We start from the raw sequence: 72,089 nt of genomic DNA on the forward strand, positions 1-72,089 counted from the left end.
TAGTCCCAGCTTCTCGGGAGGCTGAGGCAGGAGAATGGCGTAAACCCGGGAGGCGGAGCTTGCAGTGAGCTGAGATCCGGCCACTGCACTCCAGCCTGGGCGACAGAGCGAGACTCCGTCTCAACAAAAAAAAAATAAAAATAAAAAAAAAAATAAATAAATAAAATAAAATAAAATAAAATTATACAGCAGTGGAAATATTTAGTAAAATCATACAATAAAATAATATTATTAAGAAATGAAGAACTCAATATAGGCTCATAATAATATGGAAGATGATGGAAATGGTGGAACTTTGGGTGGCCTTGAGTAATAGGCAATATATGGCTAGGTGGAGTACTCATACATCCTGGATTTTCCTGTCTCAACCTATTATTATAATAATAGCTACATTTATTAAGTGCTTACTATGTGCTAAGTACTCTACATGTTACCTATAATCCTCTTAACTATGACGTTATGAAAAATTTTCCCATTTTTCAAACAAATGAAGCAAGATACAGACAGGTTGAAGAGCCTCTTGAAGGTCACATGGGTCCAAGATAGGGAGCTAGAATTGGAACCCAGGTTTGTGTGCCTCTAAGCCTTAGCTGTGACACCCCACCTCATGTATTCTGCATCTAAGGGCACACTTTCTGGAAGGTATATCTTGAGTCTGGCTCAGAATATCTGGTCTCTGCTGTGGGCTGTCAGTGCTTCTCCAGAGCTGTATATTGCCACTTGATATTGGTAAAAACCACTGTATGTTGCAAGCTTATCATGAGATCTGTGACTTGAGTTACTTCATCGTTCAGGGAGACCATTTTAACCCTAGTCCAGCCTGTCATGGAAATAGATGAAACCTAGGCATCTAACCTTGGTCCTGGGTGGAGGATTGGATTGTCCAAAGTCTGTTCTCCTGGCTCTGGCTCCCTCCTGCGTCCTTCCCTGGTTCTAACCTGCTGGCTCTGATTCCTGACTCCCAGGCTACAACTTGCCCTATGTCCAGGCACGCACATTTGGAATGGGAATGTGAAAGGAAAGTCTTTAGAATGTTTGCTTCTCTGGTTTGTTGGTCAATGGAAGGATGAGCAACACGATACCCTGGGACACTCCTCTGTGCTTCCTGCAGAGTTGGGGGATGCCAAGTGCCTTTCTGAGCTGGACAGGAAAGCCCCATGGAGTCCCTTCCTGATGTTCCCTCCATGATTTTCCTCTTTGTGCATTCTGGGATGAAGGAGGGACTTTTCATTCAGTGCTGTCACCACTGCTGCTGCTGTCATCAACCTCTCCCTTGGGAGTTGAGCCAAAGGGAAGTCTGGGGAATTTTCCCTGAACCTTGGTAGAGGTGTGCTGGGAGGAGTGAGAAGTCTTAGGAGGTAGGAAGCAGGAGGGACTGAAGCCCAGCTGTGAAGGCTGCAGACTGCAGTGAGAGGAGGTGAGTGGCGTTCTTACGTATGCTGGGTTATTCTAGGCTTCTGAGTATGCTCAGATTCCCTAGGATGGATGGACAGCCCCTAGTGCCTGAGGTGCTGCATGCCCTGAGCATTCACCTGCTGTCAAAGGAACAGCTTTACCTCTAGCATTTGGGATTCTGGAAGACACATACCCCTTTCCAGGGTAACCACAGCCAATCTCTGTTCTCCACATGGTTGTTGTAGACTACTCTTGGGGATTAGAATGACAAATGACGGCAGCATCTAAAACATTGGCCAACATATTTAATAGAGAAAGTTCAGCTTTATTCCTTACCTTATGAAAGAAGAAATGCCTACCGACTGCTGAATAGACCCCTAAGCTTGTAAAAGACAGCTCACACACCAACTATATCTACTACCTGTGTCTGGGCTTTCTATCTCTGGTGTCACAGACCTACCGATTCAATATATGTGAATGAATGAATTGATATTTATAAGCTAGTTTTACTTTTTTATTAAGCAAATAATCTACAACCCAGGTGACAAGTTAAATGCCAACTCCCAGGTCGATCAGAATACAACCATGATGATAATTCCCTAAGAGGTCTGCTATGTACTGGACACTCCTTGTCGATTATATATATTTTTTTAATCAATGATATTTGGTAACTTGAGCAACATTTTCGAGAGGTTTGAGGTTTCAAAAAATGTTTAGTAATGTGAGGCACTTTTAGTACTTGATAGAATGATTCACAATCATAGGTTCTCCAACAAATCCCAAACGATGTACAGCTGAGCTTTAGAATATCTCCATCTTACAACTGTCTTCTACAATGACTTACAACCTTGACATCGCTGCTAATATTTTTGCCCTCAATATAGACAAACTAGAACGTGGGCTGCTCATGGGAAGGGAAAGGATCCTAAAATCTGCGGCTGTTGGAACAGAAATGGTAACAGCAGGACATCTTGTATTTAATCATAGTTGTATCTGGAAGATTTTCATCCAAAGTCTTTGGCAGGGTTTTTAATGCTAATTTATAAGCATAGTAGTTTACTTACGTTAATAAATAAAATCGCATTGACTTCTTGACAGAGTTTAAATAAATCTATTCTGGAAGATTTTTAAAGGAGTTATAAAGTCTACCATTTGTCTGAAATGTGGTTTAGAGATTGATAGAGGATAGAATTAGGAAGAAATAAATTTCACTCCAGGGGAATATGTAGTTTCATTTATGTTGAATGAATGAAGGCTGGGTTCGGGTTTGTTACAAAATGAAAACAGATTGTCTTCTTTGTTCTTGGAGAACTAATCAGATTATGTTTTCCTTTCTGAACTTGGTCTTGTTGCCATAGGTAATGCTGAGGAGAACACCAGTAAAGAGATAATCATAAGAGGCATTTAGTAGGTACGAGCCCTGTAGTCTAAGGATGTTCCCTAGAGGAGCAAAGACGCTGGTCAGAGTTAACACGAGTCATTAGGGTGGTCCCGAGAGAGACTCAAGTTAGGAGGGCGGGCAGGACACGCAGGTATCAGTCGCTCCCTTGGAGCCCCGCCCTCCACGCAGCGGACCTCGCTAGTCTGTCTCCTTCCTCTGCCAGATGGAGTTTCAGCACCATTTCCACTCCAAGCCTTCTGTAACTCTTCCACCTCCGCAAAGCACTTTACAAATACTTCCACCATCACTGTTCTTACATTATAGTCTGATTTTCAAATTTATTTCTAGATCATGGACTTTGGAAGGACAGGCAGGGAAAATGTCCTAACAATTTTCTAGTGCCCAGCAATGTTCAAACTGAGGTCTTAAGTTGAGGTGGTGTTTCAGGCTATAGTTAGAGGCCTTTACTTTTATTTTTTCTTCTATTTCTTCTGAAATGATGAAAAATACATTTTTCATGGATTCATTTCATTTCATGTCCTCCTTGTTTTCAATTTTTCTTTATGAGAAGTCAAGAGCAATTTTTGGATTGCAGGAGGCATGAATAGGGACAAAAGTCAAAGACAAAAATGAGAATAGCTTAGTTTCTTTCTACTGGCCTTCTTGTTTCGTAACTAGCTTGTTTCAGTACCAGACACTGAAGTTTGAGGTTTAGCTGAGCAAAATTTGCTTGAAAAAGTATCATTTAAAAAGATGAATTAGCAAAGCAAGCTATGCTTAACAGATCTGCAATTTAAAGAAAGTTTTAAGTCCCTATTTAGGCCAGATTCAGTGGCTCACGCCTGTAACCACAGCATTTTGGGAGGCTGAGGTGGGAGGATTGCTTGAGCTCAGGAATTGGAGACCAGCCTGGGCAACATAGCAAGACCCTGTCTGTACAAAAAATTTTTTGAAATAGCTACATATGGTGGTGTATACTTGCAGCCCCAGCTACTTGGAAGGCCAAGGTGTGAGAATTGCTTGAACCCAGGAGTTTGAGGCAACAATGAGCTATGATGATGCCACTGCGCCCCAGCCAGGGTGACAGAGTAAGACCCTGTCTCTAAAACAAAAACTTCTATTCAACTATTGACATTAAATGAAGCATTTCGTGACTAAAAAGTATAAAGTTCTTATATAAGTTCTTTATAGTGAGTTAAGAAAGGTGGAAACAAATAGTAGCAATGTTCATTGATATATAAATATATATATATACACATCACTTACAGCATAACACTATATAATATAAATATTATATATAGGGTTCACACACACACACACTCATATACTTAATATATTTAGTGTTTACACATGAACTTTTGAGGTTTAAAAGTAGGTGCTTTTCCTCAACGTACACAGGTGTTAACTAACAAGAACATGCCCTAGCAGATACACAGCCAAGGCCAGAAATGTTTTCTTCCACATGTTTTTACCTGTTTCAATCTCAAATTGTAAACGCTACCATGTACCAGATACCAGAAAATCATTAGACTGTGTGGGTGTGTAAAATGTTTGGGCAAACTGGAATGGATTTTCCTGCACATCACAGAGTAACTTGTCTTTTTGTCCATGGAACACGGAATACCAGTTTGTGAGTGGTCATGTGCAGGACTCAGCAGAGGGATCAAGTGAGGACACAGCAATGCATTAATAAGCCCAAACCGGTCTCTTATTAAAGGTCTTTTAAAGCCACACAGGCATTCACTCTTATCCAACAGAGTGGGCCCAGGTCTCCACTCCATCTTGGTAGAGATCAGGGTGGAGGATAGGTGGAGGTTCCCTCCTTCATGCTCGGCATAATTTGAGGAGCTTGAGAAGAAGATTCTGTGAGATTAGAGGGCATTAATAAACATCTAGGATCATCTAGGATGGGAAGGCCTGGCACTTTGTTTTCCTTCCATATTTCTGTCCTGTATTTTGGATTTTGCCAGTTGTTTCCAGGGTCTTGGGGTAGCGTGTGTGCGTGTGTGTGTGTGTGTGTGTGTGTGTGTGTGTGTGTCTGTCCTGTGAGTAGAAATGAAGACCCTTATAAAGACTCTAATTTCTTTGTAATTGGCAATTAAGTGAATTAAACTCTTCCTTCACTCACTTCTATACCTTTTCCTATTTCAATTGCTGCCATCATTTTTGAAAGTTTCTATTCCATGTTAAGAGTTGGTAGTACATGAATGTCTTCTTTTGAGAAGTATCTCTTCATGTGCTTGCCCACTTTTTAATAGAATTGTTTTTTTTTTTTTTCTTGTAAATTTGTTAAAGTCCCTTGTGGATTCTGGATATTAGACCTTTGTCAGATGGATAGATTGCAAACATTTTCTCCCACTCTGAGCTTCACATTCTTTGTCTAGGAAATTCAATCAGCCACAAAATGAAAACTTAGCTTCCAGGTTTTCTGATTCGTATAAAGCCAAAAAATGGTGTGTAAATCCCCTCTCATCCATTACAACATGTATAGCCTTGGAAAAGCAATTGAATAGCTTGAAATCTCAATTCTCAGCTGCAAAATGGGAATAAAAAACTAAATAGTAGTAATAATATCAATGCTTGTGAAAGTCAAGAGAGATGTTAATTTGCTATTATCTGTTGCTAGGTTTAACTGGTGCAATAAATTGTACAGTCAGTTACAGATCTGTCAAGATTTGACCATGTTGTTTGCCCAGGACTTTAGGGTAGGGGTTATCAAACTCTGGCCCTTGGTCCAAAACTGGCTGGACACCCGATTTCATAAATAAAATTTTATCGAAACACAGCCATGTCTATTTGTTTACATATTTTCTATGTCTGCTTTAATGCCACTACTGAAAAATTGAGTTGTGATGGATAAATATATGGCCCACAAAGCCAAACATATTTACTCTTTGGCTCCTTGCAGAAAAGGTTGACCACTCTCTGTTCTAGGGAGTTCCTAATGAAACACATTCTGTAACTTTCTACAATGCATTGCTTAATCTTTCATTTAACTGTAAGTACTGGCACTATGCTCAACAAAGTAATAGCAGAGCACCCCTTCAAGTCCAGAATCTAGTTTACCTTCCTAGGTTTTGCCAAGGGTTCCTTTCTTGATTGCCTATGAATCTCTAATCTGCTCCCTCAAGTACAAGTAGCTTCATCAGGAGGATCAGAAGGGTGTGTTGTCCTTCTATTTTAATAAGCATTTCTTCATACTTTGTGTTACTGTCATATTGCCACATTCTCATGGCACTTAGCTTCTCTGTACCTCTCTGTGTCTCCGTCTCTGTCTATCTCTCCCTCTCTCCCTCTTTCTCTCTCTAAAGTACATGCATGCATGCACAAACACACGTACTGTATCATTGTCATTGCCAACTTTGGCCTATATAGCAGATAACAAAGGCATGATCAACGTGATCTTAAAATGTTCAAAGATATAAACCCCCAGAAATATTCAGTAGCATTGTTACCATGACTTAGCCCAACAAGCAACTATGCCCAGAAGCAGACACCACCAACAGCAATGGAACAAATATCTATTTCCTCAGATACTTGTTCACTTTCTGCCTGTTAGGACTTCAATTTTATAGTGACCAAATTTTTTACTGTCTAGAAAAGATCAGGTAATATAAAGTGAAGCAAAAATTCGTGAACACTTTTCTTAAAGAAGCTCTGATTCTCTGAAGCACTGGGAAATCTACCCATGTGTAGAAACTGGTTCTAAATAAGAATAATGTGTCTGTTGTCAGCTGGTCTCAAATCCTCTGTATCTGGCCCCTGGAGAGGTAGCAGTTGACTATAGAAAGATATTTCAGGGATATTTCTTGTAATAAGAAAAGAATTCTTTAAGGCCTGCTCCCTCCAATGACCAGAAGGTCATGTTATCTGGGTCTCTGCTATAAAGCTTACAAAGGAAATCCTCATGACAATCTTGGTGACAGCATGCGATGACCCCACCTCTTTCTAGCCTTCTACCCTCTCATCAAGAAGAATGAACACTGTGAGGGTTATACTCTCTGCTTTGGCAGAAAGCCCAGCTCACCACAGGCACCCTCACAGAGTCCAAGTGTACCAAAGTGTGAAGTGCAAGAACTGTGCTGCATGGTGGGGTCCAAGAGTTTCCATATTAAGCCTTAAATGTTTAAGAAGAATTTTAAAGGCATGTCAAGCCTTAAGTGGAATCATCACTAGATGTGGACCCACTTCTTGGTGAGTGGCTGTCAAGTAATTTTGATAATGACCCCCTAATAACTTTCTACTTGATCATATGCATGGGTGCATAAACACAAAACAAAACAACATTTGCTCCTGCTATGAGTCGGCTTTGTGATCTATCCTATTCTATTCTACTCTTCTGATCTATCCTATCCTATCTTATATTTTAATTCATCTCATTTTTGTTTATTAAAGCTGGTGTTTAACTACTAAATGTATTGTGTTTCTCCAAGTGATTTGTAATCTGAAGTTTTTAAAAAGTGAGTAGGCAAGGGTCAGTAATGCCATTAGCTGGAGCATTGTTGTTTAAAGAATTAAAATTGTTTAAAAATTTTCCAATTAAAATTGACAATTAGAAAACAATATCTATTTTCCTTCACAGAAAAACATGACAAAGGAGCTTGACTGAGAGTACACAGGCCTCTCTGGGCATATGTAGGTTTTTTCCTTCCAAAACCAACTTTTAAGAATCCTTCTTTTCTTTTTTATTGTAGTACCAGGCTTTCTTTTTCCATTATTATTTTTTTCTTTCTATTCATTTTCTCCCTTTCTGCCTTTTACCAGTAGCTCATCTGGAAACTGGAAGGGCTCCCATGTTTTCTCTTACCCCTGACCTGGGGTTTGACTATGTCCCCACCCAAATCTCATCTTGAATTGTATCTCCCAGAATTCCCATGTGCTGTGAGAAGACTCAGTGGGAGGTAATTGAATCAGGGGGCTTGGTCTTTCTCATGCTATTCTTGTCATAGTGAGTAAGTCTCATGAGAGCTGATGGGTTTATCAGGGGTTTCCACTTTTGCTTGTTCCTCATCTTCTCTTGTCACCACCATGTAAGAAGTGCTTTTCACCTCCTGCCATGATTCTGAGGCCTCTGCAGCCATGTGGAACTGTTAAGTCCAATGAAACCTCTTTTTCTTCCCAGTCTCATGTATATCTTTATCAGCAGCATGAAAACAGACTAATGCAGTAAATTGATACCAGGAGTGGGGTGTTACTGAAAAGATACCCCCAAAATGTGGAAGTGACTTTGGAATGGGATAACAGGCAGAGGTTGGAACAGTTTCAAGGGCTCAGAAGACAGGAAAATGTGGAAAAGTTTGGAACTTCCTAGAGACATGATGAATGGCTTTGCCCAAAATGCTGATAGCAATATAGACAATAAAGTCCAGCCTGAGGTGGTCTCAGATGGAGATGAGGAACTTGTTGGGAACTGGAGCAGAGGTGACTCTTGTTATGTTTTAGCAAAGAGACTGGTGGCATTTTGCCCCTGCCCTAGAGATTTGTGAAACTTTGAACTTGAAAATGATGATTTAGGATATCTGGTGGAAGAAATTTCCAAGGAGCAACGCATTCGAGAGGTGACTTGGATATTGTTAAAGACATTCAGTTTTATAAGGGAAGCAGAGCATAAAAGCTTGGAAAACTTGCAACCTGACTATGTGATAGAAAAAAAAAACCCATTTTCTGATGAGAAATTTAAGCTGGCTACAGAAATTTGCATAAGTAGCAAGAAGCCTAATGTTAATCCCCAAGATCATAGGGAAAATGTCTCCAGGCCATGTCAGAGACCTTCATGGCAGCCCCTCCCATCACAGGCCTGGAGGCCCAGGAGGAAAAAGTGGTTTTGTGGGCCGGGCCCAGAGTCCTTGTGCTGTGTGCAGCCTAGGGACTTGGTGCCCTGTGTCCCAGCTGCTCCAGCAGTGACTGAAAGGGGCCAATGTACAGCTCGGGTTGTGGCTTCAGAGGGTGGAAGACCCAAGCCTTGGCAGTTTCCATGTGGTGATGAGCCTGCAGGTGCACAGAAGTCAAGAATTGAGGTTTAGGAACCCCTGCCTAGATTTCAGAAGATGTATAGAAATTCCTGGATGCCCAGGCAAAAGTTTGCTGTAGTAGTGGTGCTCTCATGGAGAACCTTTGCTAGGGCAGTGCAGAAGGGAAATGTGGGATCAGAGCCCCCACACAAAGTCCTTACTGGGACACTGCCTAGTGGGGCTGTGAGAAGACGGCCACCATCCTCTAGTAAAAAGCCCCCCTTTTACTGTAGATGTAGCATAAAACATCTACTACCCAGAAAGGTAGATCCACTGACAGCTTGTACTGTCAGCCTGGAAAAGCCACAGACACTCAACAACAGGCCATGAAAGCAGCTGGGAGGGAGGCTGTACCCTGCAAAGCCACAGGGGCAGAGCTGTCCAAGACCATGGAAACCAACCTCTTGCATCAGCATGACCTGGATGTGAGACCTGGAGTCAAAGGAGATTATTTTGGAGCTTTAAAATTTGACTGTGCTGCTGAATCTCAGACTTGCTTGGGCCCTGTAATCCCTTTGTTTTGTCCAATTTCCCCAATTTGGAATGGCTGTATTTACCAAATTCCTGTGCCCCCATTATATCTAGGAAGTAACTAACTTGCTTTTGATTTTGCAGGCTCATAGACAGAAGGGACTTGCCTTGTCTCAGGTGAGACTTTGGACTGTGAACTTTTGGGTTAATGCTGAAACGAGTTAAGACTTTGGGGGACTGTTGGGAAGGCATGGTTGGTTTTAAAATGTGAGGACATGAGATTTGGAGGGGCCAGGGGCAGAATGACATGGCTTGACTGTGTCCCCACCCAAATCTCAACTCGAATTTTATATCCCAGAATTCCCACATGTTGCGGGAGGGACAAAGGGAGAGATAATTGAATCACAAAGGCTGGTCTTTCCTGTGCTATTCTCATGGTAGTGAATAAGTCTCACAAGATCTTATGGGTTGATCAGGGGTTTCTGCTTTTGCTTCTTCCTCATTTTCTCTTGCTGCCGCCATGTAGGAAGTGCCTTTCACCTCCCACCATGATTATGAGGCCTCCCCAGCTATGTGGAACTGTAAGTTCAATTAAACCACTTTTTCTTTTTCTTCCCAGTCTCAGGTATGTCTTTATTAGCAGTGCAAAAACAGACTAATACACCTGGCATGTCCTGCTGGGGCCACCTCTCTGTCTCCTAGGCCTGAGCCAATCCAACTTATCTTTCAGGTTTACCTTTCTGTGGAAACAGTTCCTAATTCTTCTAGGACTCAGTGACATCTATTTCCAAGTTGTCCAAACAGCATCGCTTATGGTACTTTTCATGCCACCACGTAATTGCTCGTGAGTTGTTTCCCTTAGTGGACTGTGGGCCCATGGAGGGCAAGAACTGGGTCTTCTGCTCCACAGTAACCCTGCACTGCAGTGCCAGGCCCAGCACCCAGGCCTGTGATGAAAATCTGTTCAGTCAATGAGTGGACGAATGAATCTATTGATTTGAGGGGGAAAAGGCCATTGGATGAAGGATTTCAATGGGCAAATTTATTAAAATTAGTTCTACTATACGTATCTTCTTTGGCTTAATGTGCAGGCTGCTCTCTAAAATAAGATTGTGATATTTTTCTCTTATCTCTGGAGAGATAGTCTTTGTAGGTTGATTCAGAACTCACTTGCCCAGAACATTCCACTATCATTGAGTCTGATTTACAGATTATGTGCATTGGTATGCATATCAGGTGCTTGGAGACACTGAGGCCTCCTGGATATGCTTATGAGATGAAAGGAAATGGGAAGAGATTATATGTATTGAGGATACTAGCTGCAGGCACAGTCAGGAGAACTGCATGTGCCAAGGATCTGATTTGTCTTATTTCCCCGCCATCTCTGGGGGAGTGGAGAGCAGAAAACTAACAAGAGTTAGAAGGCCTGATCTTTGTCGACACATTTGATACTCACTTGTTCTGTGGTTTTGAGCACTTTTTAATCTTTTACTTTGCATGTACAAATGTTTATGAGAAGAGTCATTTAATGTGATGATATCTTTCATGAGAGTCAGCAATACCTTCTGTATTCATTTTTATTTCTCGACCACCACTATTTGATCATAAAACAGGAGTTCTATAAATATAACAAGATAATATTTTAAAGTAAACATTAAATTTAATTACCTGCATGTTCATAATATTAGCAGAAAATTGTGGATTAAGCCGTAGATGACATTTGCCTTGAGGTTAGGTCATATTCCTATTTTTAGATTACATCAGTAAAAAGCCCCCCTTTTACTGTAGATGTAGCATAAAACATCTACTACTGTAGATGTAGCATAAAACATCTACTACTGTAGATGTAGCATAAAACATCTACTACTGTAGATGTAGCATAAAACATCTACTACTGTAGATGTAGCATAAAACATCTACAGTTTTACACTAGTACTGTAGTGCAGCGTAAAACGTATTTCTCTAACTGTGGAATTTGGGTGAATTTGGGTTAGACTACAAGGTAGATGAAAATCCTGCTCTGAACTGAGAATGGGCACCATTGCTAATAACATATGAGCCTCTGCTTTTCGTAATCAAAATGCTGACATAATTTTTCTGAGTATTACAGGAAATTGTTGAAAATTCTATGTCTCTACCATGTTCTGTGCTTCAACTTTCCTGCTACTATTTTTTTTTAACAAGAAGAAATAGTATGCTAACAAATGGAAACAACTAATACATCGTCCAGAAAGTAATTTAGTCACTAGAATAAACTGTTCTTAGAATTTCTGCTGGTATTATGTAAGTATTTAATCATTTTCAATCTAAAATGGTTTTGTGTTGGAGCTGGTCTAAATATTGTAACATTAAAAAATTGGTAAGTAATCCACCTTTCATTTATGAGAGGATCTAAAAATAGGTTTGTCTTCTTTTAAAATAATTCTGATGAAGTCATAGGCAGAAACTAAATTTGGTAGTGGTCAAATTCATCACGTGCTGCCTAAAGGATGATACTAATCCAAAAATTGAGTATCTGATGTTAAAGTGTTATAGAAATATGAAGGACTTACAAAGACTACCTTAAATAATAAAAAGTCAGAGAAGGAAGTTAAGGGCTAAAGAATGAGTTGCAGCTTTCATTGATGCCTTTGACTTGGGTTTAATGAGGCAGAAATTATTGGCCATTGGGTAAAGGATATTGTAGCTACTTTTCTTTATTACAGATTGTGTCCTGTGAACATGCAGTAATTACTTTATTAAATCAAGGACATTTCTAATGTCTTAAATCCTAACATTTCACCATGCTATTCTTTGAGAATTCCATGACTTGGGAATGCATTTCAGGCCAATGAACCCAGAAAAGAACAAGTTTGACCTGTGTTACTAAATGGGTCACCGTAGAGAATTGCATTACAATACAATTGTGTAGTATTTCCCAAGTTATGAAAACAGAAACTCTGCATGCCATTTCTATGGTATTAACAAAATTAGAGGCAAGCCCTAGAGTGAAGCTTACTCAACCTTTAGGGAAAAGAAACAAATTTTCCCAAGAGTTGAATTCTTATGAGTGATTATTAACCTGATAGACTTGGATGAATTTTTCTCAATCACTTACAGCAATGGTTCCTAATATCTCGGGTAAAATAATGTGAGGGCAGTGGGATTTGGTTTACTAAACTAAGAAGGTGTTACCACTCTACTGTTCTGTGGGCCTTAGCCCAATTACTGTGTCTGGGGATTTCAAAAACAAATTGTATTCTGACTAATTCATATTCAGATAAACATATGAGTGACAAAGTGGTTTTGAGCTCTGGCTGTCCCTATCCATGTGGCTGCTAAGTGGAGAGTCAAGAGGAAACTTCTCACTCATCTCTCAGGAGGGGCTGTTGCCGAGCACCAAGGCTATTCTTAAGTAACATGTGACTCGATGTGTTTTTAAAATCATAGAAATTAATAATTCCACTAAACTCATTATATTCTCTAGTCAGATATTTCTCTCAAAAAATAAATTTAAAATTCCTTTGGAAAAATTAAATGAGTAGAAATGGTAAAAATGTTTTGAAAATGATGAGCAATTATACAGGACTTTTCCTACTAAACACTGAAACATACTCTTATTAAACAATTTTAATTGGCAAAAAAAAAAATCGACAGATGAATGGAGCAGAGTGTAGCTCAGAAATAGACTGTTAGATAGTTACAACAGCTTGTGATGAATGGGTATCACACGTCTTTTGGGAAAAGAGAACTTAAATAAATAACAGCGGTATATTTGATTAACCACTATTATTATTACTACATATGTATGTCATCACCTCATATCTAAAAATTACAGAAGGCAAGAAAATAAAACAAAATAAACTACCAGAAGAGGTGAGGAATTAGGCATTGGATCACAAAGTAGGAAAGGAGTTGCTAAACATAAATCACAGAAAAAATGATATATTTTTCACTATGTAAACATATAAATTACACCTATGTAAAAATTACCAGCAGAAATGTAAAAGGTCATCAACAAATTGCATAATTTATTTATGACAAATAAAATCTTCTGAGCTCTCTGTGATTCCTCTATTCTTTCCTTCACAGTCACCTCCCACAACCGTAGATTCAATTATATGTGAATAGCCAATAAGCACCTCAAACTTAAGTCCCCAAATCTCATTCTCTGCAATATTCCACCTCTTAGAAAAATGTTACAAACTCTTGTTCAGTTTCCAAAGCCAAAAGTCCAGATGTTATCTTGTTTTTTTTTAAATTTTCTTCCCTTTCCTTATAAAATCCATCAGTGTAGCCTGAAGATTCTACCTCCTAAATTTATCTGGAGTACATTTTCTCCATCTCTGATGGCACTCCCTGGTCCACTTCCCTATTATTTCTGGCCTGGTCTGTTCAAATAACCTGTCTTTAGTTTGTTTTGTTTCCACTCTTGTCCATCTCTGATTTGTTTTCTAGAGCAGTTAGAGTGTTATTTTTAAAAAAGTAAAATAAAAACAAGCCATCTCTTGCTTAAAATCTTTTACTTGCTTCCCTTCCCTTTTAGGAGAAAATTCAAATTCTTTCTGACGGCCTATAGCCTCTACACAGTCCCTGGTTTTCCTCATCCTATGCCACTCTTCTTGTTGTTCTTTCTTTCTAGAATGCTCTCTCCCTTCCTCTCCTGCTCATACACTCCAGCTCCATTCTTATATTTTAGATCCTGACTTAGATTTATTTCCTTAGAAATACCTCCATTGACATTAAAATCTAAATAAGTGATTACCATCCCATTATTCTCTTTCTAGAAACTGATTTTTTTCCTTCATAGCATTTATTATTTATAGCATGTGTTTAATATATTAGGATTAATTCGACAGATTTCATGCAGCTGAAAAACAGCATTTTCTCATGTAATTAGAAGTTTAGAGTTAGAAAAGTGGTTGCTGGTCTTGCTGTTAGTGGCTCAAGGCTATCAGGACAGATGTCTCTGTAATTCCTTTGTTCTTTCCTTCAGTGTCGCCGCCCCCCATCACAAGGATGCTGCTCTACCTCCTGCATCCTACATTCCAGGGAAGAGCAGTGAACAGCATAGGATAAAATGGGCACCTAACAACTGTGTAACTCCTCTCTTGGAAAAGTTTCCTGGAAGCCACAGACAGAAGCTTCTACTTGCATGACTATTGGTCAGAATCTAGACACGTGTTCCTCCCCCATCTGCAAGGGAGGAGGGAATTTTTTAGTTTGTTTTTAAACTGGGCACAATGGCTTCTCCCATTTCTCATTAGTTTTCTTTCAACTAAAAAAAAAAATTGGTTTGTTTTAAAATAAAAAGAGGGGGAATGAATCTCGGGTATTAACATTCTTGGCTACAGTGTGTATGTTTGTTTACCAAATTCCTGTTTTCCCTAACTTTTAAAAGAAGGCATCATATTTTATTTTTTCCAAAAATGTATACACCCATGGCCTACATTTGGGTAAGCATTCAATAAATTGTTGAACAAATAAAACTTACTGAGAATCATGGCATAGCACTTCCTGGACTTTCCAGGTCAGGGATGCTACGTTAAGGTGGCTCAGTTTGCACTGAAGGCTAAACTTTTGCTCATGCCTTTGGAGATCATACTATAGCCCACCTTTTGCAGGAATGTTCTTCTGAAATTATCTTTCTTTTTCTCCTTCACCATCTATTATTCTTCCACCAGATGATTCTCAAAGCAAACAAGACGACTTATCATCTCCCAACTTAAAAAGATATATCTATATGCTGACTGCTACCTTCCCAACCCCAGCCCTGACCTCTTTCCTGAACTGGATAAAACTATCTGACATTACCATCTACAGGCTGCTCAAACGTAACATTATCAAAACAACTTTCAATTCCCTCTAGTCATCTGCATTTTGGTAAAAAGCTAAGCATCTACTTAGTTATATAAACCAAAGAAATTTGAAGTGATTATTCTACTTTCATTACCTTCCACATCCAATCAGCGAGTGCTGCTAAATACACTTCCGACTTTGTGTAAATCCAGTACTTTTCTCCATCTCCATTTCTATATCTTGTTCCCAGCATGGTTAGCCTTCTCCTGTCCTATGCTGAAAAGAGTAGAGACTCTCGTTCCAGGCCATTCTTGCTGGATAACCATGGACCTACACAGGTCCAGTTGGGGACTGTGATGTGAAAGAATAGAGGCAATGGAGAGAAAAAAAGTATGCAGAGATTTTCCCCACATTCACTGAATTTTTTAGAGCTCTCTTTTCTGCTACTGAAGCCAGAACAAAAGGGCTTATCTTGGATTTCACTCTGTCTGCTTCACAATACTCAATTCAGAGTTCTGGGGTGGGCTGAGTTAAATAAATAAATGTTATTTGTTCAGGATGGGAATAATAGAGGGGAAAACTCACCATTGTCTTGTTTGTATATAGAATTCTGTTCTTCCCAGATCAGTCTGTTGATATTTACTTTTTAGAGTTTTCAAATATCCATCTACACATTCTGTCCAGGTCTTATAGCTGAGTCTGGGGGAAATAAAAGAAAGACTGTGTTTTCTCCCTCGTCTTTTCCTTGGAGTGTTAATGGATTATACTAACAGGCTTTCTAATATTGAACTGGCCTTGCATTACTAACATAAATCCTTCTTGGTAGTGATGTGTTATAATTCCTTCTTGGTTGTGATGTGTTATAATTGTCTTAATTTAATTTAATGTAACTTAATTTAGGAGAGCTAAGTAATTAAACATGAGGCCAAAGTACATAAGAAAGCGGCAGCCCTTTATTGCAAATATGCACATACTCTCTGGCGAGGTTCCCCGGTCCTCAGATATGGGGGCCAGGGAAGTCCCCATGGCGCTCTGGGTGAGGTTCCTCAGTCCACGAATGCGGGGGCCAAAGAAATCACGCTGGCTCCTGCCGGCAGCGGACTTTTATGCATTGGTACTGGAAGCGGGAGGGCAGTGGGCGGGATAAGGGCGTGATAGGGGCGTCTCCATAGGCGTGGTGGGGTAAGTTTCGATCTCTTCGGATTGACGTCACCTGGCGCATGCTCGGTTGATCTGGGTCTTCCCTGGCACGGGCTGCATTTTCCTGTGGGCGGGAAAGTTGGTGAGGAAGAACCCGGAAGCAACATGGATTGTGCCTTTTTGCTCACCTTCCTCCATCTTGTCCTTTCTCCCTCACCCAAACAATAATTTTTATGTATTGCTGGGTTTGATTTACTAATGTTTTATTGAGGATTTTTCCTTTACATTCATCAGGGATATTTTTCTCTAGTTTTCATTTTGTGTTCTGTCTGATTATAGTGTTAAGGTAATGCTGGCCTCATAAATGAGTTGGAAAGTGTTATCTCTCATTTTCTGGAAGAGATTGTGTAATATCAGTGTTATTTCTTCTCTGAATATTTGGTAGAATTCTCTAAGAAAATCATCTGGGACTTGAGATTTCTATTTTTGGAAGGTTTAAAACTGCACATTTAATTTTTAATAGGTATAGAACTATTCAGGTTATTTGTTTAATCTTGGGTGAGTTTTGGTAGTTGGAAGTTTTTCACAGCTTTGTTCTAGCCCTTCTAAGTTGTTAAATTTATGTGCATAAAGTTATTCTTACTGTTTTTTAAAAAATTCTTTTTATATCTGCGGTGTCTGTGGAGTCTGTAGGTCTCTTTCCTTCCCGATATTGAGAATTTATATGTTCTCTTTCTTTTTTTTTTGACAGTCTTGTTAGGGGTTAAATCTTACTGATTAATTTAGGAAATTATCTTTTGGATAGATTTTCTGTATTGTTTTTATTGATTACTGCTCTTTATGATTTTCTTGTTTCCTTGTGCTTTGGGTTTATTTTGCTCTTGTTCTAGTTTCTTGAAGTGAAAGTATAGATTATTGGTTTGAGACTGTTCTTCATTTTTTTAATTACGTAGATCATTCTACCCTTCTTTTCTTGCTTTTCTATAACCTTCCGCTCCAACAGTGAGAAAATTTGACTTGCACCATCTTTCATCCATTTATTTAATCTTTCCATTCCACTATAATGATATCAGAATTATTTACCTGTGCTCCCGTGAGAAACACCTTTATTGACCGGGCCACAGTGCTTACGTGCAGTTTCTTTTGCCTTTAGTCTTACAAACTCCACCCATTTCCAAAATCACTTAGGTTCACTCCTTTTCCCTTTCAGTGAGTTCGTTTCATACATTTGCAATATAATTAGATCTTTTCGTTACATTTTGCATGTCTTTCTTCCTATTAAGGTTTTGAAAAGTCAGCTTTGTTGAACTACAGTTATGTATAACAAACTGTGTCGATTTAAAATGTAATTCAATGAACTCTAACAAATGCAAAAACCCATTGCCACACTCACGAGAGCACTGCCACCATCAATTCGTAAAATGCTTCTGTCACCCCCAAAACTCCTCCAGGTCCCTTTGCCATCTGTCCTCCCTCCATGGCTGGCCCCAGTCTACTGCCAAGCTGTTTGTTACCATAGATCAGATTATGGCTTTGTTGTAATGATTTTGAGATTCGTTCACGGTTTTGAGTGTTATCAATAATTTTCTCTTTTAAAAAAATGGACGAGTATTCCATTGTTTGGATATACTACAATTTATCTTTATTTTATTTAACCACCTGTTGAGGAATATTTGATTTGTTTCAAGTTTTTAGCTATCGTGAATGAATGAAGTTACTGTAACGCTTATGTACAAGCACTTTTGTGCAAATAATCTTTCTTTTCTCTTGGGTAAATAACTTGGAGTTAGACTTCAATGACACCATGTTAGATGTTTTATTTTTGTCTCACAAGCCCTTGAAGAGAGATGAATAGAAAATTTGAAATTCAATGAAAAAGAAAAATTGATTGAAAAATTTCTCTTGATCTCTCTAAAAGTTAATTTTTTTCCATCATTTTCATTAGTACATTTTGATTTTTATTATTATATTTCTTATTCTAAAATTTCTATTTGCTACTATTATCTATTTTCTATTTTCCCACTTATTATAAAAGTGTCTGAAACCACTTGTTAGATCCTTTTTATAACAGCTGCTTTAAAATCCTTGTCAGATAATTCTAAAATCTGTCTCATCTTGGTGTTGACATCTGCTGATTATCTTTTGCCGTATGAATTGAGATTTTCCTGGTTTTTGGTTTGACAAGTATTTTGTATCATGTCCTGGACATTTTGAGTATTATATAATGAAACTCTGACTCCTGTTTAAATCTACTTTTTAAATAGACAGCAATGGTTTTAATGGCAATCGGTGAGTTCTGGTTTTAATGGCAATTTAATTGTCAAAATCTTTGTAGTACTATTCTCATCTGCCCTGTTTTTGCACTACCCAGCAGTCAATCTGAAACTATTTCATAGTTTAGTCAACAAAGCTTTTGCTCTATTGATTCTGTTCATTTTCACAGATTAATGGAACAGTGGTGAACTCAGGACTTCATATACAAATTTAAATCTTTCTTTTCTCCATCTCCCACTTCTTTGTGATTGTCCTCAAACCCCCTACCTGGGAGGGGAAGGGGTGCTACACTTTTGCTAGTGTCTACTTTCTTCAAGGTGGTAGTTGACAGGATCCCACCTCACGACTTTGTGCACACAGTGTGAGTAGAGGGGAAGGGCTCTGTTATCTGTGTGTCCGATCACCATCAAACGGTGGAGGCAGGACACTGCTGCTTCTGCTTGTGTTTACTTAGTGTAGAGTGGGATTGTCATTATGGTTCTACCCTACAGTTTTTACAGCAACCAGGTCAGTGAGGAAGATAGAGGGTGTTACTTCTCTTGTGGCATCTGCTTGTAGTGGAGTGATTATCATCCAAAGGATTCTTCTTCTTCCTGGACCTCTGGTTAGAGAGATTTTCTCCCTGCCCCTGTTAGTATTTTAGCAGCAGGGTGTGGTTTGCAATAGCACCTAGGCTGGAATGTAAAGGAAAACAACAACAACAACAACAACAACACCACAAATGTAACACTAGGTGGCCCCTCAAGTCCTGAGATTCCTAGCCAGTCTTCCTTCCTTTCTTCCCCTTTTAGAGTTTTCTCATAGTCTATGAGAAACTTACAAACCTTACCTTATTTTATTTCCAGTCTGTACGTGCACACACACACACACACACACACTCACTCACACAGAAAGATTCCATAAAATTTTATTCATCTTCATTGGAACAAAGGGGGCTGATAGTCTGAGAAGATGTTGCCAGAGTGGAAGAAAAACTGAACTTCCAAAGATGTGCTTGCATTTTGCATGGTGGAATGGGGTGGGTGGGTCATATGTCACTGGGTGCTGTAGGAATGGGGATAGTATGAACATGTACAAGAAAGTAAGAGACAAAAGGGAAAGGGAGGCATAATTGTGGTGAGGAAAGAGTGCATTTGAAGAGAGATAAAAGGACATTTAGTTGCTGATGTGAGTGAAAGTTTGGGGATGGGAAGAAATACTTTAAAAGAATGTAGGAAGTACTTTTGATGTTGGCATGCTTTGTGAAATCCTTAGGGAGGTCTCCTTAAGGAAGCCTAAGTGAATGACATGGGATTTGTGTTTTCTTTGAATATGGTTTCCTGCACAGACTGGATCCTGGTGGTTCCCAGTTTTTATTCTTAGTTTTACTTTTATTTTATGTTTTATTTATAATGAAATTGATAGAATTGTAAATGAAACGACCACAATAAGATAAACTCTTAATAGTTTCCTAATCTTATTAGACTTCCCTTTAGTTTATACTTACTTCATGTGTTCTTGTGTGTTTCACATACACAGAACATATTGTTTTTTTCTTAAAGACACAATTGATACATGCTATTGCAACTTTTGCCCATAAATGAAAGGCATCCTTCTAAGGATTCGCATAAGTTGGACATTTATTACTCCAAAAATAATAAGGAAACTACTCTGAGTTGAAAGGGTTTACTTTTGTTTTTGATAAGGTTATATATGGAATTCTCTTGTTTCTCATAGACCTTTATGAGAACAGATGGACTGTGATTTTTTAAGCAGATTTTGTGGGGATATTTATGAATAAGTCAAGATAGTAGCCGTATTGTCTTCTGACTTCTAAGGATAAGTTTAAAAGGATGTAGTGGGAGGCAAGCCCAGAAATGATCAGGAAGGCTTCATGGTTCAAAAAGAAAAAAAAAATCATAGGCACCCTAGGATCTATTTCAACTGCTTTTCTTTTTAACTTTTATTTTAAGTTCAGGAGTACATGTGAAGGTTTGTTATACAGGTAAACTGCATGTTGGCGGGGACACTGTGTAGAGATTATTTCCTCTCTCAGGTAATAAGCATATGCTTGAGGGTGGAGGGCGGGAGAAGGGAGAGGATCAACTGCTTCTTTTTGGAGAAAGACACAAGCTTTCTGAGCCCAACTTTTCTCATGTTGTAAAATGGGAGACTTTGACTTAAATAATGTCTAACGTTTCCTTTAGCTTACTATCTATCTATCTATTAATAAAGGAAAAATTATATATATATTTACTTTCAAGGCTGCTGAATTCACGTATTTAATTAAAATTAAAGTGAGGACTTAAGCATCACTCTGCAAATGGAAGAATATAGGTAGATGTTTTAAAGCTCCCATTTACAAACAGAACAATAATGTTAAAGGATAAGAAAATAGAGGCTTGTAGGAAAATTAAACACATCGTTTACATTGAACTTTACCACTGAAACTGGTCAAGGTAAAGCTTAGTAAATTTAAAGATTTAGAACATTTGCTTTTTCATGACAAATAATGACATTCAAAATGTGGTGATAAAATAATTTAGGAGATGAAATGGGACCAATTATTGCATTTCTTTGGGAAGTTGAAATCCTGAGGTAGAAAGTGAACTTTAATTTGCTTCTAAAATTAGATTTGGATTTTGTTTAGGAAAGCTCCCTGTGTTTGTTCATGAATCTCATAGAACTAAAAAATTCAAATACAAATATAAAAATCACTGATAACAATAGTGATTCTTCAAGACTTGATTCTTCAAGAATGTACCGTTTATTATTCTGTTGTTTGGGGCCATGACAACGTGATGAAATGATGTAGCACAAATAAGTGGAAACCAGCAAGGCCTCCTGCAGTTGGAATTCTGATCAGAGAGATTATAGGAAGATCCATTGACTGCATTCATTTAAATGCATGAGGAGAATACTATATCATGTTATTTATTGCCAAGTGAAAGCTGAGATTATTCATTTCAAAAGTAAAAGAGAAACAGAAGAAGGTGGAGGAACTAAAGCAAGAAGAGAAGAGAGGGTAACTATTTACATGTAAACAAGAGGTGTAGAGTAATTGAATTCCTTTATGTCCTGCCCACAGTAAAACAACAGAGAATACATCAAAAAGTAAAAATAGACCTAACATGCAATCACTTAGAATGAATTCACATGATAGAATGTGCAATTAAGCCATAGAGCTTGCTACTACAAGATTTTATTCAAATAAACAGATAGATTAGAAAGATTAGAGTTGGTAAACACAGTTTATATAAAAATTTCAATGTCTGGAATTTGGAACCAACAACAACAAAAAAAATCAAGCAAACAAACAAAACACAAATGGCATCAGCTTCCAGGGAATAGGCTTATATATTTAAGGATGTGCAAAGAATATCCCTTAATTTGGAACATGAATTATACCCAGGTCATTTCCATTTTCTGGGCACTACACTAAATCTAGCACCCCTTACCATGCCCTTGCCATTAGTATTTGGTCACCAAAGAATTCTTAAATCTTCAGCCTAAATACAGAGCTCTCTGTAACCAGAGTTCATAGCCTCCTCTACTGACACCTCATGTAATCCTGAATTAATCCCTAGTAGTTTCCTTAAACCCCTCTCATGTGGAAGCTGTTCATTTCTCATGTGCACCTTAATTTAGGCCAAGAAGAGAAAAAGACTTTTCTTCTGGCTCTTTGCCATCATTTTTAAGTCATTTTTTTGTTGTTTTCTTTTACTATTCTTCCTCCTTTGAAGCCCTACACATCTACATCTGCTCCTTCTTTCCAAGCTTGGTCATGACTACCTGCCAAGCTCCAAGCTCTTCCTTCAGAACCCTCAAGGATTTTGACATCTGTACCTCAGTTTTTTCTTCCAGCTTGTCCCTGGCCTGAATGTCCACACTGGATACCATCTACTGTCTAGCCATTTAACCAGTTCAGCACTCCATTTTGTTGGGCACCCCTGGACATTGTTATCTTTTGGAAATGGTTCACTTTTGAAATTCTGAGCTCTTTACCTGCAATCACAGCCTTTGTGTACTCCACCCTCCCATTAAACATGCTTAATAACACCTTGTCTTCAGGTGTAATGATGTCTATAATCTTAAAGTCCAGCAAGCCTTCTTAGTTTCTTTTATATTCAGCCTATAAAGGCTCACTATGTTCACCAGTTACAAGAGTTTGGGGGTGGGAATCTGATGTGTTGATGTCCATGGTCCTGAAACAATCTCTGGAAGATCGTGAGGAGGGTCACGCCCATGTCTTTACTATGCACTGTCCAGGATGATCTTCATGGTCTACTATTTCAACTGCACTCTCATTAACGCTAAATTCTAGTCCACCACATCTGCATTCATAATTCGCAATCTAACCATTGATTTTTCTCTACCTTGCTCTTGGACTTTCAATTACGACTGTAGAAAGTCACATAACCTTGCTACTTAGCTCCTCTACAAATATTGAATTTCTGGCCACAGCCGGTTGTCTGGCCTTTCCAAGTCTCTATAGAAGTCTGGATTATTGTTATGCTTATCCTTTGAGTGTGGGAATTTCCCAAGGGATCTTCCCAGTGTTTTTCCTTTGTTTGCTTTGGACTCTCTCTGGAAGTCACATCAAGGTTTTAGCGGCCATCTAGATGTCAGAGACTCCAAACAAGCATCTTTATCACCAGCCACTTCTTTTGTATACAGGCTTAAATATTCAACTACTTTTTCCAAAGGAATGTTCTATGGACATTTCAATTTCAATGTATTCAAAGCCAAACTCGTTATTTCCTCTTTCCCCATCGTTCATCGTCCTCCTGCTGAATTCTCTGTCTCTTAATGATATCATCATCAGTCAAGCTTACAGTGTCCTCACCACTCCACACCAGATTATTAGGTATTTGCTAACTATTCTCAGAACACATCATGTGCACTAATTCCGTGGGCGTTTGCTCATGCTGTTCTCTCTCCCCTGGGATGCTTCTCATCTTCATTTTCCCTGATGCAGATCAAATGCTAGCTTATTTGTGAGGCCTACTTAAGACTCCCACTTTCAATTATTTCATCCTGAGCACTTCCATTTGCTTGCCTTTCTGTCCTATCACTTGTTTTGTTTTACCCTGGCACATTTCATTAATTCAATAACATTTATTAAGCTCCGAGTATCTTAACAGACACTATAATACACAATGGGAAAGAAATAGGAATAAGTTTTGGTTTTTGGACTGAAGGAGTTTATATCTCCTGGTATCTAGAATATAGCCTTGTAATTGTGGGCACCCATGTATTGAATTTGAGTTAATTTAAGAAACAAATCTTGAAAAAATGGTAAAAGTTGTTTAGGTAGCTGGAGAATTATCATGAATAAAACTTTTTTGAGATTGGCAGTTGTGATATCAAATCTATGTGGAAAAACATCACGTTTCTTTTAGATTTAGCGTGAGAATCACTTGTGAAAAGGCAGTGCTTTCCCCTAATTATAATAATTATTTATTATTTTTAGAGAGATGGGGTCTGGCTATGTTGCTCAGGTTGGTCATCCCCTAATTACTTAAAAATCACTCCCTAGTTTTATAGGACACCCAAGTTTTGGAGAAGAGAATAACTTTGGCTCCAGATAAGACCACTTTGTTTTACTTTCAAGGCTTTTGATGGGAAAGGTGGACATTTTAAATTTATTTTATATTATGCCTTTAGAGAGAAGGTATGGCTAGTGGTTCATTTGGGGAAAAGGGGAGAAATACTTTAGACAAAGCCTTCATATAAAAATTTACAGATAGAGTATTTAGTGGTAATAGTAGAAAGGATTGAAAAGTAGTTGGGTGATATGATGGTTTGGAAGTCTCACAAAGTGTCTCCTTACACTCGTTTATTTTAATTGAGTCAAGGAACCTACAAAAAGAATGCATGAGTAATGATGGATAAGGTGGGTGAATGAGGAAACACAAGAGTCTCTGTTATTCAAGTGGTCCCAAGGATAAGCATCTGCCACTGGAATAGATGAGATGCCAAGCAATAGAAGATGCAGGGACAATTAGCCTCCCTGCTGGGTGCCTGGTATCAAAAGAGTGAGGAAGGGCTCTTCTTCTCAGTTCTTCACTGGACCAAGCGATGATGCCAACCCTGTGGCTTAGTGTCTATGAGGGCATGGGGAAATAGTATTCTTGGCAGAGACACTGGTGCTCTCTGAAGACTGAGAACATTGATGAGGGCCCAGAGCAGAAGAGAAGCACAGAAGACCCGTGTGGTGGCTGCAGCTGATGAACAAATCTGTTTCCTTGGGAACCCTTAAACTTCTTAGCAAGCTTCGTCCCTGGGTAAGTGAGGACAAGAGACAGTAAAATGTAGGTTATTACAATTCATGTTTCCTCATCTATATGCATGAACTGGCAAGGCCAATGGAAATTTCGATTATCGTTGTATGGCAAGGAAGAATAATTAATGTAACACACCAGTCCACATGACTCCTTTCTTCTCAGACTTATGTCACTTTGGGATTGGTTAATTGTAAATCAACTGTTGCAAATACAATAGTGGGAGGGATGTCTGATTTAACGTGAAGAAGAAAACAATGATGAGTAGAGCCTTAATTATGGATGACTCTTGGTACTTCCAAGAAGATTATCCAGGGTGTGTGTCACTTGGGTCACTTGCTTTTTACCTATTGACCATTTCACCACTTTAAAGTACTTTATATCCTCAGTAGGTAAGAAATCGAAAGGATGTGGGATTCAAAATATTCAGCCTATGAACACAGCAGTTAGAATATGGAGAACAGGTTCTGCTGGACTGAGCTGGTTGCCTCCTGTTTTTGTGTAGGCGACTCACTTTATCCCAACTTCTTGATACTTCTGCTTCTGGAGGTCATATTTCCTAACATCTTCCAGAAAAGTCTTAAAGGTGCCTTAACCTTTTTTCCAGTCTACCTCTTAAATTTTTTTCTCCTCTTCCTCAATACTAACATGAGTGTGGATCCAGCTTGTCCCCAAAGCTTGCCTTGCTTGGAAGCATCCGACGGTAAAGAATCGTCACCTATGCCTGTGATTTGTGGGCCTGAAGAAAACTATCCATCCTTGCAAATGTCTTCAGCTGAGATGCCTCACACGGAGACTGTCTCTCCTCTTCCTTCCTCCATGGATCTGCTTATTCAGGACAGCCCCGATTCTTCTACCAGTCCCAAAGGCAAACAACCTACTGCTGCAGAGAATAGTGCCACAAAAAAGGAAGACAACGTCCTGGTCAAAAAACAGAAGGCCAGAACTGTGTTCTCTTCCGCCCAGCTGTGTGTACTCAATGATAGATTTCAGAGACAGAAATACCTCAGCCTCCAGCAGATGCAAGAACTCTCCAACATCCTGAACCTCAGCTACAAACAGGTGAAGACCTGGTTCCAGAACCAGAGAATGAAATCTAAGAGGTGGCAGAAAAACAACTGGCCAAAGAATAGCAATGGTGTGACTCAGAAGGCCTCAGCACCTACCTACCCCAGCCTCTACTCTTCCTGCCACCAGGGATGCCTGGTGAACCCGACTGGGAACCTTCCGACGTGGAGCAACCAGACCTGGAGCAACCAGACCTGGAACAATTCATCCTGGAGCAACCAGACCCAGAACATCCAGTCCTGGAGCAACCACTCCTGGAATGCTCAGACCTGGTGCACCCAGTCCTGGCACAATCAGGCCTGGAACAGTCCCTTCTATAACTGTGGAGAGGAATCTCTGCAGTCCTGCTTGCAGTTCCAGCCAAATTCTCCTGCCAGTGACTTGGAGGCTGCTTTGGAAGCTGCTGGGGAAGGCCTTAATGTAATACAGCAGACGACTAGGTATTTGAGTACTCCACAAACCATGGATTTATTCCTAAACTACTCCATGAACATGCAACCTGAAGATGTGTGAAGATGAGTGAAATTGATATTACTCAATTTCAGTCTGGGCACTGGCTGAACCTTCCTGTCCCCTCCTCCCCTCCCTGATAGGATTTTTCTCGTTTGGAAACCGTGTGTTCCGGTTTCCATTATGCCTATCCAGTCAGTTTGATGGAGGGTGCAGTATGGCTGGAGCCTAATCAGAGAGGTTTCTTTTTTTCCTATTGGATCTTCCTGGAGAAAAGACATTTTAATAACTGTGGCTGCTAAGGACAACAAGATAAAAGCTGTCTCTGGCTATAGATAAGTAGATCTAATACTAGTTTGGATATCTTTAGAATTTAGAATCTAACCTCAAGAATAAGAAATACAAGTACAAGTTGGTGTGATGAAGATATTCCTATTGTTTGGATTGGGAGGCTTTGTTTATTTTCTAAAAAGTATTGAGGTAAACGGTTAAGCTGTAACATACTTAATTGATTTCCTCACCCTTTTTGGCTCAGTTTTACTATATTCCCTAATTTGTTGGTTATGCTAATCTTTGTAGAAAGAGGTCTTGTATTTGCTGCATCATAATGACATTTAGTACTACTTTAGTCGGTTTAAGTGCAAATGAATCAAACAACTATTTTTCCTTGAGTTGATTTTACCCTGATTTCACATAGTGTTTCGATAAGTAAATATACAGCTTTAACATAAAAAAAAAAAAAAAGAATATGGAGAACAGAGAATCCATTTGTAGGCTCATTTTTTTTTTCATATTAATAACAACCTTCTCCTTCAGAAAGTTCATCACAACTGCTAAATCAAAATTAAATTTCAGGGATTATCTGCAACTTTACTTTTCTCTATGATTATACTACTCATAAACAATCATGGAGGTGAGCAATAACTACTCTATTCGATTTTGGACAAGTTAACAGGATCCCCTCCTGGGAAAGAGGCAAAACTCCACAAAATTGAGAGACGAGCAAGTGGAAGATGATGGTACCTTCTAATTCCAATAGCTTTTTACAATAGAGAACCCAGTTACTTGGATAAATGTTGGCTGTTTTGAAAACACTCAGGCAGAAGGACCAGGCTTGTACTCACTTCCGTGCATAGTAGGTGAAGGTAGGTGCAACATACAGCTCAACCTCATGATGCTGGAGCCAGAAACCGAAATGTATTGCTGCCCCTCTGTGGTGTGTTCTGATGACAAAGGTGTAGGCAACCAACTGGGCCCAACATACCTTTCCCTACACCTGGCCAATTTTCAAAGCACAAACCTAATTTAACAAACTCTAGCCTCTATTATAGGAGGAAGGATCTGGGTGGTACAGACGTGGCTTTCCATTGCAGATCAGAAGGGTGGAGGAGAGGCTGGCAGGATGACAAGAATGAATGAACACACCAAGTTTCAGCTCCTATCTGAAGCTGCTCAGTTCAGGTAAGCGTTTAGAGAAGTCAGGTGCAATAACTAACAGGGCAAATGTTTCTCTGGAAAATTCCAAGCCAGAGAAAATTGGGAAAAAGAGGGAAGGATGGAAAGCAGTACAGAGAAGCCAGCTAAAAAGGTTAGAGGTCAAGATGAAAATATGAGATTAGAGAATGATAAAAAACATTGTGTGAGATTCTATTTTAGGTCATTATGCCAGGGAAATTTACACAGGATAGGGTTGAAAGAAATTAGGCTATAAGATGAGTGGCAAGTTGCAATAAAATGGCACCCTAAACTCACCAAGTCACTGTTGTCACTGCTATCGTGCCTTAGTTGATTTGATGTCTAGTTAGTCTATTTGTGCATTTCTCACAGAAGAGTATGTTTTGACCCAGGCTGACAAATACTGTTGATTCTGAAATTTGTTTTTTTGGTTATGTTAAAACCATTGTCATTATAAGAAACAGAGATGGGAATATTGCCTCCTCAAATCTGATTCACATACAAACTGAATGAACCACATAACAACCACCTTAGTCAGATACAATTTTGAAACATGGTCCAAAACCTAAATGCTTATAAGATTCTTGAGGGACAGTGCTGTGCTCTGAGTCATAGGGAAGCCATCCCAGAAGCCAAGTCTACCTATCAATAAGCAGCTGCCTGTGCAGGGTGCAGGCTGCACCTTTGGACAGTCTTTAAAACTGAATTCTCAGAGTTTTAGAACACATTTTTGTCTAGAAATGCTGACTTTGGTTCATTAGGTAGTGGTAAAACAGGTTCCCTTCAAAGCTCTCCTTCATTACCTTCCTAAGTGCATGGGGAAAAACACATAGGGCTGAACAGTTTTGAGAAGTGTGGAGACATTTTCTTTGTGAGTGAGAACCGATCGCCTAGAGAAAGGAGATCAGATTGCCGTCACTGCTTCTGGGTATCAGATGCTAGCGTGAGTACATTGTTGAGTTGCTTATCCAATTATTGATTTGCATTATTGCTCTTATCTTCTGTTGTAGGTGAGAGGTAAGTTCACTAACGAATCTCAAGGAAGATGTAAATGGCCAATGACCATGCTCGGAGGTCTGAAATCTCTCCAGGTCGCCTCCTTGGAGGGATGCTTTTCTGGTGGGGCAGCTTGTACCACCTTACACAAATGTGCTTGGGTTTGGATTCTGCTGGAGAGAACACTGTGACACTTGGTCTCTTCCTTGGGCCATGTCAGTCAGTCTTGGACTTATTTTGCATTCCATTCTTTACTTCACTGACGCCTGTGTATCCTTGGCTTGGGGTCCCATCCCTTTGTCCATCAAAACCTGCTTTCAGGAATAGATCAATGATCAGTTATACACAATGTGCCATGACCCTGTCTCAGAAGCATTTGGTCATTTGGCTTCATGGTTTTTTGTTCTTGCTGTTGTTGTTGTTGAGTTTTAAAATAATGAAATATAATGTGGCTACATAAAGGTGCATTCAATAGATGCATCAACTTAATAATGGAACATCACCAGAACCTCTAAAACCTCCCTCCCCATTCTTTTACCAACAAAACCTCCCCTCCCATTAGGGGTAACTAAAGCAGTTATATCCTTGGCTTAGTCTATCCACCCACGTAAGCATCCTTAAAAGAACAGTTTGTCTGGTTTGATCTTTTCATGAAGGACATCTTACTGTGTGTATTCTTTCGTGCCTGATTTATTTGCCTTCTAAACCTTAACTTCTATCAGTGGTGTGGGAACTGATGGCTACTGCAATGGTGATTTCAGACAGTCTTAAGAAGATAAGGGTAGAGTTTTGTGGTCAGAAACTTTCTTGTGTGCCTTAAGATAGTGCAAACTGAAAGACCATGTGCCGGTGTGAAGCATAGTTTTTGGGTATACTAGATAAACCAAGGTCTGTGAGAAGCTCGGGTAGACAAAGGGAAGAAGTGGGTCCCAGTGGACTTCCAATGAGGACTGGGGGGGTTTAAATCATTACGACTATGATAACTTTATCCACAGTTGATCTATAAAGTGTACTATGATATACTTTTCACAATGTAAGCTTTCTCTGGAGTTAATAATTATCAAATTTACTCATTTTTGGATATTTGTTTGGTTTCTAAGTTCCTATCACTAATGTATTTCTTTTCTGTTGGTGGTAGATATCCCTCTCCATGTGCTCAATATAATCTAATGCATCTCTGTCTCTGATAGCATCTTCACCTTAGAGAGCTTCAAACAGTCAGCGTACTCAATTTTAGCATTACCCATACAATGAAAATAAAGGCAGTATGGGCAAACACTTGTGGGAAATAATGTGTACGATAAAGTCAGAAACACTAAGTATAACCCTACTTCTCCTGAGAGGGACAGCTCACTTACCTCCCTTAAATACAATGTTCCCCAAATACAGCATAACTACCATGCTGGTGATTATACACATAAATAGCAACGCACACATATATATGTGTGTGTGTACTAACAAAAATGTAATTGGTGTGAATTTTTATTTTATGGATGAGAAAAGGCCCACTCTATTCTATAGCACTTTGCTTTCTTCACCTCTCTGGGACGGCAGTGCTACTCCTCTATGATAGTTGAATTTATAGATGTCAGAATATGAATTATTCCAGGTGGGGCTCAGTCATGTTCATCAAACACCAAAATCGGATCAGGGAGGAATCAAATAAGCAACAAAAATCAGTAATTGAATTTCCACATGTAGGAAGTGCCAGTTGTGCCTTAATGTAGGGATATGTAAATTTACTACATAAAAATACTATGTGATATTAAATATCAAATGAAATAACATTTCATGCTAAAATTTGATTCATTAAAAAATATATTTGACTACTTTGAATTAGAACTGTAGCTAATATTCTACAGACTTCTTTTAAATTGTTCTATAAAGCACCTGAACATATTCATTTTAATGATATTATTTAAAACTATCATGGCCATCATAAAAAAAAAAAGTAGGGAGTGTCTGAGTCAGAGGCTTTATATTTCAGAGTAATGCAAGGAACTCTTTCAGACTCACCCAACCAGCGGCCAACTTCCTCTATGAAGACAGTAAGGTAAATATTTCTGAAGTTCATAATTTAAAGTCTGGCCAGATCCTTCGAAAAAAGACACACACACACACACAGACACACACACACACACAAACACACACAGAGAGAGAGAGAGAGAGAATGAGAGAGATCTTGGTTACTTTGTGTCTGAGACATTAAACTCATAAACAATATCCAGATCGGATACTGGTCTTCTTGTCTGCTTCTCCACCTTACAGCTTGTCTATGACTGATTTAAGCGGTGTTGTGGGAGAATGCCATGGGACTCGGATGACAGCTGAAAAATTTATGTTCCATCTTTGAAGAGATAAGTGGGGATTATGTGCAAATCTAGATTCTAATATTTCCTGTGTTCTTATTTAAGGCATTATAGGTTGGAATATACTAAATTTTGAGATTAAAATTGAACTCTTTTAAGTGCATAATATACTAATTTGATTAGAGATTTATCAAAATTTGAAACTATGTTTTTAAAAGAAATACAAAGATTTTAAAATATTTCTCCCAGTAGTATCTGTAGACCATCGTATTTGACTTATTGACAAGAATAAAAATTTATCACATTCAAGTGATTATTCATTTCTTTCCTATATATAATCCTAATTCAGTAAATGTAAAACTTTTAAAAAAAATAATGTATCATGAACTATAATTAATTTTCTATGTATCCTAAGACTACATAATATTTTTATCAAGCATTTAAGGCACATAATTTATCAGTTAGGTGTAATAAGTTTAGGTCCATAAAATAGTATCATAATTTCATGTTTCATTCAATGTGTTTTGTGCCTGAATTTTCTTATGCATTATTTAAAAACTACCATTTGATTTTTATTAAACTTTAAAAAGAAGCTTTAGTGAGAAAATATCTATTTTTATTGTTGTTTTGACACACATAATATATTGGCTACAGGATGAAAGGGATAAAAATATTCTCAGATTAAAATAGACCATAAGGAATCAAATAGGCTTCAGGCTGCCGTGGACTTTTAGACCCTCAAGTCTGAAGTTTGGGATGTAAAAACATCCATTAGTACTTGCTAATTTGTGTTAACTTTAAAATTATAAATTAATTGCTTGCTTGTTTGTTAAGCTAAAATATTTATGCAAGACACAGAGGAATATAGTATATTTTTAGCAAAATGAAAAGTTAGACTATAAAGCCAAGTTCTTTTATAATTTGAAAAGAACTTTCCTGCATTGCCATGTCCAGACAATGAAACACTGGGTAGTGTCACACTGACATCTTCCTTAGGTAGATTTAATGCAATTTGTTTTCCTTTTTGATTTCCTTCGTTATTTAACTGGAACTCAAGTCAATTGATAGCTGTTGGTGGCTTGCCTGAACTTAGTTTATTTTTTGTTAATGTTTTATCTATTTAAGTTGCTGTGAAAGTATTTATAGGTGAAAGGAAAAATCACAGTTTTGATCTCATGCTAATTTTTATTTATGTGTCACCTGATGAAAACTTTGGTGTGTAAAACCATCAGTTCAGCCTTAAATATAATTGCTTATTTGCCAATGAGAATCAGACTTTACATCAGATGAGGAGAAACAAATCTTACTTTTATTCCTGGAACTTAAACAGTGCACCTGCATAGAGAAAGATAATAAAAATAATTATGTGAAATGGAACATACTTTTTGGTATTTATTTTAAACATACATGAACATGTCTCTACAAGAGTGTTCAAGTATATACTATGTAGTATCATCTATCATTTTAAGAGTTATGACTTGAGAATTTATAATTATCTAGGAATGTCTTGGCTCATGTTTCTCTCTCATGATTTTTTTTCTAGTATGATTTCTCTGCCATAAAACTTACCTAAGCTAAACATTTATGTACTCTGTATCCTGAATGAGCACATTTTTATGTAGCTTCTCTTTTCTTTAATAAGATTATAGTTTCATTAATAATTTAGCATGGAAATAGGATGCCTGAAAGTTTAGAATGTGAAAATTTGTGATTGGTGCTTAGAAAGTGATTAAAGAATACTATTCAAAAGTATAAAATTTTTTTTTTTGCCCCAAAGGTTAAAATAGTAAGGCATAATTTGTAAAACAACAAGAAGAATTGGAACTTCAACAAAGAGAAATGTACCTTAAAGTGTATTTTTGCACTTTGGGACGTGATAGCTTCCAGACACCCATTGGCCCGTGCAAGCAGGTTTCTAAACAGGGTCATTTAAAAATCTTTCAGGTCTTATTTTAAAAGCTCTAGCTCACATTTTATCAAAGCATTACAATACACCCAATCTTCTACTAAGTATAATTTTCACTGTAAATACTTTGAAAGGATTAATATGACTTTGCTTTCGAAGTTACTTTCCTAAGAACAATTGATTTCATGTACTACTGTCTGATTTTCAGCAGCCAGCATGAAGCCTTGGAAATCCTTTAGGATGGAGAGAATCCAGCACACAATTTTCTTCTAAAATTAATGAAATTCTTACGAATACTAAATTAAATAGAAACGTCAGCATAGATTTCGTTTTCAGATATTTAATTGTAAACTTGTTAATTTTGATCTTTTTTTCATGTTTTAGAAGGAATACTTATTTTTAGGTCTAAAATATGATTTGATATACCTGATGTAAATGACGAGTTGATGGGTGCTGACGAGTTGATGGGTGCTGACGAGTGTGCAGCACACCAACATGGCACAAGTATACATATGTAACAAACCTGCACGTTATGCACATGTACCCTAGAACTTAAAGTATAATAATAATAATAATAATAATAATGAGTACTATAAAAAATAAATAAAATAAAATATGATTTGAATCCCTTAAAAGTTTGAGGGCCTTTGGCACTGCTAATATCACTCACTGTATAAAGCTGTCCTTTTCCTGCCAACTCCCATCCTGTGTACCCAGCCCTAACTGGCATTGTTTCTCATCTCCTTTGTTGCAAAGAGTTTCTCCTGTAGCTTTAATCACAATTGCCACAGCTTTTTACCCTGGATTACTTGGATTAGATATAAAATCAACATACTTTTTTTCTGGGTGACTTTTGAAAGAACATAGGTGTTCTTTCTTACAGATATGTAGGGTGTGAATGATTTTCTCACCTCATGTGCCTGGGTGTAACTGAGGAGTATGACTTATAATGAATTCTACATTTGTTAAAACGAATGCTAAATTTGACCCTGGAAAACAGCATCATGTAGGGCATCATGCCTCGGTGGTGTTCTCTGTGCTTGGAATTCCACAGTGCAGAGTATGGGTCCCTCAGGGACATTCTTTCTGGAAACGTTTGCTGTCTTTTAGGATAGGACAGACTATTACCACTTCACAGAAAATAGTAAATGCAGCAGCTTCAATCCATTGAATGTCTACTCTGGATCACGCATTGTACTAGAAAAGTTTTTTTTTATTTTTTAACTCAAACTCCCATTTGACATAATAAAAGTTAAAAAACTTATTTTAATTTCATTCACAATTTAAAAGGCCTTAAGTATTTGCGACTGCGACAAAGCCAACACAATGGCAATTTTAGAATATTCTTCTTTCAGACTGCATGGCTTTCCCTCCTTGTGACCCCCTTCCTCACCCACAGCATGCCAGTCCCCAGATGCCTATGTGTGCTCTTCTTATGGGACACAAGGTACAAGGAGGTATGATTTTCTGTTGAGAATCACTATGCTAGATCCTGTACATAGATCATTTCACTGAACAAGATGAAACTTAGAAGTTCAGAGAAATTAAAGACTTGACCCAGTTCACACAACTACTAGCAATAGTAGCAACAGCGTTGAGACTTGGATGAAGTCCCCTAAGGGTTTGTGACTCCTGGCATCTGCAACACCCGGCACCTGCCACACCATCAGATGTAATATTATTGGACATTCATGAGGAATAATTTGGAGAATTCATGTAAGTACATTTAGTCTGAGACAACCCCAACTGTGATTTTGAGATCAATTTGAGTTGTGGAGAAATTCTGCAAAAAAAATTACCCAAGTGGATCCCTGAAGAATTCCATGGTGGTGGTAGCCCTCTGTATTTCAGAAACAACATCGTGAATTTGAAGACAATCTCCAATTTGTTATTGCACCCTGGGTTCTCTAGCAAGAAATAGGCCTATGTGTTGAAAAGTCTTGTACATGTTCTTGATCCATACTCTGATAATCACATTTTGCATTCCAAAAAATTCAGAAAATGGTTTTAAACAAATTAATACACTTATGGGACCAATGATGCATAACAATTAAAATTAGGACAGTTTTGAAAGAAAAAAAAGTAGAATGTATGATTGTTCTAAGAATTTACAGAGACCATATGGAGAGAATGGATTAAAAATGATGTGTTAAACCTCAAAAATTTAACATTGCATTGAATTACAGGTGGTTTAGAAAGCAAAGGCTGTAGTGCCTCAAATAGACTGTCTAATATTGTAATATTTACTTTTGCTCTCTTTCAGTTCAGAAATCTGGGGTGATTTGAGAAATAGTGAGCCCCATGAATGTGTCTGCTTGGGAGTTGGAAACAGGCCACTCACAGGCCACTGAGGATAGAAATGTCCACCAATGAGAAGATATAGTTTTAGGGTATTAGTGACAAGGATACTGGGCCAAGGGAACTTTTCCCTTTTTGTTAGAGTTATGTGATGATTACCTCCAAGGCTGAAAAAATGAAGTTTTAATTATAAAAAATAAATAAATCTAAAAATATAATATTCCTAGAAAATGTACCAGGAACTAATTTCATTTTCTCATTGTCCTCTAGGCTGCAGTCCATTTCACAATGGCCTCCCTTGCTGCAGCAAATGCAGAGTTTTGCTTCAACCTGTTCAGAGAGATGGATGATAATCAAGGAAATGGAAATGTGTTCTTTTCTTCTCTGAGCCTCTTCGCTGCCCTGGCCCTGGTCCGCTTGGGTGCTCGAGGTGACTCTGTCTCTCAGATTGATAAGGTCAGTCTCAGCTTTTGCAGTTCATCATTGGGACAAATTATTTTTCCCACGAGAACATTTCGTTGCAGTGGTCCCCATGTTAATGGAGGTCATCGTGAGGGCACAAGGTGTCACATCTTCACACATCTCCATGAGGTGTCTCATCATGAGGGCACAAGGTGTCACATCTTCACACATCTCCACGAGGCGCTCTTTGGGTGTGAAGAAAGCACACAGCTTGCGGCACTTGTTTGTGAGGCAAGAGGCAGCAGAAATATTCCAAGCACTGCAACTTTGATGTTTTCCCTTAGTGCAGTGGTTCTCAAAGTGTGTTTCCCAGACCAGGATCATCAGCACCGCCTGGAGAACTCGTTAGAAATGCAAAAGCTTGGGCTCTAACCCAGAAGTACTGAATCAGAAACTATGGGTGTGGGTCCCAGCACTCTGGGTTTTAATGAGCTCTCCAGGTGCACCTGAAAGTTTGAGAACCACTGCCTGCGTAGATACGGTTGAGATAGGAGAGTTAGAAGGAGATTCCAATGACGTCCCAGATTCAGGACTCGTTACCTGGGCACAAATAACATCATAGGACATTTCAGATAATAGCAGTCTACCTGAATAGTCCTCACATTGTCATCATCACCACCTTCACCACCACCTTCAGGGAGTGCTTATTAACACACCCTTGCACACAGCTCTGGGTGCACTTTACAGGGAAGTAGAATGGTCAAGGTTTCCCTCCCTTCTCAGAAAATTGCCACTGAAACTCAGTAGCTCAACAGCAGGTGAGATGCCAGGTCCAGGCTGCATGCAGAGGCCTTGATGTCATCCCTTTCTGCCCCCACCTCCCCCTGCCCACTCCTTGCTGCACTATTCCTCCCACTATTTTAGTTCAGAAAGGCTTGCCAGAGGAATCTGGTGCCTGTTGTAACCTGTCATACCTCAGTTCATATGGAAAATCATTTGTGTAGATAATTTAAGCTAGAATAATTCCTTCCTTTATCTAGATAGCTCAGTAAATATTAATTGCTAGAGAACAACTACAGAGTCTTAGACTGCCGTTTTTTCAAGCGCTAGAGTGGTTTACGACCTAGTACATAGGTTGTATCAATGACGTGATAGTAACAACTGTCTGCTGAGAACTTTATCAGTGTTCAGGATCCGGGATAAGCCCTAAGAATATGATATTATTTGATATTCATGTTCACACACTGAAGTGAGAATATTATCCTGATTTTGTGGAGGGGGGACCATACTGCGTGCTGGTAGATGGCGGACCTGAGGTTGAAACTTAGGACGATCTTCTACAACTGGTCTTCTCACCTTTGGCACTACTGACACTTTGGGCTGGATACATCTTTGTTGTGAGGGGCTGTCCTATGCAACGTTTAGCAGCATCCCTGGCCTCTCATCAATAAATACCAGCAGCATACCCCTCCCTCAGCATGACCACCAAAAACATTTCCAGGTATTTCCAAAGAATACTCTCAAAAGCAAAATCAGTCTCCAGTTGAGAACTGCTCTGAAGCCACCAAACTGAAATTATAGCTCAAAGTACATCATTGTGAAGCTTCAGTATTTTCAAGTCAGTATTTTGATAAATAAATATAAAGCCCTTGAAAAACATTCAACAAATAAAAATGTATTCATTCATAAAAATGCATAACGTTTCAGAACCAAGTGAGATGACTTGGTATCGTGGAAACAGCCTTGGTCTGGGAGTTCGAAGATTGGGTCCAAGTTCTGACCCTGGGAAAATCATTTCATCTCTGTGGGCACTAGGGTCCTCACCTGTGCACAGAGGATGTTGATTTGATGATAAAACGAATAAAGACAAAAACCTTACCGTTGTCACTGTTCAGTGTGTTAGACAATGATGTGCAGACGTCTTGCCTATGACTAAAGCTTGATTTTAACACCACAGAAGACACTGCTTTTACTTACTGTGTGCTTTCATGTCAGGGGCAATCTTTCAGATCCTGTCTGGTATACCTTCTGAGGTCTCCTTGCCCTGCACCTCGTGCCTGGTGGGCCAGGGTCAACAGCTCATGAGTCACGGTGAACTGAGAGATCTACTGTTCTGCTGGAGTTTGCTCTGTACCCTTTGCTGCCTCATCAATTACTCTCATGTGTGACTTTTTATAACTCTTACTATTATGATCTTGCATGAAAAAATATGTAAGAGGAGAAAAGGCAACTAGAGACACAAAAGCATTCATCTCATTTATCTGTGCACACTTTTAATCCTCTGTAAATGTCTTCTAGGAAATTAATTTTCAGCTTCTCCCCTGCCTCAGTTTGTTTCTCATTGCAACACTCCACCCTCATCACCATGAATCACACATTTCTATTTTAGATGAATCCAGGCTCAAATTATGGCTTCCAACTGTGTGTCTCTTTTAAGCATCCCCATGGATCTGTGTTTCTTTTTCTTTTTGATGCTCAAAGTGTCATAGCTGGGCCAGTAGATATCTCTTTAACCCAATCTTTTTGAACAATCCTTCCCAATAACTTTACAATATTTTTGCTTTCTGACAAGACATTCTGGGCTTATCTTGAGTTATCTTGGCTCCAAAAGGAGCTCAGCTATTCCTCATGAAACTCTGGCTCATTTACGCTATTAAATATATATTATAGAGTAAATATATATGTTTACTCGATTAAAGTCAAGAATCAGTGTGCTTGAGGTTCAATGCAGTTGAAGTGCCATGAAGGCTGCTCACCATTTGAGTGAAAGGAAAAGCGTATTTACTGACCAAGTCATGGGTTCAGACTGACCCTTTTTTTTTTCTTTTTTAGCTCTAATAATGCTGTTCTTTCTTATAATGTTTGAATATAAAAGTTTTTTTTTTTTTTTTTTTGAGACAGAGTCTTGCTCTGTCGCCTGGGCTGGAGTGCAGTGACCGGATCTCAGCTCACTGCAAGCTCCGCCTCCCGGGTTTACGCCATTCTCCTGCCTCAGCCTCCCCAGTAGCTGGGACTACAGGCGCCCGCCACCTCGCCCGGCTAGTTTTTTGTATTTTTTAGTAGAGACGGGGTTTCACCGTGTTAGCCAGGATGGTCTCGATCTCCTGACCTCGTGATCCGCCCGTCTTGGCCTCCCAAAGTGCTGGGATTACAGGCTTGAGCCACCGCGCCCGGCCGAATATAAAAGTTTTAAAAAGTGATTTTCCTATTTCGTAAGCTACTCGCTCCTCTCTTCTCTCACATTTCCATTGAAATTCTTTATACATATACATGTGTATATATATATACACACACCCACACCCACACATTTCCATTGAAATGCATTATTTTATATATTATATATAGTTTAGATTACACATGTTTGGATTACATATGTATGAGAGTCATATGTTTGGACTTTCTTCTCTCTCACAAGACATTTCCATTGAAATACATTATGAAATATATATACACACATACATATGTATTTTTCTGAAGTCATGTTTGGATTATAATCTTATTTAAAAGTTTACAAATTTGAATTTTCTAAAATGCAACCGAGTTTTACAAAAAGCATTTAAAAATAATCATTAATATATATTACTTATTCGACCACTCTGTAAGAAGAAATAATAATTTTATAATTTGGCATGAATATACAGGTAGAAGCCCAAGGATGATTCATAGTATTCTTTTTTGTAAAAATCCTTAATCCAAATGTCCTGAAATTGCTTACACTGTATAGACCCATGATTTTCCTGATTGCCGTCATCTGAATTCATTAACCACTTATCAGAAACAAAAATTCTGATTTCCCTACATAAGCACATGAGGGAACATGAAAGTATAGCACACTTTGTATTTCAGATAGAAACACCAAAAAATTAGATAAGAAAAGAAAGAAGAGGAAGAATTGTGATAAACAAGCCCTTTGAAGTTTTATCTAATATTTATCACACACAAATATTTACTGCAGGTTGACTATCCCTTATCTAAAATGCCTGGGACCAAGTGTTTTGGATTTTGGAATTTTTCCCTTTTGGGATTTTTTTTTCTTAGATTTCAGCATATTTGTTTATACATGAGATGGCATAGGACCCAGGTATAAACATGAAATTTATTTATGTTTCGTATACAACCTATACATATAGCATGAAGGTAATTTTATACAACATTTTAAATCTTTATTTTTAATGAAACAAAGTTTTGACCGTGACGCATCACATGAGGGCACGTGTGGAATTTTCCACTTGTGACAGGTTGATGCTCAAAAATTTCAGAATTTGGAGCATTTTGGATTTTGGATTAGGATGCTCCACCTGTAGCATCATTATGCATCTTTAGTCATGGTAGTTTTACTGTTGAATCTATAGTTTCTTGAATTTTTGTAAAGATAAAAACAGACATGTATCATTTCAGTATTTGACCCTTCCAGTTTACTAACATTCAATTAGGAATATCAGAAAATCAACCAAATTCATATCAAAAGAGAGTAATACTAGTAATGATCAAAGAATAATGTTAAATATTTAAACTTATTAACACTTTATTCAAAAAGTTAAGGAGAATGACTTCCGGATAGTCATATAATTTTAAAATTATTGCCTGAGTGCCACAAGCATTATCTCAGAAAATATGTTAGTATGTTTGAATGACTTTAACATGGTATTTTATATTTTTGTTCCATGTGCATATTCCTAAATAATTCTTTCCAATGGTAGCTTTAGGACTATTTAAAAAAATAAAATAAAATCCGAAAAGAACTGCAGGGAGGTTTTAAAAAGTTACAGTCTGTCTTAAGATAAATTTTGGCCAATGAGAAGGGGAGATTCCTTTCTCTGCAAGGCTTCACATAAATTACTAGGTTATTTTTACAAGGTAGAGTCACAGGCCATATAATGACATTTTGGTTTATGATGGACCACACGTATGAGGGCAGTACGGTAAAATTAAAATGAAACTGAGATATTACTATTGTCTAGTGATGTTGCAGCCATCATAATATCATAGCAAAATGCATTACTCCTGTGTCTGCAGTGATGCTGGCATAAGCCAACCCATTAGACTGCTAGTTGTATAAAAGCCTAACACATGCAATGACGTACAGCACATAATGCTTGAAAATGGTAAGTGCATTTACAATACTATACTTTTAGTAGTTATTTTAAAGTGTACTCCTTCTACGTATGAAAAATAAAAGTTAGCTGTGAAACAGCCTCAGACAGACCCTTCAGGAGTGATTCCAGAAGGAGGCATTGTTATCATAGGAGATGATGGTGCCATGCGTGTTAATGCTCCAAAGCCCTTTCAGTGGGACAAGATGCGAAGGAAAAAGACAGTGACATTGACAATCCTGACTCTGTGTAGGCCTAGGCTAAAGTGTTTATGTCTTATTTATTCACAAAAAAAGTTTAAAAAGTTAAAAAATTAAATAAATACAGCTCATAGGATAAGAATATAAAGAAAAATATAATTGTACAGTTGTACGATGTCTTTGTGTTTGAAGCCTAGTGTTGTTACAAAAGAATCAAAATGTTTTTAAAAAATAAGAAGTTTATAAAGTAAATAAGTTAAAGTAAGCTAAAGTTAACTTATTATTGAAGACAAAATTATTCTTCATAAATGTAGTGTAGCCTAAGTGTCCAGTGCATGTGAAGTCTACAGCGATATACAGTAACATCCTAGGCCTTCACATTCACTCATTACTCACTCGCTGACTCACCCAGAGCCATTTCCGGTCTTGCAAGTGCCATTCACGGTAAGTGCCTATACTGTTTTGCCAGTTTTCATCTTTTATACAGGTTTTTACTATACCTTTTCTATTCTTAGATGTATTTACATACACAGATATTTACCATTGCGTTACAGCTGCCTACAGTATTCAGTACAGTAACATGCAATACAGGTTTATATTTGGGGAGCAATAGGCCATACCATGTAGCCAAGTTGTGTAGTAGGCCATACCATCTGGGTTTGCGTAAGTACACACTGTAACATTCGCACAATCACAAAATCACCTAATGATACATTTCTCAGAAAGAATCCGCGTAGTTAAGTGATGCATGATTGTAATGAGTAGAAGGTTTAAAACTTTGAAGAGCAGATACCAGGCAAATTATATTTTATAACTTATATTTATATAAATTTACATAGCCATGTATATTTTGCTCAAGACATTATGTCATAATCAAATATGACTTCCAATATGTTCTCAGCCTTTACTGGTTAAACTTTCCTCCTTGAACTGTTTCAAAGATTAACGAGCTGGTCCCATCAACTCCTGACCCCTCATTTTAGGAAAGAAGGATACAAAAGGACCACCTAAGTTCCAGCCGGTCACTGCTTATCTCTCTCTCCATCTTATACGGAGATGATGGACAGTGATGACTTTCATTTGAAACTTTTCATTCTGGGAGCCCTTAGAGACAAACTTCATCTATTTTCTGACATAGGATGAAACAATTATAATGATATAGTCCAAAGTATAAAGACACATGCTTTTATTTCCTTTCTTGTAGTAGCCCAAATAAATAATTCCATGGAGTGGAAGGTCCCTGTTGAACCTTACTTTCCTAGTGACAAGTGACCAACCCCACTGTTCACCACTGTTCGCCAATGATGTCGCAGCCACAATAAAATTGACTAAAAAACTGAGGCAGGATTGTTTGAGGATACAGAGTACTCAGCATATTCTCTCTCTGAATTATTTCAATTGGGAAGAGATAACTGCCATATTTTTAAAGGCATTGAAAATCTACATTGGCCAAGAGCTTATTCTGTTTTCAAGTAGAGTTGTTGCAAAGATGCAAGATTCTCAAAATATAGTGAAAGGTTGAAGATGAAAAGACTTCTTATGTTTTCATCATCTTTTCTTTATCATAACATGCATAGATGTTCTTGTAGACTGATGTGACCGGTCCTTCAGTACCATCGGCTCACAGTGACAGTTTATCAAATCTACAGATCTAAAGACTAAGAAAGCTCTTCTATAAATCAAATGCTGATGTTCCCATGGGCTGTTGAACCGGAGTTGTTCAAGGGTCTCTGTTACACAGTCACGGCAGGTCCTAGTTCAAAATTTTGAATTTTGAATTCTTCCATAGGTGAAAACATGCCATGCATAGTCACTATTGAAATAAAAATCACTTGTAAATAATTAGGCGATGCAAACTACAACTTAATAACTGCAATGACTTCTTGAACTTTATTGTAAGTATGGACATTTCTAAACTGAAAAATATTAAGCATTCCAGTTTTATTATATTAGGAATTTAACACATTTTTCTTTAAACCCACTTAATATAAAAATCTCCAAATTCAACACATTTTAAATTTTATAAACCTCCGTAAAATAATTTTGAATTAAAGGAACAGAGGGGGCAAGTGCTGAAAAGTTCTCTTCTTTTGTCAGAAGCTACCACGGTGAGGTTGATGCATGCAATGATGATGGGATGAGAAACAGTCAGCTTTGGGGAGGAAGCATTTAATAACTTATTCTGTATATACATTGCTGTGAGAAAATCCTCTATCAGACTAATATGGTCAAAATTGTGCCCAATAGACAAAATACAGTTTTTAAATTTGGTCGGTACAAATGACTACCTTAACTAAATTTGTACAGTGTGGCCTTTGTGTGAGACAATGTGTAGTTATAAACAACAAGACAGAAATATAAGGGATAATATCGAATATTAGAGAAGGAACAAATTCTAATTATGAGTTTGTACTCTCAATAAGCTGAAGTTAGCGGAAGCTCTACATGTTGAAAACTCCGTAGTACATGGGGTAGGGAGGGAAGGGGAGAAAGAAAGACTTTTAAGTGTTCATATGGATTTGACCCAGCAATCCCATTACTGGATATGTACCCAAAGGATTATAAATCATTCTGCTATAAAGACACATACACACCTATGTTTATTGCAGCACTATTCACAATAGCAAAGATGTGGAACCAACCCAAATGCCCAGCAATGATAGACTGGATAAGGAAAATGTGGCACATATACACTATGGAATGCTATGCAGCTGTAAAAAAGGATGAGTTCACATCCTTTGCAGGGACATGGATGAAGCTGGAAACCATCATTCTCAGCAAACTAACACAGGAACAGAAAACCAAACACTGCATATTCTAACTCATAAGTGGGAGTTGAACAATGAGAACACATGGACACAGGGAGGGAAACATCATACTCTCGGGCCTGTCAGTAGGTTGAGGGGGCTGGGGAGGGTAGCATTAGGAGAAATACCTAATGTAGATGATGGGTTGATGGGTGTAGCAAACCATCATGGCACGTGTATACCTATGTAAAAAACCTGCACATTCTGTACATGTATCCCAGAACTTAAAGTAAAATAAAAATGAATAAATATTTTTTTAAATGATGATGACCTAGAGTTTTAGAGCCTATTTAAGTAAAACAGTGCTTTTTTACGTAAAATGACATTTCAAGAAATGTAAGAATAATCATTGGTAGGAAATGTTGATAGGTTCCATGATTCCAAAATTACAAAAAATAAGAGGAAAATCTGGTAGGTAAAACTTAATAAATATTAAATTAACACATGAATTGATAACCTAATTTGTATTGGCCCAAATGTTAAAATTACAGCTGCCCAGTCACTTCAGAAAGAGGCTTATTCATTCCATAAATCACAAAACTCTGTCGCCCAGGCTGGAGTGCAGTGGCGCTCTCTCGGCTCACTGCAAGCTCCGCCTCCCGGGTTCCCGCCATTCTCCTGCCTCAGTCTCCCGAGTAGCTGGGACTACAGTTGCCCGCCACCACGCCCAGCTAATTTTTAGTAGAGACGGGGTTTCACCGTGTTAGCCAGGATGGTCTCGATCTCCTAACCTCATGATCTGCCCACCTTGGCCTCCCAAAGTGCTGGGATTACATGTGTGAGCCACCGCGCCCAGCCAGTCCACAGGTATTCTGAGTTACACCATTGTATAGTGAAGATGGTGGTCACATTTCACTGACTATATTGAAAACTGTAGAGTTCCGCTGCTGAAATATGCTTTTCATTCAGAGTCAAACTGGGAGAGCTGTGCATTGAGGCATTAACATCCGTGTGTGGACTGACTACCGGACAAGCATGATTTATTCGGAAGCGATGTCACTATAGCATTTATGTAAATTGACACAGATTCCAAAATCCTGGTAAACCTAAGAGAAAATCAAGTTGTGGTAAAGAAAGAAAAGGCAATAAAAATTAAAACCAAGTATGCCTGTTGATGTGCATTCAGAGTCATGGGGAGAATCAGCTCTAAGACACTAATGAACTTGGAATGGCAATTAGACACATTTATTGGGAAATAATATTTTTATTTTTAAAACCTCTTGCAAACTGTTCTCGTAACCCCTGATTCTAATGATTGCTTTCTTTGTGCCCTGTTTACAGGTGCTTCACGTTAGCACTGCTTCAGGATATGGAAACTCTTCTAATAGTCAGGTAAACACAATACGTTCTTTTAGAAAAAGAGATGGTGAGCCAGGTGCAGGGGCTCACGCCTGTAATACCAAAATTTTGGGAGGCTGAGGCGGGTGGATCACTGGAGCCCTGGAGTTCGAGACCAGCCTGGGCAACATGGCAAAACCCTATCTGTGCAAAATATACAAAAATTAGCTTATAGTCCCAGCTACTTGGGGGGCTATGGTGGGAGGTTAGCTTGAGCCCAAGAGATGGAGGTTGGAGAATGTGGAACTATCCTTTCAAAGCTCAGAAACATGCTTTATTCAGATTTCCAGATTGTGGATTTTTCAAGTAGAATGTTTGATAATTTACTTGTTATTTATTAATTTACTAATATTTTATTTACATATTGGCCATATTTTGGCAAGAAAGGATGAAGTTAAATGTTTTGCCTTTTTCTTTGTATATTCATAGACAACTTACATTGGTAAAATTAATTATTTAATATATATATATAATGCAAAATCATTATCTTCTGTTAACACTTTTATTTTAAGGCCAAGTATTTAGTAAATTATTTCATTTGATCACAGACACTATTTTGAGAAAGGGTAAGACATAGATGTATGTGGCCTTGTTTGCTGTTTTTAAAGTATTTTAAAAAATTCTTTTATGGTGTAATATGCATGTTTTATTTTATGTGTAAATGAGATTATGCATATCTTTGTAGTCAAAAATTAAATTTTTATACATCTTTTTAAATAACAGCCAGGGCTCCAGTCTCAACTGAAAAGAGTTCTTTCTGATATAAATGCATCCCACAAGGATTATGAGCTCAGCATTGTGAATGGTCTTTTTGGGGAAAAAGTGTATGGCTTTCATAAGGTAGGTGAAACTGCCTCTGTTAGAAGGACCTGAATCTTCTTAAATCCATTATCTAAACAAAGGCTTGTGTCTTTTTACTGAGTCATACAAAGATGGTTTTGTTTCTCGTTGCTACTTATTATGTTCTCAGATGTCTTGAAAAAATCACCATTTCCGAAGTTCAACTTTTTACCCAATTAATCCACATATTCAGGTTCACTAGACTGACAGGCTTCGAAACAGAAGAGAATGTGTCCATTGGTAGGGAGGTCGAGCTGTAAATGGAATGGAGGAGCAGTCAGCCCATTTAGGGGTGTCCATGGCAGGAAACACGTTCTGGGCTCAAGCAGTAAATCCCATCTCAGCTTCCTGAGTAGCTGCAGCCACAGGTGTGTGCTACTGTGCCCAGCTAATGTTTTTGTTGTTGAGAAAGGTTCTCTCTATGTTGCCCAGGTTGGTCTTGAACTCCTCGGCTCAAGTGATCCTCTTGCTTCAGCCTCCCAAATTGCTGGAACTACAGGCATGAGCCATCTTGCCTGGTCAAATTTTATTTTTTATGGCACTTAAGTTTTATGTATTTTTTAAGGACATAGACAAGTCTTAGAAGGAGATCAACATGACATACTAGTTGGACTTTTTAAAAGTATAAATGCTTAGTGGCTTCTAGCTCTTCTAGACTTTCTCTCTCTCTCTCTCTCTCTCTCTCTCTCTCTTAGAGTCTGGCACTGTTGCCTGGGTTGGAGTGCATTGGTGTAATCTTGGCTCACTACAGCCTCTGCATCTCGGGTTCAAGCAATTCTCCTGCCTCAGCCTCCCAAGTAGCTGGAATTACAGGCATGTGCCACCACGTCCTGCTTTTTTTTTTTTTTTTTTGTATTTTTAGTAAAGACAGGGATTTGCCATGTTGGCCAGGCTGGTCTCGAACTCTTGACCTCAGGGGATCTGCCCACATCAGCCGCCCAAAGTGCTGGGATTGCAGGCATGAGCCCCTGTGTCTGGTCTGAGTTTCTTGGAAGTGGTAGAGAATAGCAACATCTATGTAACTATCCTGTCCTTTCCGACTGCTATCTTTATTCCTTGCTGACATCTTGCATGTATCAACCTCTTGCACGTATCAACCTTTCTGGGCCATGGACTACTTAAAACTACTCTTTGTGTCAAAGTGGATGGATGAATGGATGTGTGGATAGAAGAATGAATTAATCAGTAGATGAAAAGAGCTGTATCCAAGGAAATCACACACAAAGCTTGCATTAGAGAGCTAGTCTTACCCTGTGGATAGACAAAGGACAACTAGTGAATCTTCATTATTAGGATGAAAATCCTATAAACTTTAATAGGAAATCCACTAACAACACCTGGTTCGTAATACATCTTTTTCTTCTAATTCTGAACATCTTTCCACAAAGATATATAGGTGTATATTTGTTGAATTACTAATGTATTGATAAATTAGATCATTATGATTTTTTTAAAATTAAAAACAGCAAGTATTTCTTAGGCAACTATTATGTCCAAGGCAATGTGCTAGGTACTGGGAATAAAATCATAAGCAAGGCATATATAGTCTTGACTTCACAGAATTTCCTGTTTTGTGAAGGACTCAGACAATCTCAAAGGTAAAAAGGATGTATTATGATAACAGCTGTTAAGAAAAAAATCAAGGTAAACAGACTGTTAGAAAATGTAGGTGGGACTGGGCACGGTAGCTCATGCCTATAATCCCAGCACTTCGGGAGGCTGAGGCGGGCAGATCACCTGAGGTCAGGAATTCAAAACCAGCTTGACCAACATGGTGAAACCCCATCTCTAAAAATACAAAAATCAGCCGGATATGGTGGCAGGCACCTATAATCCCAGCTACTTGGGAAGCTGAGGCAGGAGAATTGCTTGAACCCAGGAGGCAGAGGTTGCAGTGAGCCGAGATTGTGCCATTGTACTTCAGCCTGCAAGGGGACAAGAGTGAGACATTATCTCAAAAAAAAAAAAAAAAAAAAAGAAAATGTACGTGGAACCTAGAGAAAATAACTGTCAAGGAGAGACAGCCATACTTGGAACTAGAAAATGGGTAAGACATAATTATGAGGTATATGGGCCATTTCGGGCAGAAGGAACGTTGTTCAAACACCTCTAGTGAGAGATGACACATGGCATTTTTGAGAAACTGTCAGGAATGTGGTATGGTGGGAGAGCAGAGTAAGGAGAAAGTGGCTGTGACGTAACCAGGGTGGGCATCAGCAGAGCCTTGTCGGCAAGGTTCAAGGGCTTGGGCTTTGTCTTGAGTGCAATAATGTAGCCTTGAAAAATTTGCAGCAGGAAGGGATGACACAGGCAAAGGAGACTAGTTAGGAGGCTATTGAGTTATTTAATATGAGAAAGCAGTGGTAAAAGTGTGGATATTATCTGTTCTCTATTAGCCTCCTCAAATCCATTTCAGATAAACTTAAGTTTAAACAGAGTATTTGCTGTACAAATTCAACTTCAAATTCACCAGATCCCCTTCCAGCCCAATTACCATATATTCCTATATGTACATACTTATCTTTGAGGCAGAGTTGAACCTTTGAATAAAGCAGTGAAAATAAAAAGTTCAAAAATACATTTCTTATATACTTAGTTGGTGATGATTTGTAAATACAAGACCTGTATTCTTCTTTGCAGGACTACATTGAGTGTGCTGAAAAATTATACGATGCCAAAGTGGAGCGAGTTGACTTTACAAATCATTTAGAAGACACTAGACATAAAATTAATAAGTGGGTTGAAAGTGAAACACATGGTGAGTATTGAAATATCCTATTTTTTTTGGCCGGGCGGGGTGGCTCAAGCCTGTAATCCCAGCACTTTGGGAGGCTGAGACGGGCGGATCACGAGGTCAGGAGATCGAGACCATCCTGGCTAAAACGATGAAACCCCGTCTCTACTAAAAAATACAAAAAACTAGCTGGGCGAGGTGGCAGGTGCCTGTAATCCCAGCTACTCGGGAGGCTGAGGCAGGAGAATGGTGTGAACCCGGGAGGTGGAGCTTGCAGTGAGCTGAGATCTGGCCACAGCACTCCAGCCTGGGCGACAGAGCGAGACTCTGTCTCAAAAAAAAAAAAAAAAAAGAAATACCCTATTTTTCTACAAGATTTGTCAGTTATATGTTAATACTGAGAACAAAAGCTGGGAGTCTTTTGTACATACATGGAAGAGCTTCTAGTTCAAAGTAATGATTGCTGCTACTTAAAATTGCTTTAGTATTTGTCTGCAATGTGGTTTTGAATAATTTTAATAATTTGAATGCTTTGTACTTTTCAGAAGTTCAGTCTTTTATATTATCTCATTTCATTGGTAAAACCTTCAGGACAAACATATTATTGTGACCATTTCATAAATCAATAATAAGCTGAGTTAATTTGATAAATTAACCTCAATATCTCACCCTAGTTAGTGAACAAAAACTAAGTTATTATTTTATTGACATTACTTTCAATGACCACATTATTCTTTTCAATGACCACAGCATAGCATTTCATTTAATAATCAACCTATTTTTTAAAGATAGGGTTGATTTTCATACTTTATTATTCCTTTATGGACTGAATCTTATTAAAGTTATAACATTCTACTGTCAAAGAAATATATTTTCATGACATTGCTTTTTCCAAGGATGTATAGTATATCTCTCATTTTAAAATGTTCTTTAATTACCAAAATAATGTATGTAACAAAGGTAGTACCTTCCAGAAAAAGTACAGCTCTTTATTGGTAAGTCTCTGTCACAACTAAAAACTGAATTCCAGCTAATGTTCTGGTTTAGTGCAAAGCAAATAAAGAAATTTATTAATCCTTGCTTTGTTCATCAACCAATTCCAAAGCTACTAGTTGCTTCATTACCTAAGGGTTGGTCTTGATTTGTACTCTAATCATTGTACCTGCATTTACTGAGCCTAGCTATGCCTCAGAAATAGGAGATAAATATATCTTGCACTTTAAATGCAAACTTTCAGCAGCATACACTTAGTCCTGGGACTAAGAATGCAGTGTATAAGTTTTCTTTTTATTCATTCATTCCTCATTATATTCAGAGTGGGTTACTTTGATGTTTAGCCATTACATGTTTCAAATATAACACTTATAAATCAAGAGAAACTATGTAATTATTACTTTTCTAAAAGCTAGGTGAGATTCTATTTAGTATTTAATATAAGGGTATCAGATCGCTAACAACTTTTTCTATTTAGAGTATTTATTTCTCTGTCTTCCTTTCTCGTGCAAATCTATGCATAATTACTCTAATTTTTCATAAGCATATGTACTCAATATTTATTTGAGGAAATCCTTTAAAATGTTGCCAATATTCTAAACAACCCTACCCAGGTCTTGAAGCCCACATCCTCTACACAATACCAGAGCCATCCTTTTGAAAGGCAAATCAGATCCATCATGACCATGACCTTTCTTGTCTTTCAATGAATCCTGAGCAATTATTTTCCATCACCTTCAAAATAATACAAAATTCTTACCAGACATTCAAGCCTCTTCATTATCAGGCCCTTGCTTCCAATCTTGCTAACTTATTCTCCCCGACAAATACACTTTGCTCTTCCAGGCTTCTGTGCCTTTGAATAAATAGTCTCTGCGTTATGGAAGCTCTCCCTGCTCCCCACTGTCCTTCAGCTAAAGCAGATAACCACAGAAAAAGTTGGGTGCCTTTAATCTGTGCTCTCACAGTGCACTGAGATCAGACCTCTGTGTTACTGGTGGGTTACAACTGCTCTTCGGACGTTGACTCTTCTGTGCTGGACTGCGAGCTCAATGATGGCACAGGCTATGTCTTTCACATTTGTAATTCAAACATGCAGAATAGTGCATAGCATCTAGCAAAAATTTCGTTACTGTAGAATGAAGGAGGGCATTACCCTTTCAATGGATTGAAGTACTGTAGTAGCAAAAGGTGGCCTAGTCAATGCAGTAAAGGCACTTTGGTAACTATGAGCAGGGACACTGGGGTTGTCTTCCTGGGTTGGAATCCTATTGCTATCATTTTCTTGCTGTGTGTCTTAATCTCTTTGTGCCTTAGCTTCATCAACAGGAAATGGAAACAATAATAGTGCCTACCTCACAGGGATTATGTGAGGATTGAACCAAAGATTGCATCTAAAGGGCTTAGAAAGTGCTGGACACATTAATTGCTCATAGGTTATTCTTAATATTCTTATTGGTGTTATTATGTGATAAGAAAAGAAAACTTCAGACCAATTAATGGTCTTTTAAATCATTTTAAAAATTATATTAAAATAAACCTTTCTCCCCTCAATTTTTTTTTTTTCAAAAGGCAAAATCAAGAACGTGATTGGTGAAGGTGGCATCAGCTCATCTGCTGTCATGGTGCTGGTGAACGCTGTGTACTTCAAAGGCAAGTGGCAATCAGCCTTCACCAAGAGTGAAACCACAAATTGCCGTTTCAAATCTCCCAAGGTATGTTGTCAATCTCCTGTTTAATTTAGAATTTTTCCTCAATAGTATTCCTTTGCAGGACTGTGATAGTTACATAGTAAACTCTGGATTCACTGTTTTTAGCTCGTTTCTTCTTTTGCATTACCAATATTGTATGGTCAGTTGCTTTACAAAGCAAACTTTCTATTTTCCCTGTCATGCAGGCTATGAAACATTACCAAAGGTGTCTTGTAAATTGGTATTCTTTAAAATACATTCAAAATGGAAAGAAGTGACATGAATGTATCTTAAGATATTATCATTGGAGGCCTATAAGAAAACATATGACAAAAGTGTATTTTTCTTTTTTCATTATTTTAACCATGGGGTCAGCACTTAAAATCATTTACCATCAATGATTTTCCTGAGTCACCGTAGAGAATGTGTTTTCTTTTACAAGGGGAAAAGTTATGTTTAGTAAAGGTATGCATTTGCAAGTATAAGCCATATGTATTTCTTCACTTAGTTCTGTTTTTGGTCTAAAACATCGTACTACCAACCTTTATAAAACATATATTCTTGGGTTTTAAAATCAATTTGGACACAGTAATCTTTGTACAGCAGAAACAACAAAGCTCTTGCAGTCAGGAATATCGTGTTGAGGCTCCTGCCTTGCTTCACAGAAGCTGCATTCCTATTTCCTGTGTTATTCTTTTCTCCTATTTTTTCTTTTATTTTAAAAAGCATTACTATACAATAACATTGTTTTAAACACTCTTCCTGCTGGTCCGCACAACCTATGTAATGTAGCTGTAACAGACAGCTTGTAACGTAACATGCTATGGAATCTGGATCTCTGATGTCAATGTTAGTTCTATCATATTAAAAATTGGTAACATAATCTCTCCAGCATAACCCAGATATGTGATTCTTCCCCTGCCCCAGTGAGACATCCTGTCTGTCACATCCCAGTCCCCATGTGTATCAGGCTCAATTCTGCGGACCTGTCTCACTAAGCAGATAGATTTCATGTATGTTCTGTCTGAGGATTGGACTCTAACTCAAAAAAGGCAACCTTTCCAGAGAGAGAAGGACCTTCGGTTCAAGGACAGAGAATTATCTGTCCTCCCCATGTAGGATGTTTTTTCTTAAAAGGGGATATTACAGAAATATTGACAAGTTTGCAAATTATAACCTCACTAGGAGAAAGTTTATTGTACCTCAATGGTGTCTCTAAATCTATCAATGATATTCTCAAGATAAGAGCTACTTTTTTTTTTTTTTTCTTTTGCCCTGGTGAATTTGAGGGACATTATCAAATACATTGCAGGAGTTTTTATTTTTCCAAGACCTCATGCTTAAACTGTGTTTTGTTGTTGTTGTTGTTGTTGTTTGTTTTTTGAGACAGGGTCTCACTGTGTTGCCCAGGCTGGAGTGCAGTGGTGGAATCACTGCTCACTCTAGCCTGGACCTCTTGGGCTCAGGTGATCCTCCCACCTCAGCCTCCCAAGTAGCTGGGACTACAGGCATGTTCCACCACACCCAGCTATTTCTTTTTATTTTTGGTTTTTAGTGGAGATGCGGTCTCGCCATGTTGCTCAGGCTGGTCTTGAGCTCCCAGGCTCAAGTGGTTGGCCCGGACCTCCCAAAGTGCTGGGATTACAGGCATGAGCCACAGCACCTGGTCTTAAATTGTGTAATTTTGTTAGTACTAGTCTGTATTTTACTTCTGAGAAGAGAAAAAGAAACCTATAGCATTCATTTTTCACTTTAATGTTATTTCGTACATTTTCATTACTTATTATAGAGACTTTACAGTTAAAAGACTAAGAGCAAGGCAATGTTCCAAGTGCTAAATATATTAATTCACATAATCCTCACAACAATCCTGTATAGCAGGGATTATAGTCACTCTCATTCTATAAATGAGGAAATGGAGGCACAGAGAGGCACAGTAACTCACCCAAGGTCACACAGGTAGGACATTTTAAACTCAAGGAATCAAACTTGAAGTCTTGGCTTTACCACTAAGATTTGCACCAATGCAACCACTGTTGGTAACTTGTCAGGAAAAAATCTGCAGGATCAACTGAACAATAATTTCTTGTATGTATTTGGTTAATAAGTACAATGAAGTGGGATTATAAATAATTTTTTGTGACTTGACTTTCAGTGCTCTGGGAAGGCAGTGGCCATGATGCACCAGGAGCGAAAGTTCAATTTATCTGTTATTGAGGACCCGTCAATGAAGGTTCTTGAGCTCAGATACAATGGTGGCATAAACATGTACGTTCTGCTGCCTGAGAATGACCTCTCTGAAGTAAGTTACGACTGTCATTTTCACTACTGGGAAATAAGACTTTTAGGATACTGCTGATTCAGTTTTCATTGATAAACTGCAAGATTTCAGGGTATTGAGATATTACAGACTTACCTGCTTGTTAATTTATTTGACAGATATTTAAGGAGTACCTAGTACGAGCCAGACACCATTATAGTTGCTGAGATTGACTTAACTCAGTTTAGCATAATTTTAGTTGAATACTGATCAAGTTAGAACCCTCTCAAATGTCAGTTATGGAATTAAAAATACATGAGTTTAGGTATTTTTGGTGTTCAGTCATGAATACAGTCTTTTATGTGTTATTGAAATTTTGCTAGACTGAGCATCTTTAGGCAGGTATGATATGATAGAGACCTGAGCCTTTGAGAATTAAAATGTATGGTCTCACTGTAATTGCACAAGAGGGGGTCCCTGCCTGCTGCACAGGAAAAATCAAGTCACTGAGGGCACAGCATTGTAGTAAAGAGAGTTTAATTGATGCAAAGCCGACCACGCCACCTGGGAGATGAGATCACTACTACTCAAATCACTCTCCCTGAAGGTTTGGAGGTTAGGAGTTTTCAAGGATAGTTTGGCGGGCAGGGGTCTAGGGAATAAGTGCTGTTGATTGGGTGGGGATGCAATCACAAGCGTGTGTAAAACTGTTCTCATGCACTGAGTTCACCTCTGGACTCTGTGGGGGCCACAGGATCGGTTGAGTCATGAGTCATGAATCCAAGTGGAGTTAGTGTCAGAAATGTGAAAGTCTGAAAAGACATCTCAAAAGGCCAGTCTTAGGTTCTACAATAGTAATATTATCTACAAGAGTCATTGGTGGAGTTACAAATTTTATGGCCTCCATAACAATGATTGGTTAATGCTTACTATGCCTACATCGTGGCGGAATTCAGGCCTCTCTCATAATCATAACCATGCGGTCTTTCATTAGTTTTACAAAGGTGGTTTAGTTTTGGGAAGGGCTATTATGATTCTTGCTTTACATTTAAACTATAAACTAAATTTCTTCCAAAGTTACCTTAGCCTATGCCAAAGAATGACCACCAACAACTTGGAGGTTAGCAGCAAGATGGAGTCAACTATGTCAGATTTCCTACTGTTGTAATTTTGCAAAGGCAGTTTCATCACTCCATGCTGCTGTCTCTCAAGTGAAAAGCAGAGTTTAGGGACTGCCCTGTGACTGATGTGGCAGGAGAAATGAACCAACACAATGCAATGGGAAGATGGTGGGGGCCATGCAAGCCAGACACCACCACTGTATCTCAGAGCCTGATCTTTTTTCAGTCCTTTTTCTGCTTTTCCTCCTCCTGAACTTGGCTCTTTGAGTTTGATCTGCAATCTCAGAGCCCTGGACTCATCTCTCTTCTCTATTCTCTCATTTAAAAGGAATAATAGGTGCCATTTATTTAGCACCTACTACACACCAGGCCATGTGCTCTGAGCTTCATTTACATTATCTTATTTGATGTTTACAGCAAGCATGGGAGATAGGGAAGGGAGGTTGACAGAATTTAGTCAATTTTTCTGATAGATGCATATGTGTAGATATGCATATTTGTGTGTATATATGTGCACACACATATATGTATGTCACCTACACTGAAAAGTTACAACTACACTTAAAAGTACTTGTTTTGTTTTGACTTGGAAAATAATGAATATTTGCTGTGGAATAACAGGACAGTGGAATGAATATAAAGAAATAGACATGCGTACCATCCAAGGGACATTACTATGATTTAAAAACATAACTTTAAAGCTTTGGAATGGCACTTTCTACATAGACAAAGATTACTAAATTTTAGCAATAACTTTCTTTCATTACATTTTCATCTAAATTGTTTTGACATGAGAAGCAAGAGAAATGTCATAAAATTGGTACTATTAAATCTAAAGTATGACCATATAAAATATTGGTCCTCATATTAAATTTATTATTCACTTGATAATCTTCATAATAATCAGATTTTAGCATACAGCAATTAGTTTAACTTGAAATAATCTGCAACAGAAAAAGTAGCCAAGACAAAGTAAGCTAATAATATAGTTTTGTTCTTGCACTTACTGTCTGAATTTTTCTTTTCTGTGATAGTTTACCTAATAATTTTTGAATCTGACTATTATAAACCTACATACTATACAATCTTAAATACCTGCATAATCCTTCATAACCAGATAATGATGAGGAAGTTGGATCTCGGTGCACTAAATGAAAAAAAAATTCCAACAGGGTAAAATTATATTACAGATTAAGCACAAAACTGGATAATTAACACAAAAAATTCAAATTAGACTAAATTTGATTATATAAATTTAGGTCCTTGATAAGAATACAAGTCAAATTTAATATCAGTAAAAAGTTGTTTAAGATTGAAGTTGAGCCTGAATTTGAGAAGAAATGTCCTTATGTAAGATTTCTAAACAATGTTTATGAAAAATCTTCTTATTCTAAATTGAGAATTTATGATCAATTCTCAGTATTCAAGAGCCGGTGAATTGGCTTTGTGAATTGTTTGTAGGCAGCGATGCTGCTGGAGAGAGAGATAAGGACTCTTCTAGCTGTGTAACTAAGGTTGCTTGCTTTGCCTTCAGGCATATTGAACTACAGCCTCCTGCACTTCAGTTGCCTCATCTGTTGAGAACAAGAAATTGATTTGAATTCAAGCCTCCCAGACATTATGGGTAACTGTACTGGGAGATATTGATCACCCAAATCTTTGAGGCTGGAGCTCTGGGCTCCTTGCCTCAGGCCACATGGGGTCCCTTTGGTTTACTCCACTAAGCTCTGCAAACATTACTTTATCTGTCTTTCATGATGAGGAGATGGCTAGGAAACATTGATTTAAATGACCACTGGGCTCCTTTCTCCCTCTAATGGTCTCAAATTCTCAGGTTCCTTCACCTGTCTTTTGCTCCACTTTAGTTGTATCTGCTCATGGGTGAACAGAGAGTGGAATTGCCCTAAAGTGCAAATAAATCATGCCTTCTCCTAGTAGAGCAAATTAAACTTTGGATTTGTTAAAAACTACTTGAACTATTCATTTTAATCATATTCTGTTTCAAGACTTCCAAGGACCCATTCATGTACTTGAACACAAATATCCAGGAAGGGATAAATTATAGAAAACTATGTATCTTTGTAGCTATTGTTTCATCTATCACTTAACCATATGATTCTAAATTATCTTTGAATTATTTTTACAGATTGAAAACAAACTGACCTTTCAGAATCTAATGGAATGGACCAATCCAAGGCGAATGACCTCTAAGTATGTTGAGGTATTTTTTCCTCAGTTCAAGATAGAGAAGAATTATGAAATGAAACAATATTTGAGACTCCTAGGGCTGAAAGATATCTTTGATGAATCCAAAGCAGATCTCTCTGGGATTGCTTCAGGGGGTCGTCTGTATATATCAAGACTGATGCACAAATCTTACATAGAGGTCAATGAGGAGGGCACCGAGGCTACTGCTGCCACAGGAAGTAATATTGTAGAAAAGCAACTCCCTGAGTCCACACTGTTTAGAGCCGACCGCCCATTCCTATTTGTCATCAGGAAGGATGACATCATCTTATTCAGTGGAAAAGTTTCTTGCCCTTGAAAATCCACTTGGTTTCTATTACAGCAGTCCCCACAACATTAAAGAACTACCACAAGTCAATAGATTTGAGTTTAATTGGAAAAATGTGGTGTTTCCTTTGAGTTTATTTCTTCCTACCATTGGTCAGCAGATGACACTGGTGACTTGTCCCTTCCTCGACACCTGGTTTATTGTCCTGATCCCTGCTCTTAGCATTCCACCACCATGTGCCTCGCCCATTTCTAATTTCATTGTCTTTCTTCCCACACTCGTTTCTATCGTTCTTCCCCATGACCCATCTGGAAATTATGGAGAGTGCTCAACTGGGAAGGAGAACGTAGAAGTAGCCCTAGGGATCCTTTTTGAAACTCTACAGTTATTGCAGATATTCTAGCTTCATTGTAAACAATCTAGGAAATAAGCCCAGCTGCTTTCTAGAAATAAGTGTGAAGGATAAATTTTCGTTGTTGACCTATGAAGATATTAGAGTTTACCTTCATACGTTTGATTTTAAATCAATGTATAATCTAGATGGTAAAAAATATGGAATTGGGATTGAGGACCAACCAAAATATTTCATTAATGCTTTCAATTGACAAATTTTGGCCTTTCTTTGACAAGACTTAACATGTACATAGTTTTTTCAAATATTAAAGATCTTTTAACTGTTGGCAGTTGTGATTTACAGAATCATATTTCATATGCTGTGTAGTTTATAAGTTTTTTCTCTATTTATCAGAATAAAGAAATACAACATCCCTGTACAGTGTGATTGTTTTCCTCTGACCAATTGTAGGACAACTAGGGCTTTCTTTGTTTTCTAGGCAAAGCAAGCAGCAAGCAAGCGAGAATTCTTTTATAATATGTTTGATTTGATTCAATGTGGCTCATTTATTACACATAAAATTGCTTATACAGATACATAGATTGATGAACTATTTTTAAATAGTAGGATTTAAATTCATGAGGGAAAATGATTTGTGTATATGAATATTTATAATAAGCCATCTGTAATTTTATAAACAGAAGAAAAATAAATTGAGAATCAGTGGATCATGCTGAACTTACTTATGAATTTATAAACAATGAGAGTCCACTGAATTGTATTTTCATCAAAAAAGACCTTTACGTGAATAGGAACCATATAAATCAATGATAGCCTATTGCATGGCTCTGCAGTGCATAATATCAGACCTGGCAGATACCTAATTTTCAACAAATATTGTGGAATCTAAAAATATGATATAAATGAGTAAATTTGACATGACTTGAAATATGTAGAAAATCTCTTGACCAAAATAATTTAACCACTAACCTGCAGCACCTGAACTATTATGCCTTTCAGGGACATTTATGGAGAGTGAATTTAAGTGGCATGTTTTGAGACAGGAATTGATTTTTCTGATTATCGTTCCCATCTACTACCGTTCAAAGCATGACCTTAGGAAACAGGTGATGGGAACATGTATTCAGATGGTGGCCATATTGTGTTGGGCATTAGGTATCAACACAGGGACTTGGGGAGATCACAAACGTTCACACCATAGCACTATAGACAAACTAAATACAAACTTTCCTTGCAATTTTCATTGGTCGGTCCTGCCCATATGTCCACCTCATGTTTAAGGCTCCTAACTTATTCAGAGAATGGCTATATTGTGTAGTCATGACCTAGGCTTTAGATCATGAAAGTGGAACTTTCATAAGCTTGAAACAGCTTCTGAAACTGTGGTGCCTGTGGAATCATCGACCTTTTCTGTTAAATGTTGTCAAACATCAGGTTCAATGGTAGCAAATGTAACATCTGTTCAGCTCCTCTCTTGCTATTGAAATTTGTGCTTCTTGGGACAGGATTCATGTCTGACTTGTTTTTTATCCTCACAGTCCCAGAGCAATACTTGATATATGGTAGGCGCTCAGTGTATTTTTAGAATAAATATAGCCATTAGTTTCAGAAACATGATTTGAGATGGAAAGACCACTTTAGTATAAGGCCATGTCACTGACCTTGTAATGGATTCCTTTCTATACAAAGATGACTTTTCATCTTTCAGGGTCATAATTCTTTAATCTGTTTATTAACCACAGGTATTTGTAGGGTTCTTCTCCTTTTTCAAAATTCCTTCTATATGTAATTCCATGCAGTCACGTGGCTTCAATAATTGCTGATGACAACTACCTATATGCTTAACTTCATCCTGATTCACAATTGCCTCCTGGTAAATCCACCTGAATGTCCTAGAGTGAAACTAAGCATATCTAAGAGGAAATACTCATTTCCTTGAGTTTGTTAGATGGTCTTTGGTGCTCATTTCAGTCCATTGTTTAAAACCCAAGCATGAAACATCAAGATGATCCTTGTATCTTCCTTCTTTTTCACAATGGAACTGTTTATTGGTATTACCATGAAAATTACTCTTGAATATATCCCCTTTTCTTCTTTTTCATCAACACTGACCTTGTTGAGGCTGCATTTCTTCTCTAGATTGGTCTTGTGTCTGATCTACCTGTCTCTTGTGACTCTTAGTTTTCTCTGACTTTTCAACTTAAAGTTGTGAGTATATTCTATGTTTTCATCTATAAATGCCAATTTTCTACCTAAAACACAGATCAGATTAACTTCATATTCTTATAAAACACTGACAGTCCTTCACCCTCTCAGGATAGAGTCTAAACTTCCTAGTACGATATTCAAAGCCTTCCCACAATGTTACACTATCTTCCTTTTCCTATTTGTTTTTGCCACTCCCTGCCAAAGACTCTAACCTGAAGGTACCTTGTACTATTTGGAAACCAAATCCACTATTCTCACATTGCTTAGCTTGCCCCATCTGACTGGGATGCTCTCTCTATCTTTGTTTGATAAGACTCGTTTAGTTGTTCAAGAAACTGGCCATGTTCATGTTCTCCGTAGAGCTTTCCACTCGACTGGACTCAAAGAACACATTGTGCATCCTTGCATGAGAGCTGGGTTCAGATTTCTTGCCATGCCCTGTTTGTGTGTGTGCATGTTTATATGTGTATGTGTGTGCATGTGTGTGGGGTGGTATCTCACTAGATAATAAACTCTTTAAGGACAGAAAATGGCATGTGGTAGTATCCCTTTCTCATTTTAAATGAAAAAATTCCCTTAGAGTCTTAAGAAAGGAACAAAATCAGAGTACAAGTGCAGACCGTATCCAGCCCTATCTCCCACTTCTACCACCAGAGGCTCCTGAGAACTTTCTGTGTTCTGCTAATCACATGCCAAAGCCCATATGAAGGCCTACGCTGGATTTCTGAGGTGAGAGAAGCAGCACTACTGGATCTTCAGTTATTAGACGGGATAGGAAGAAGTGTCTTTCATTCCTCTCTCAGTGCCCAGGCAAAGTATTACTGTCATCATCTTCACCATCATTTCTTCATTGCCATTCCTGCTTCATCACTTATAAAACACTTTCCCAGGCTTCATCCCAATTGTCAGTATACTTGTGTAAGGTGGGAGTGACTATGATTATTATTGTTATTCCTATTTCATAAGAAAAATAATGTTCAGAGAGGCAAGGCAATTTCCCAGGATCATGTGTGCTGTTTCCATCATAACATGCTCACTTGTGCCTCAGGTGTGCTCAGAGTCCTCTCATCTCATGCCCCAGATGTCACATGGCTCACTTCTTCCCTGGCATTCCTACTTGGTCATCAAGCATCACTGATGACCTCAGATTTTCCTGGAACACCACACCTCTTACAAACTTGGACAAGTCCATAATGGTTATGTGTTCTTATGTTTGGGTCATTTAGACATTTAGGTGGCTTGATATTACTTATAATAATCTTCCTGAGAGGTTATATAACAAGAATAATATTGCAAACTCTCCAAATAATAAACTCTTAAGTATAAACTCACTGAGAGAAGAGACAGCTTCTGCTCCCTTTGTTATCTCTGGCACATTGTAGACAACTTCACTGACTGACTGATGCTAGTTATCCAGGGAAAGGCAGTATATGTATCTTTAACCATTTGGACATTTCTTGACACTAATGTTTTATTTCTATTCCTGCAGACAACCCTAGAATGTGTGAAAACCCATGGCTAGAATAGTATTTATAAACATAAACCTCCTCTTAGATATCAGCAGCACCTTCAAAAGAGAAAGCCACAGAAGTCTTACCTAATAAAACAGGTAACAGCCTGGCTAAAAAACTTAATTGCGTAGTTGGACATTCCTTGATACTCTTTGTTCCTTGCCTATAGCATTGTGAACCAAAACAAGAATACTATTGTCCTTGAAATATAAGAATACTTTAGTGAAACTAAAGTGACTAATAGTTTGAGTCTAATGAATGATGTATAATTTAAACAAAGCAAAATAACCTAACTCTATATTATTAGTTCTTTGAGAAGAAAGAAAAAGTGACCAGAATGGAAAGGGAAATGTGGATGGAACAGAAATTCTTTCTAGACATTTTAAAAGCAATCTATTTTACATTATACCATTCTCCCACCCCGTGGTTGTGCCTCTTCAAACCATACTCTTCAGTGTGACTAAGAGTCTTAGTCTCAGGCTAGAAGGAGCGGTCACAATTTCCACAGGTATAGCAGGGAGATAAATGTGATGAGTAAGGGCAGATGAGCTACGGACGTGTGAAGCAAGGATTTCTACACCAGTCCTGAAGTTTGGGAAGACTTCCTGGAGGAAGGGATGCTGTGGCTCAGATGTGGAACAATGAGTAGAAGTAGGAGGAATGGGAGGAGAAGGAGAGAGGGTTCCAGTGGATGCAACAGCATGATTCAGGGCCCACAGTGAGAGACCACAGGCTCCTCGGACTCTGCAAGGATGTAGAGGGCATAAGCACAGTGAAAGGTGGGCTGGGGAGGGGCAGCAAGCAGGCCACAGAGGGCCTTGGACAGCAGGATGAAGAGTTTGCTGTGGTTCTAAGATGACTGCAAAGGCATTGAAGGGCTCTAAGGAGAGGAGTGAACCTCTCTGGTTTGAATTTCTGAAGGCGTGTGTTTGCTGATTTCTGGGTATGGGGCTAGAGTGTTACGAGACTTGACAGGGAGAACTGGACAATGGTCCAAGTGAGAAGTGATGGTGGCCTAACCCAGAAGATGGGTCTTGGGAATGCACATAGTGAATGACGGTGACAGATTTGGGAGGCAGCCTGACTGGTCAGGACTTTGTGAATGACTGAATGAATGTGGCACTAAAAGAGGAGGACTTCTCGATTTTCAACTTCACAATCTTTAAACAACCGTAACATCACCAGCCAGAGCAGAGGGTAGGGGATGACAGAAGAAGGGGAGAAGCTGGATGGCAGGGGCATCCCGCAAGGCCACTGGAGCTGTTATTGTAACACTTATTTACTTTTGAACTAAGCACTCCTTTTGAAAATCAGATTTAGGGGTATCCAAAAATGCACACAGAAAGAATTTATGTATATAATTTTAAGAAGTTCAAAGAGTTCCTGAATCCCATTCATAGCTTCCCTAGGTTACAACTCCCTGTCACTTATACCTAAATTAGGGCATACAGGATGGGAGCCATCCATTGTAGCACAAAGAAAGCCAGGTGTAAGAGCCATGGACCACTAGATAGATGCAGTTTCCATGGGACTAGGGCTCTAGGGGTGACCATGTCCAGTGATCTGTGCCTTTAAACATCCTGTACAATAGGAAGAGATGTACCACCTCACTCCTAACTATTAATTATAGATAATAGATAATAGATATTAGATTTTATAGATAATAGACTTTATAGGCAAGAGAAACCTGTAAATGTTTCATTAAAGATAATAGCATAGATGTCATTGACCACACCCAGCCACCTCTTTGCAAATAACCTCTGGTTCTGTGACTAGACATTTAGTGAATATTAACTTTTTAAAAAGTGTCTCTTCCTTGGGCCTATCAGTGAACAGTGTCTCTGGATGCATCAGGGTCTCTGAGAAGTTGATAGCATTTATTCTTTCATTATGAATTCCTTTTTTTCCCCTCTTCCTCCTTGAATCCAAATCCTCCTTAAGACTGTAGATGAGAGAGAAGTCAGGTTCTTCAAACTACTGGACAACCTGATTCAAGGTGTGTTTCTTTGAGCCTAGAGAAGATTTTAATATTCATTTTATAGTTCACCTCTCTCCAGAGCAAGATGAATACTGTCCCCTTCTCTCACTCAAGTGTTTCCACACAAGTCCTTAGCTCCTCAATGAGTGATCCCATGTCTCCTGTCTCTGTTTTAAATGGTTCCTTTGAGTGAGGTGAATTGGCTCTCGGAAAGAGCTAGGTCTTCTTGAGAATATAGACCATGCATCCTGGATGTCTCTCACTAATGTCATAAATGATTAGGTTGTTTCATATTTTTCCCTTCCCCTTTTGAAAATTTCAGAAACAAGAAGAACCATCAGGCATTTTTCTACCCGCTTCTGTGCCGTTTCTTTTCACACTCCTTAGGGTAAATTCAAACACTGCTTGATTGTCTGAGAGGGAAGGCATTTGTCAGTTCTGTTTCCTGAAAACCATAACTTAAGCTTTTACTCTTGTGTGTACAATAATTTTGTAATATTTACTATCAAGTGACATAAAGTTTTATAAAGGAAATTATTGGGTTAGTTTCCTTTGTAACTATATTTGGTGCCTATTTTTACATTATTTATACAAATCAGGCTCTTTTTGTGAAAATACAAAGGATCTAAATCTTGCCTTTTCTCTTTACTTTTTACTTCCATGAATCTTTTTATTCCATTAATTAACCTCTTCTTCCTCTGTAGATGTCCATAGTTTGGACTCCCTTTTTAAAAAGTAGAAGCTTTTCTTTCCATATATGTTTATACATACACAATTTGATTAAAAGGAGTTAATCTGAGTGCCTGGCTTTGATTTTAATTACACCCAATTAGTGTTAGCTAATAATTTGTTGGGGATATTTTTTATGAGAAAGTCAAAAATATGTCTCTTTAATTTTAGAGAAAAATACATTCAGGATATAGTTGTTTAATTTGCATGGGTCAAATGAAAGACAAAACTTCTTAAGGAATACAGATGAAATGGAACAAGTCAATCAAGATGCCTAATATCAATATACAGACAGGATCTTCTGTTGGTTAATTGGACACAAACACACAAAATTATCCCTTATAGAAGTTACTGCTATGCACTGAACAATTTGAGAAGACTAATCTTTTCTTTTCTTTTTTGTGTTTTTTATTAAGACAGAGTCTTGCTCTGTCATCCAGGCTGGAGTGCAGTGGCACTATGTCAGCTCACTGCAACCTCCACCTCTCTGGTTCAAGTGATTTTCCTGCCTCAGCTGGGATTACAGGCCTGTGCCACCACACCTGGCTAATTTTTGTATTTGTATTAGAGATGGGGTTTCACTATGCTGGCCAGGTTGGTCTTGAACTCCTGACCTCAGGTGATCCAGCTGCTCTCAGAGTGCTGGGATTACAGGTGTGAGCCACCGCACCAGGCCGTCCTTTCTATCTATGCACTGTGTTAAAGGACTTACCTAGTGCTTAATTCTTCTTTTGAAAAATGAGGTTAGTCATGGTGTCTCATACTTATAATCTCAGCACTTTGGGAAGCCAAGCAGGAGGATTGCTTGAGGCCAGGAGTTGGAGACTAGCCTGGGAAACATAGAGAGACCTCGTCTTGACAAAAAAAAAATTTTAAAAGTACTCTGAGTATGGTGGCATATGTCTGTAGTCCCAGCTACACAGGAGGCTGAGGAGGGAGAATTGCTTTCAGGAGCTGAAGGGTGCAGTGAGCTATGATCATGCCACTGTACTCCAGCCTGGGTGACAGAGCAAGATACCATCTCTAAATAAATAATAATAATAAGCAAAATACATGAGGTAATTGGGCCATATCAGTGTTCTGTAATGTTGGGATGGAACCTATCTGTAGGTTGTAAAAACAATTTAGTGAATTGCCACCCGTGTTTTAAAAATATAAAGGAATACAGTTGAAAAGGAAATATCTGAATGCATTATTAGTAGTAGTTAGCGGAAGTTTTTTGTGAAACACTTGAATATGTATTCTGAACCACAGTTGGAATTTCTTAGTTGGAATCGCAAATCCCTGAGGAGATACTTTCTAAGGCCTTTAGTTCTAATATTCTAAGATACAGTATTGCCTTCTGAGTTGGGGCTACAGCTGATTTGTAGTTTGCTTTAAGTGGGAATCCTTCCTACATTAGTTGTGAGATATGTTTGAAACCCTTACGCAACAAAGATTTCAGGGAAAGAAATTTGTTACCAGTTCCCAAGACAAAGTGCTTCCTCTCTGGCTTTTAAACACCAGTAATTTATTGTCATAGGCAGAGGTTGTACGTAATGTAATATGTATGTATCTGCATGTGTGTATCACATTTAATTTTTAACACCAAATATATTTTATAATTATAAAATAACATTTGATTTGTTGTATAAAATGCATGACATTAGATGTTTCATTTATATTCTACGTTTTGGGGCCACTGTTTTGACCCAGAGAAACTGTGTGTCTCACAATGTATGCGCTAGCTAGCTCGTGCTCTACCCTGTTGTATAAATACTTTAAATCGCTTCACAATGCAAGGAAAAAAGACTTGTGGAACCAAATTCTAAGAAGACAAGGGAGGAGCCGGCTGAGTGCTGGTGTAGCTGTGTATTTCAGACTCAACTCTGGGCTCACCAAGCAGAACTTGGGCCAACCTGAAGACGAAGTAAAAATGCAGACACTAAATTGTACTTTCTTTGAGGTGATTTTTGTAACTGGTGATGATTTTATACAGAATAAAATATTTAGTTGTAACCAAAAGAAAAGGGCAATGTGAGGCACCTGGTGTGGGGGGCTACAGGTGTGGAGAGGGAGACACAAATATATAAGAATGCTGTGCAGTTCACTTTCAAGCTACTGAATGAGCTTGTTGATGTCATGGTTTCCAATATTGCAGAGAGCGGTTCCTGTTGCCAATCTTCATTTTCAAATTAAGGTGAGGATTTAAAGGGTGATAGAATTAAGACTGAATGAGCAATTTTGTAAATGCCTACAAATACCCAAAGGAGAAATTGTGCCATGTAGTACCAAAATTTAGATTCTCTTTTTTGTCTCTTCAAGTTTTATTCTAGATTCAGAGGGTATGTGTACAGGTTTGTCACATGGAAATACTGCATGATGCTGAGGTTTGGGGTATGAATCCCATCACTCAGGTAGTGAGCATAGTACTCAACAAGTCGTTTCTCAAGTCATTTTCCCCTTCTCCCCGCTATCCCCAGAAGTCCCCAATGTCTGTTGTTCCCATCTATATCCATGTGTACTCAACGTTTAGTGCCCACTTATAAGTGAGAACATATGGCATTTATTTTTCTGTTTCTGGGTTAACTTATTTAGGATAATGGCCTCCAGCTGAATCCATGTTGCTGCAAAGGACATGATTTTTTTTTTTTTCTGTGGCTGTGTAGGATTCCATGGTGTATATGTACCATGTTTTCTTTATCCAGTCCTCTGTTGCTGGTCATCTTGGTTGGTTCCACGTCTTTGCTTTTGTGAATAGCACTGTGATGGACATTTGAGTGCATATGTCTTTTTCGTAGAACAATTTATTTTCCTTTGAGTATATATCCAATAATGGGATGGCTGTATAACGGTAGCTCTGTTTTAAACTCTTTGAGAAATCTCCAACATGCTTTCTACAGTAGCTGAACTAATTTACATTCCCACCAACAGTGTATAAGTGTTTCATTTTCTCTGCAGCCTCACCAGCACCTGTTATTTTTAATAATAGCCATTCTGACTGGTGTGAGATGGTATCTCATTATGGTTTTGATTTGCATTTCTCTGATGATTTGTGGTGATTAACATTTTTTCCTGTGTTTGTTGGCCATTTGTCTTCTTTTGTGAACTGTTTGTTCATGTCTTTTGCCCACTTTTAATAGATTTATCTGTTTTTTCTGTAATTCTGTTTATGTGATGAATCATATTTATTGATCTGTGCATGCTGAACCAGCCTTGCATCCCAGGAATCCCTACTTGATTGTGGTGTGTTAACTTCTTGATGTGTTGCTGGATTTGGGTTGCTAATGTTTCGTTGAGGATTTTTGTGTCTATGCTCATCAGAGATATTAAACTGAAGTTTTCTTTTTTCATTGTGTCTCTGCCAGGTTTTCTCTCAGGGTGATGCTATCTTCATAGGATGAGTTAAGGAGAAGCCCCTCCTTCTCAATTTTTGGGAATAGTTTCAGTAAAATTGGTACCAGTTATTCTTTGTACATCTAGTAGAATTTGGTTGTGAATCTATCTGGTCCAGGGCTATTTTTAGTGGGTAGTTTTTATTACTGATTCAATTTCAGAACTTGTTATTGGTCTGTTCAAGTTTTCACTTTCTTCCTGATTCAATCTTGAAAGCTTGTGTGTTTCCAGGAATTTATTGGTTTCCTCTAGATTTTCTAATTTGTGTGCATAGACTCATTTACAATAGCCCCTGAGGATCTTTTGTATTTCTGTAGGATCCGTTGTAATGTCATCTTTGTCATTTCTGGTTGTACTTACTTCAGTCTTCATTGTGTTAATCTGGCTAGTTGTCTAGCAATCTTATTTATTCTTTCAAAAAACCAACTCTTGGTTTTATTCATCTTCTGTATTCATCTTGGATTCTTGCATCTCAATTTCATTCAGTTCCTCTATAATTTTAGATACTTCTTTTCTTTGGCTAGCTTTAGGGTTTTTTTTTTCCTCTTTGTCCTCTAGGTGCAATTTTAGTTTGCTAGTTTGAGATCTTTCTAACTTCTTGATGTAGGCATTTTAGTGCTATAAAGTTTCCTGTTAACACTGCTTTAGCTGCATTCCAAGGATGTTGGTAAGTCGTGCCTCTATTTTCATTATTTTCAAGCAATTTTTTTATTTCTGCCTTAAAAGAGTTATTCAGAAGCAAGTTGTTTAATTTTTGTGTATATGTGTATGTTTGAAAGATCTTCTTGATATTGATTTCTATTTTTAATGCACTGAGATTGTGCTTGTTATAATTTCAATTTTTTGAATTTATTGAGACTTGCTTTATGACCGAGCATGTAATTGATCTTAGAATATGTTCTATGTGCAGATGAGAAGAATGTGTAGTCTGTGGTTGATTGGTGGAGCATTCTGTGCATGTCTATTAGGTCCAATTGGTTGGGTGTCGAGTTCAAATATAGAATTTTATTGTTAGTTTTCTGTGTCAATGATTGGTCTAACAGAGTCACTGGGGTGTTGAAGTCTCCCAGCATTATCGTGTGACTGTCTAAATCTTTTCATAGGTCATGAAGGGCTTGTTATGGATCTGGGTGCTTCAATGTTGGGTGAATATATATTTAGGATAGCTAAGTCTTCTTTTTGACTTCAACCCTTTATCATTATATAACACCCTTCTTTGTCCTTCCTGAATGTTGTTGATTTAAAATCTGTTTTATCTGATATAAGAGCAGTGACTCCTGTTCCTTTTTCTGTTTTCTGTTTGCATGGTAGATCTTTCTCCATCCCCTTACTCTGAGCCTTTGGAAGACAACAGACAGTTTGGTATTGCCTTTTTATCCAGTTACCATTCTATGCCTTTTAAGTGCAGCATTTAGACCATTTATATTCAGGGTTAATATTGATTTATGAGAGTTTTATTTTGTTATTGTGTTTATATCAGGTTGTTTTGTAGGCTTGATTGTGTAGTTGCTTTATAGTATCTCTGGGCTGTGTGTTTAAGAGTAGTTTTATGGTAGCAGGTGTCATTTTTTCATTTCCATGTTCAGCACTCTCTTAGGACCTCTTGTAAGGCTGGTCTAGTTGTAATGAATTCCCTCAGCATTTGCTTGTCTGAAAAGGATTCTATCTCTCCTTCACTTAAGAAGTTTAGTTTGGTGGGCTATGAAATTATTGGTTGGAATTTCTTTCCTTTAGGAATGTTGAAAATAGGCCGCCAATCTCTTCTGACTTGTTAAGGTTTCTGCTAAGAGTTCTGCTGCTAGCCTGATGGGGTTCTTTTTGTACATGACCTGCCCCTTCTCTCTAACTGCCTTTAAGATTTTTCTTCTTTCATGTTTTCCTTGGTGAATCTGATGACTATGTGCCTCAGAGACGGTGGTCTTGTATAGTATCTCACCAAGGTTCTCTGTGTTTCTTGAATTTGTATGTCAACCTAACAAGATTGGGGAAATTTTTGTGGACTATATGTTCAAATATGTTTTCCAAGTTGCTTACCCTCATCCCTCTTTCAGGAATGCCAATGAGTCTTAAATTCTATCTCTTTACAAAATCCCATATTTCTTGGAGGTTTGATTCATTTTTTAAATTACTTTTCTTTATTTTTGTCAGGCTGCATTGATTCGAAGAACTGGTGCTTGAGCTCTGAAATTCTTTTCTTGGCTTGGTCTATTCTACTGTGCTGTTAACACTTTTAATTATATTATGAAATTTTTGTAGTGAATTGCCCAGTTCTAGAAGTTCAGTTTGGTTCTTTCTTAAAATGTCTATTTTGTCTTTTAGCTCTTGGATTGTTTTACTGGGTTCTCTGGATTCCTTGGTTTGGGTTTCAACTTTTTCGTGAAGCTCAATGAACTGCCTTGCCAGCCATATTCTGAATTTGATGTCTGTCATTTCAGTCGTTTTAATCTGCTTAAGAACCACTGCTGGGAAGCTAGTGGAATCATTTGTAGATAAGGGGATACTTTGCATTTTTGAGTTATAGAGATCTTCGGCTGATTCTTTTTCATCTGAAAGGGCTGGTGTTTCTTTAACTATGGCATAAGTTGAGTATAGTCAATTGGCTTTATTTCTGGATGCTTTCAGAGGGCTAAGTCTCTGTACAAGATCTTTATTTGTGGTTGGATTCTTGCCCTGAGTGTCATGGGAATGTCTATTGGAAGAATAATTTTTGATGTGATTTGGGCTGTGATCCAGTGGATGTTGCTTAAGAGTGATGGCTAGCAGATAGGCCCTTACTCAGTTGCATGGCTATTTTGTGTTTCCACATGTTTGTAGCCATGCTCTGCGGTGGGGATGCAGAGAGATGACCCCCTCACTAGGTTCACTCCTGGGCCTCAGGAGAGACCCCTCCAAACACTGGTACTGTATCTGTGTTTTTTTATTGGGTTAACAGGGCTGTGGGGCTCCCTCAGGCCGATGCCATGGCTAGGAGACAGGCCACACTCTTCCTGGTCTGGTCTTATGTAGGGAGGCATATCCTGTTCCCATGCCAGCCTGCAAACCCATGAGTCTCACCCCTCTCAGTATTATGAGAGTGGGGGAGGGGTGTCCTTCTCCAACTGAGTGTTAGCCATAGATCACTGCAGCCCTGGAGTGCCAGGACTGGCCTGAAGCTCTGTCTTTTGGACCCTTGGAGTCAGGCAACAGATGTGAAGTGCTCCTTGGCCACAGGGAAGTACTCAGGTGGAGCCACTGGTAAAACACTCATACTAAGTAGTTGAGGCTGTACTGTGCACCTGCTTCTGTGGGAGTGGCCAGGCAGCGTCCCTGGGAAGGCCTGTCAGGCATGAGAGCCTGCAGAACAGAAGTACCCCAGTCCTGTTGGGAAACCGGCCCCACTCTCTCTTGGCCCTGCAGTCAGTTGGGGCTAGAGCTACTCAGAGGGTGATGGGGTCCCCTTGGGGATTGGCACCTCTGACATCTTGCTGCTGCAGCTGCAACATGTGCAAAAGTCCCTGGACTCTGCCCAGGTTGGAGCTGGGTTTCTGCCTATTCTCCAGGGAGCTCCTCCTGCCAGCTCAAATGTTTATAAGGAGCATGAGATCTCTTGTAGCTAAGATCCCAGAGGTCTGTGGGAAGAGGGGGATGCCCTTCCATCCCTACACTCACCCCTTCCCTAGAAACTGCTCAGGCCTAGAAATTAGCCCTAGCATTGAGCAACTCCATGCAGGGTTCCTAGCTTCCTCCTCTTCAGGCTTGGTGTCTGCATCTTTTCTCTATCAACTGTTGGTGTTGCTACTCCAGAGATCTCCTCAAAGTATGTCAGTTTACTGAATATTTTGTTCTCTCTTTGTGGGGGCAATGCTTACTGGCTGTGTTTAGCTGGCCATTTTGTCTCTATCTGTCAAATTAGAGGGAAAGGTGCTGGAAAATTAGAGGAAAATTGGCTCTTAGAATTCTGAATTTGGTGTTTTCTAGATGTGTGGACATGAGCAAGTCAGGTAGCCCTCCTAAGCTCCCTTTAGTTTCTCCATTTGTAGGATTTGGGGGCAGATCCTTTTCTTTTCAAATCCATGACTCCTCTTTGGGTTAAATCTATATTTCTTAGAAGGGCAAAAGAAGATAACATTATTGAGTGACTTTTCTCTTTGGAGGCTGTCTATTCATTGTCACATTTAACAAACACTGTAGAAGTGTAAGGTATCGTCTATTATCCCTAGTTTATGTATACAGGTGCAGAAAAGTTAAGTAAGTTGCTACACACATAGCAAAAGACAGGTTTTGTATTGGAACTCAAATTCGTCTGATTTAAGCTTTCCATTATAAGGACCCGAGACTGCGCATTTCAACTGATTGTCCCCTACAGCACAGCAAACATGCTTCTGGGATTCTGTGGGTCTAATTAGAATGATCCATATGAGTTAGCAAGGGACAGGCTTCTCAAACAGTTGAGTGAAGAGGAAAAACCAATAAGTCGGTATCTTGCAAGCTCTTAGAAACATGGCCATGCCTTTACCTTTATTTCTATTTTCTTGTGACTTGAACCCTATCTGACCCCCACTTTTCCTCCTCTCCCATTTCTTCCCAGTTGCGAGACCTTCTATTCCTGGGACAACTAGGCAATAGAGACACATGTTGTCTTAGAGGCTTTTATTTCTGTGTTGATGTGACCAGAGTGCTAGCTTTCCAAACAAGTGGTAAAATTTCTGGTCTCTGTGAAATGTCAACCACCCAGCCAGTCAAAGTATTTAAGCTGACTCTTGTC

At 38.4% G+C, this 72,089-nt stretch overlaps 2 protein-coding genes across 3 annotated transcripts; both read left to right on the forward strand.

Moving 5' to 3' along the window:
• The first annotated feature begins 1,341 nt into the window (after window positions 1-1,341).
• Window positions 1,342-57,956, forward strand: SERPINB7 (serpin family B member 7). Of its 2 annotated transcripts, none has more exons than XM_033175091.1 (8): window positions 1,342-1,417; window positions 35,466-35,651; window positions 44,979-45,029; window positions 45,759-45,875; window positions 48,516-48,633; window positions 51,175-51,317; window positions 53,449-53,595; window positions 56,821-57,956. In XM_033175091.1, the coding sequence occupies exons 2-8, from the start codon at window positions 35,484-35,486 to the stop codon at window positions 57,217-57,219; spliced, it is 1,143 nt and encodes a 380-aa protein (XP_033030982.1). In that variant the 5' UTR covers window positions 1,342-1,417; window positions 35,466-35,483; the 3' UTR covers window positions 57,220-57,956. The 2 variants fall into 2 exon arrangements, with proteins under 2 accessions (XP_033030982.1, XP_033030974.1); XM_033175083.1 differs by lacking the exon at window positions 1,342-1,417 and adding an exon at window positions 30,661-30,735.
• On the forward strand, window positions 25,362-26,857 carry LOC117062024 (homeobox protein NANOG-like). The gene has a single exon (XM_033175103.1). The coding sequence runs from the start codon at window positions 25,362-25,364 to the stop codon at window positions 26,292-26,294; it is 933 nt and encodes a 310-aa protein (XP_033030994.1). The 3' UTR covers window positions 26,295-26,857.
• Window positions 57,957-72,089: the final 14,133 nt, after the last annotated feature.

This window comes from Trachypithecus francoisi, unplaced genomic scaffold (assembly GCF_009764315.1).
Source record: "Trachypithecus francoisi isolate TF-2019V2 unplaced genomic scaffold, Tfra_2.0 Contig01474, whole genome shotgun sequence".
Lineage (NCBI taxonomy): Eukaryota > Metazoa > Chordata > Mammalia > Primates > Cercopithecidae > Trachypithecus > Trachypithecus francoisi.

Coding starts and splice junctions, on each gene's coding strand:
- LOC117062024 (XM_033175103.1), top strand. CDS start 25,362: ATGAGTGTGGATCCAGCTTGTCCCCAAAGCTTGCCTTGCTTGGAAGCA.
- SERPINB7 (XM_033175091.1), top strand. CDS start 35,484: ATGGCCTCCCTTGCTGCAGCAAATGCAGAGTTTTGCTTCAACCTGTTC. Junction 35,652..44,978: donor CTGTCTCTCAGATTGATAAG/GTCAGTCTCAGC, acceptor CCCTGTTTACAG/GTGCTTCACGTTAGCACTGC. Junction 48,634..51,174: donor GGTTGAAAGTGAAACACATG/GTGAGTATTGAA, acceptor TTTTTTCAAAAG/GCAAAATCAAGAACGTGATT.